Below are 72,089 nucleotides of genomic sequence, written 5' to 3' on the forward strand. Positions count from 1 at the left end.
CTACATTGGCGAACCACCTGTTGTAAGCTTGAAAATAAAAAAAAGCCAATTCAGAATTATCAATATGTTTGATAGTAGCGATTTCTACATTTTTAGTGGCATGTACAACATAAGCAGAATCAGAGACAATATTTAACGGTTTGGGGAAATCCTCTAAGGCAATAATTATAGCAATTAACTCTGCCTTTTGAGCAGAGGTGTAAGGGGTAGAAATAAGCTTGTCTGCAGGACACACATAACCAGCATTTCCATTAGTGGAGCCATCAGTGAACACTGTAACAGCCTCAGGAATGGGCTGATCTTTGGTCAATTGAGGGACCACCCGATAAGTCATTTTTATAAAATCAAACAATTTGTTTTTTGGATAATGATTGACAATAACACAGATAAAATCAGTCAAGTGAATTTGCCACAGTATGGAATGTTGAAAAGTGGCCTGAACTTTGAGCTGATTTAAAGGAACCACAATTAAATTTGGATCAAATCCAGAAATTTTAAGTGTTCTACACCAACCTTGTCCAATTCGTTGGCTATTTGGTCCAGATAAACAGACAAAGTTTTTGACACAGAATGAGAAAGAAAACACCACTCCACTAAATCATTATGTTGAACAATTAGCCCAGTAGGGGAGTGCAATGAAGCAAAAATCAGAAGCTGAAAAGGCTGAGACGGCTGTACTCTAGACAACAGGGCAGTTTGGATTCTTTCTTCCACGAATTACAGTTCCAGTGAAGCCCCAGGGGTCAAAGTCTTGGGACTGTGGAGATTGGAATCTCCACACAGTGTAGAAAACAAGTGAGACAGTGCATTGTTGGAATGCCTAAAGTAGATCTTAAATAATTAATGTTACTCGAAAGTTTTTGGAAATCATTTAAGGTTTTCAAAGAATCTCCTAATCTGAACTTTTTGAGGTTGAATATATTCTTTATCGACCACCATTCCTAAGTATTTAACAGGAGTGGTCTTTTGAATTTTATCTTGAGTGATGTGTAATCCAGCCTCAGTGACATGGTGGCTCAAAAATTGATAACAGTCAATTCTTTATCAGTGGGGGCAGCAATTAATATATCATCAATATAATGAAGAACATAGGCCTGGGGAAATTGAGCTCGAACTGGTGAAAGCACCTGTCCAACATAAAGCTGGCAGATGGTAGGGCTATTGAGCATTCCCTGAGGAAGTACTCTCCATTGATAATGAGCTACAGGCTCCTGATTATTGATAGATGGTCCAGTAAAGGCAAAATTTTCACAATCCAATTTATGTAATGCAATAAAAATACTTTAAGATCAATAACTATGAGAGGCAATTCTTAGATATTAAAGCAGGGGCAGGCATGCCAGGTTGGACGGCTCCCGTAGGTTTAATTACAGCATTAATGGACCTTAAATCAGTTACCATCCACCACTTGCCTGATTTCTCTTTTACTAGAAACACAGGAGAATTCCAGGGGGAAAGAGAAGATTCCACATTTCCAAGTTGTAACTGTTCAGAAACCAATTGAGTTAAAGCCTCCAGTTTTTTTTAGAGGGTGGCCACTGATCAATCCAAACAGGTGTTTTAGATTTTCATTGTAAAGGAATAATATTAGGAGGCATGGCAGTGGCTGCCATTAAAAAGGAGAACCTAAACCAGCCCTGTCTTCTTTTACAGTAACTTGAAGAGGTTTAGCAATTCCTTCATGTTTTGGACCAAGACTGAGTCTGGGAACAGACCCCATGTTTTCCATTATATGTTGACTGAGAGCACTGTAAGAGTTATGTTGAATATTATTTTCAGCTCCCCCTTGTGCCAGCAAATCTCTACCCCAAAGATTAATGGGGATTGGCATGATATAAGGCTGAATTATACCCTTTTGACCATCAGGGCCAGTGCAAGGCAAGATAAATGTGCTCTGGTGAACTCCCTCAGCTTTTCCAACACCTACTAGTCCCACGTTAGTGGGATGTTTAAGTCAAGAGGAAGGTCATAAATTAGAGGAAATAATAGAAACATCAGCCCCAGTATCTACTAGGCCCTCAAACTTTTTCCTTGAGGGCGTATGGTGCAGGTGGGCCATTGTTTAGAAATTATGTTAATCCAATAAGCAGCTTTTTCACCACCAGAGCCCATCCCAGGGCCCCGTGTCTTATCTCCTTTGTTTAAACAATATTAGTTAGTGAAAGTAATTGAGCAATTGACTCACTGGCCGGAATGGAAACAGGAACCTTGGCAGACACCATAAGTTTAATCTCATCAGAGGAATCAGAATTAATGAGACCAGTATGAACTATGATACTTTTAGCAGAGGTGGATGCCCTACCTAACACCAGGCCCACTGAACCTTGAGATAAAGGGTCAGTGACCCCTGTGGGGACAATTAAAGGCAAAGAATTAGGTAGTAAATTTAGAAGAATGGTAATACAGAGGTCGACCACCCCACCCCCTACTGTGGAGGTAGACAAGCACTGCACTGAGACAGAAGAAGAGGCTGGGACCCATCTGGGTTGGCTGTAGGTAAATTTGCTTTGTGCTGGGGGCTACGTTGGGACCGCTTGAAGTGGAAATGCAACATTGGTCTGAGTCTGAAGTGTCCCATTTGATATTGGGGTCTGGGACTGGCCCCACTTCCCATTTCCCTGGTTCTGTGGCAAGGGATTTCCATCTATATCAGACTTAGAGGGGCAAGTACTTGACCAATGTTTACCTTTATGACAACATGGGCAAACAGTAGCAGGAGAATTTGACTGTGTTTGTTGAGCCAGCTTGGCTGCTTTTAAGTTTTTAACAGGCTCCAAGAAAAGAATAAGTTGAGCCAGTTTGATTGCCATCCTTCATGGCCTGTGCCCACAGAATAGCTTTGTGGGTCTCCGATCCAATGCCTTCCCAAGCTTTAATATATACAGGCAACACCTCATGATCAGTTAAATTTTGTCGTTGGATGGAACGCATGGCAATTTTACATTCATGGTTCACATTCTCAAAAGCTAACATATGAAGGAGAATACCTTGAGCATGCTCATGAGAGACAGACTTTTCAACAGCATCTTGTAATTTAGCCAAAAAAATGAGGATATAATTCTGACCCTGTTTAACACTAGTAAATTAAACAGGAGCTTGGCCTGGGGTGTGAAATTTATCCCAAGCTCTCATACACAACTTTGTTACTTGTTCCATGGTAAGAGCATCAAAGCCTAATTGATTGCTAGTGTCAGAGTAATTATCAGAGCCTCTGAACTGAACCTGAGTAATTAGAATGCCATCAGCCCAATTTAGTTGAGCCTGCAGACGGGCCTCCTCTGACTACCAGGTACAGAATTGTAAAAGCTGAGATGCAGTTAGAACAGCTTTTGCCAAAAAGTCCCAGTCTAAAGGAAGCAAAATGACCTCAGTACAAAGAGTCTGTCATACCATTTTAACATATGGAGAAGTAGGACCATACTGAATACAGGCATCCTTGAATTCTTTTAAAACGGTAAGATTGAGCAGCACATATCGAAGCACTTATACCCCTTGAGCATCAGGAGGTTCCAGCATGACCAGATAAGCCTACACCTCTAATCCACTTATTTCTTTGTTCTGGCATAAGCTTTGCATGGAAGTTTCAAGAACAGGCACATGAGACAGTGTTGGCATAGAAGTGACAGGAAAGTATGTGTAGATAAGGGAAACTGAGGTTGAGGAAGTCAGACTGGTATGAGAATGTGAGAAAGGGGCATTGGGGGAGCAGAAGAGGCAGAAGCATACTGGTGATTATTGTCCCAGTCCTGTGCAACCAGAGTGGCAGGGGTGTTTTTGCGTGAAGAGGGGTACAGAGAAGCAGGCTGAGTGGATGGCAAAGTGACTGGTTGAGGGACCAAAATGACAGGAGGGTGAGGAGCTGTGGTGGATGGGGGAGGGCCTACAGAATTACAGGTAAATTGTAGTTTGATCCCAGAGCCATTAGGGGTTTCCGGAGGCAAAGCCTGCAAAGGTTTGAAGAGGGAAGAGTTAGCATAGATATGGTCCTGGCTGTCCGAGTCGGGGCCGTGGGATCTACAAGTACTGGCTCTTCATGAAAAGAAATAAGATCATCAGGGGGGTGACATTAAGCCAGTCACTGGAGTTAGATATTGAATTCTCAACATTGTCAGGTGGGGGAGGAGTAGGCGAAGGGAGAGGCTGAGCAGATAATGAAGGCTGAGCAGGAGAGGAAAGCTGAGGAAGAGGTAGAGGGTTGCCAGATTTAGAAAACTGTGGTAACTGCAGGGGGTCACGGGATTAGTATGTCATTAGGATGCCATGTACCAAGGCCCAATCACCCCAAACAGTGACAGGAACATAATTTCCTGTCAGGACCAGTTCCCAGAATTTTGCACCAACATGATCCCATAGTTCCACATCTAATGTTCCCTTTTCAGGAAACCAAGGACAGTGTTCTTCCAACTGCCTTGAATAGGGTGACCATATTTTCCATGGGCACCCAAACTCCACCCAGTTTTAACAGGAGTTTAATATAGCAGAGATAAGCAAAATGTTTAGACTCCGTGTGACCCATATTTACCCCAGACAATACACAGACAACTCACCAATCGTCAGGGAGTCAAACAAGCATTTCTGTGGACAGGACCAATGAATGTTTCTCCACACCTACCAAAGGGAATCAGGTTCCCACATGCACTTAGGAAAAAGAAAACAACATTGGCACACCAGTTATTGGGGAAACCCACCCCCAATACTTCAACGTATGTTTTTTCTATTTTCCATAAGTGTCAGCTGGCTGAGAAATAAAGAGAAAGAGTACAAAGAGAATAATTTTACAGCTGGGCTGCCAGGGTTGACATCATATATCAGTAGGACTGTGATGCCCACCTGAGCCTTAAAACCAGCCAGTTTTTATTAAGGATTTTAAAAGGAGAGGGGGTGTATGAACAGGGAGTAAGTCACATGCTTCAAGGGGCAAAAAGCACAACAAAGATCACATGCTTCTAAGGAAACAGGACAAGAGCAAAATCAGAACTCCTGATAAGGGTCTATGTTCAGCAGTTCATGTATTGTCTTGATAAACATCTTAACAGAAAACAGGTTCGAGAGCAGATAACCGGTCTGACCAAAAATTTACCAGGGTGTAGTTTCCCAATCCTAGTAATGCTGAGGGTACTGTGGGAGACCAGAGCATATCTCAGTCCTTATCTCAACTGCACAGGGCAGACATTCCCACAGCGGCCATTTAGAGACCTCCCCCCAGGAATGAATTCCTTTCCCAAAGTATTAATATCAGTATTCCTTGCTAGGAAAAGAATTTAGTGATATCTTTCCTACTTGCACATCTGTTTATAGGCTCTCTGCAAGAGGAAAAATATGGCTCTTTTTGCCCAACCCCACAGGCAGTCAGACCTTCTGGTTGTCTTCCCTTGTTCCCTAAAAATTGCTATTATTCTGTTCTTTTTCAAGGTGCATATTGTTCAAACACACATGTTTTACAATCAATTTGTACAGTTAACACAATTATCATACTGGTCCTGAGGTGAGGTACATCCTCAGCTTATGAAGATAACAAGATTAAGAGATTAAAATAAAGATAGGCATAAGAAATTGTGGAAGTATTATTTAGGAAGTGATAAATGTCCATATTAAAATGAAATCTTCACAATTTATGTTCCTCTGCTGCAACTCCAGCCAGTCCCTCCATTCAGGTCCCTGGCTTCCCACAACACTATGTTAGTGAGTTTCTTCAGGGTAGGTTACTTTTTTTTTTGTTTTGAGATAAAATCTCGCTCTGTCGCCCAGGCTAAAGTTTAGTGGCACAATCTCAAATCACTGCAACATCTGGCTTCTGAGTTCCACCCATTCTTCTACCTCAGCCTCCCAAGTAGCTGAGAATACAGATGCATGCAAGCCCAGCTAATTTTTGTATTATTATTGTAGCAGGACAAGCTGCAGACAAAACCCCTCAGACACCAAGTTAAAGAAGGAAGGGCTGTATTTGGCCAGGAGCTTTGGCAAGACTCACATCTCCAACAACTGAGCATCCCAAGTGAGCAATTCCCATCCCTTTTAAGGGCTTACAACTCTAAGGGGGTCCATGTGAGAGGGCCGTGATTAATTGAACAAGCAGGGGGTATGTGACTGGAGGCTGCAAGCACTGGTGATTAGAATGGAAGAGAACAGGACAGGGATCTTCACAGTGCTTTTCTTATACAAATAACCGATTAGGTCAGGGGTTGATCTTTAACTACCAGGCCCAGGGTGTGGTGCTGGGCTGTCTGCTTATGGATTTCATTTCTGCCTTTTAGTTTCTACTTCTTTATTTGGAGGCAGAAATTGGGCATAAGACAATATGAGGGGTGGTCTCCTCTCTATTCCCCCACTTTGAGAATCTCAATAGTGGGAGTTCTCACTTTCTTTCTGGCTACGCATGTCTTCTTGTAAGACAGATCGATAGTGATTCATATGTTACACTTGTGCTGAAACATTTTGGTGAACTAAGGTATCAATGAAGCTTTTTATCACTTGAAGAAGTACAGGTGGCAAACAAGGGAGCAGTAAGGAAGTTCTTGTTACTATTATAACTCTTATTGTAAGAGTTTTAAATCCTCCTAGTGCTGGAAACCATTTTCCAAACATGGCACCAGGATCAAATCCATGCCACATTTGCACAGGCACATGTGCCAGTTTTGTCATATCTCTAACTATGTGTTCAACTACTTGCCCTTGGTCATCTGTGTGTAGACCTCAATTAGTAAGGTTAAATTTCCCACAGACCCCTCCTTCAGCTGCTAGCAAGTAGTCGAGAGCTAATCTATTTTGATAGATAGCATTTCTCATCTGAGTTTCTTGCCAGGCCAGAATAGTCAAGGCTCTGCCAGTTTTATTAGTGATTATTTCTAAGACATCTTGTAACCATATCATTTGGTTGAGCATGTAAATGGGGTTGTAGTGTCCCCACGAGCCATCTTGTGCCCAAGTAGCAAGCCCATAATATTGTATGATTCTCTCAGGGGGCCATTCATCATCTTGCCAATTCCCTATGGCTATGATTCTCTTTTCATGAGAAACATAGACAGGGAAGCCAGGAGTTCACCTGTCTTTATGGGCAATAGGAAGAAAGATGGTTTAATAGTGCCAATAACACAACTACCTACCCACTGGTCAGATAATTTGGCATAAGCTCTATGCTCACATATCCAGTATAATCCAGTGGGGGCTGTCCAGTCCCGTTGGGATTCTGGGTGGGTCTACACGGTTTGCAACTTTGGAAGTTTACTAAATGGATTCCTTTCTGTGTGATTTGAACTCCACCAAGTGACTGTTTTTGTGGTACCATTATACAGTTTCTGTCCCCGACAACTAAGTCATCCTACGGGATGAGTGAATTATTTTCCTTCTCTAGCTATGCAATATTGTCCAATAATTGAGGCTTTTAGGGCCCAGAAATTATTAGGGTGATTCTTTTGAGCCAGGAATTCAACAGGAACTGGGTCTGTAGGTACTAATCCTTGGGCTTCCTATGGCCATTGATCTCGCATTACAGTTCCTCCACATACATAACATGAAGTGACATTGAGAGACTGGGCTATGTGCTCAGATAATTGCAAAAACAAATTTCTTGTTTTTCCGCGAATTTTTGGTACTTGTACATTTAGTTCATCATAGAAAGTTTGAAACACTGTCTCAGGAGAGCATTTGTCAACTTCTCCTTGAACTAAGATATTTGCTCGAGGATCCCGTCCAGACCCGTCAATTCCTAAGGTCACACACTCCTCTTTTTTCCAGTGAGTATCAAGGGGATTGGTTATTACTAGCTCTGTGGGGTTACATTTTCCCTTAATACAGGAAAGGCCATTTTTTCCTTTCTGAAAGTGGACTGGATCCTTTTCATTTTTTATCCAAGTTGCCCAAATGACACAAGACCAGTATCCGCATTCATTGCCACACAGTCCTAATTCATGACAAACGTACTTTTTTTCGGTCATATAGCCTTTTTCCCAACTAAAAGAGCCACATCGCCTTCCTAACTTATTGCTATTAATGACAGCACTGGCATCAAATTTCAAGATTATGCGTTTGGGCACCCCTTTTTCTTCTGTTCTGGCTAATACTTTACTTGTATCATTTATGAGTCCCCACCAGACTTCAGTCCTTAATCTTATTTAAAAAACTGTGGACATGGGAGGCTCAGAGGAGTCATAACACACATCTGGCCAGTCGTTTCCTGGGCTACATACCTTGTACTGAGTGTCATTATATAAGCATGTTCCTTTTAAAGTTCCTAGGCATTCATAGTAACTATAGAACAGAAAGATTGTATACACTGAGAGCAGTCCTCCATGTGGGGAAAAGCAGTGGAAGTTTTTACTATACAAGCCCAAATTATAAGGAAGATGAGTCCCATGATAATCCTCCTTATGCTTCGGCCGTGCGTAGACCAGTCAGCTTCCAGGTGTGACTGGAGCAGGTCTTGTCGTCCTCCTCAGAGTCACTTTGTAGGGGGTGTCCGGGCTCGGTTTTGCCTCCCAGGTTTCAGCGGCTGCAGGTTTCACACAGCTGTGGTGGATCCAGGCTGGGATTCCTTCTACCTTTACAGCCGTGGGGGTGGTCAGGATGACGGTCTGAGGTCCTTTCCACCATGGTGGCAAAGGGGCTATATTGCAGTCCTTGATCCAAACGCAATCACCTGGAGAGAAAAGGTGAACTGGGGAGAATAAGCTGATGGGACATCTCTCATTTACCCAAGTTGAGATTGTTTGTGTAATTTTTCCTAAAGCCCGTAGCTGTCACTGTAATTCAATTTCACCTAACTCCCAGGGAGTGCCTGGAAGCCCCCATAGTATAGGAGGAGGTCTATGATACAGTGTTTCATAAGGGGAGTATCCCGTTTTCTTAGAAGGAGTGCATCTAATTTTAAACAATACCATAAGAAGGGCCTGTAACCACTTTAATCCTGCTTCCTAACATACTATCCCTAAACTATTTTTGATAGTCCGATTCATTGGCTCCACCTTTCCGGAACTCTGAGGTCGGTAGGTGGCATGTAGCTTCCAAGTGATTCCTAACACGTTTGCTGTCTTCTGTACCAAGTCAGCCACAAACACTGGCCCATTATCTGAGCCGATTCGTAAGGGCAGTCCAAACCTAGGAACAAGGTCTCAGAGAAGCACACGGGTTACCTCGGGGGCCTTTTCAGTTCTTGTTGGATAAGCCTCCACCCACCCAGAGTAAGTACACACAAGAACCAGCAAATACTTGTTACCTGCATATTTCAGCATTTCTGTGAAATCCACCTGAAGATCCTGAAAAGGAGCTGCTACATAAGCTTGTATGCCAGGCAGAACAGTGAGGCCTTGCCTCATATTGTGCTGTCGGCAGGTAACGCACTGTTTTGTTACTGCTTTGGCAAGGGCTGGGAAGTGTGAGATGTAGAAGTACCAGCCTAACAATTTTTCAAATGACTTTTGATCTATATGAGTGGTTTCATGCATGGCCAATACAATTGTGGCTCCCAGCAACTGCAGCACACCTACTCTCCCATCTGGCAGTCTGATCCATCCTCCTTTTATTACTTGCCCCCCTTCTGTGTGGAAGAAGTCATTTTCTTTCTTAGAATAGGTAGGTACCAGGTCAGGTGTTTGAGGGAGTAAGGGGGCTGCTACCGATGCCCAGTATGGGGTAGATGCTGCTTTTCGAGCTTCTGAGTCAGCTCGAGAGTTTCCTAAGGCCACTGAGGTGGAGCCTCACTAGTATCCCCTGCAGTGCATGACTGCCACCTTCTGAGGTTTCCACACTGCCTCTAATAATTGTAGAATTTCTTGTTGATATTTTATGTCCTTTCCCCCAGAGTTTAACAGGCCCTTTCCTTATATAATGCTCCATGCACTTGGAGGGTTAGAAAGGCATATCTAGAGTCAATGTAGAGATTTACAGTCTTACCTTCACTGAGTTCTAGAGTCTGAGTTAAAGCAATGAGCTCAGCCTTCTGGGCTGAAGTGCCCTGTGGCAATGGTTTGGCTTCAATGACAGCATCCAAAGTTACCACCACATATCCTGCACATCTTTCTCCTTGTGGGTTGATGAAGGTACTCCTGTCCACGTATAACTCCCAGTCTACTGATGCCCATGGCTGGTCCTGAAGGTCAGGTCTGCTAGAATAAACTGAGTCCAACACCTCTACACAGTTATGCTCAACTGGGCTCTCTGATACTGGGAGCAGGGTGGCGGGATTTAAGGTGTTACAGACTTCAATGTTTATGCGGGGATTTTCACATAGCAAGCTTTGGTACTTGGTTAATCTAGCATTTGTTAACCAATGGTGTCCTTTGGTATTCATCAAAGTTACCACAGCATGGGGGCTTTTATATTCAGATTTGGCCCAAGAGTTAGTTTGTCTGCTTCTTGTGCTAACAGGGCTGTTGCTGCCAGGGCCCTTAGACATGGTGGCCAGTGTTTGGAAACCCCATCTAGTTGAGAGATAGGCCACTGGCCTTGGCCAGGACCCTACAGTCTGGGTGAAAACTCCAACTGCCATTGTTTCTCTTTCTGACACATCGAGTGCAAAAGGCTTTGTCAAATCTGGTAGTCCTAGGGTTGGGACCGACGTAAGTTTTTCCTTTAACTTACAAAAGGCTTGCTGTTGTAGAGGCCTCCATTCAAAAGGCTCCCAGTTGCCCCCTTTGTAACCCCGTACAAAGGTTTGGCTAGCACTGCAAAGTTTGGAATCCATAATCTGCAAAACCCCACAGCTCCCAGGAATTCCCTTATTTGCCTTCTGGTTTTAGGTTCTGGTAGGCTGCAGATGACCTGCTTTCTTTCTGACCCCAGGCTGCGCTCCCCTTTTCAAATAGTGAATCCCAGGTAGTGTACCTGCTGTCTGCAGATCTGAGATTTCTTCTGGGACACCTTATACCCACAGTCCTCCAGGTGCCGAAGCAGGGCATCGACCCTTTTGAGCACCCAACTGCCATGCAGTGTCCCAGCAGGAGGTCATCCACGTACAGGAGCAAGATGCAGCCTAGGTCTTTAGCAGGAAACTTTTGCAAGTCTCAAGCCAGAGCCTCCCCAAAGATAGTAGGGGAGTTCTTGAACCCTTAGAGAAGCCGGTTCCAAGTGTACTGAGTAGTGACACCTGACTCCAGATCTTCCCACTGAAACGCAAACAGCTTCTGGCTCTCAGGAGCTATTCTGATGCTAAAGATGGCATCTTTTAAGTCCAGACAGGTAAACCAGATGTCCTCAGCCGGCAGCAGCCCTAACAATGTGTAAGGGTTAGGAACTGTTGGGTGCAGAGTCACTGTAGCTTGGTTGACCAAGTGCAAGTCCTGTACTGGTCGGTAGTCCTTGGGCCCTGGCTTAGGGACTGGCAGGAGGGCGGTGTTCCATGGAGACTGGAAAGGAACTATAATTCCATAGGCTTTCAAGAGGCTGAGATGAACCTGGATTCCTTCGAGGGCTTCCCTGGGAAGGGATACTGCTTTTGTCTAATCAGTTGGGCCCAGGCTTAGCTTCTATGAGTATGGGGGCTTGGTTGACCGCCAGTCCCGGAGGATTATCCTCTGCCCATTCTCGAGGCCATCGCTCAGCTAGAGCTGGTTTTATCTCTTCCCATTCTTCCCAGGGGACTTTAAGGGCCATGATAACTCCTGTTCCCAGTAACTTTCCCTGTAAAGAGCTGTGTTTTGTAAAGGAGATGGTGGTTCTTAGCTTGCTAAGCAGGTCTCTTCCCAGCAAGGGCAAGGAACAGCCAGGCATGTACAAGAACTGATGAACTACTTCATGTCTCGCCACCGAGTAGGTCCGTGGCAGACAGAAAGTCTACTTAGTGGAAACTCCTGTTGCTTGGATTATATTAATGGTTTTCTTGGATAAGGGGGTGGCCGGGGTGGTCACTACTGAATGTTCAACACCTGTATTAACCAAAAACTTAATGTCTTTGCCCCCAGTTGTAATCCTGACCGTGGGCTCTTTGGGGGTGATTGAGCCTGGTCCCCTTCAGTCCAGTAGCCCTTCAGCCAGACTGAATAAAGCTCCCTCATCTTTATCTGAGGTATTTTGTTCTGAATCATGCTGCTTTTCCTTCAGTTGGGGACACTTATTTTTCCAATGTCCCATTTTCTTACAATAGGCACATCGGTTACATTGCAAGCATTGGTGATGAGACAGGGTATACTTCCCAGAACCCCCTCTCCCTCTCCTTTCAGGGGAATTCCCCTGATGGCCACAGCCAGTAAGTTGGCGTTTCGCCTGGCCTGGCTTCCACCTTCCTTATGGCTTTCTCTGTGGCTTGTTGCATCTCTATTCAAACACTTGATTGGCTATTTCCAGTAACTGTGAGATATTCACACCCTTAAGCCCAGCCTGTTTCTGCAATTTTCTCCTGATACCTTCCACGCTTTGACTAACTAAGGCCATGTTAATCATGTGCTTATTTTCAGGGCTATCTGGATCAAAATGAGTGTACACACCGTAAGCCTCACACAGTCTTTCATAGAATTGTGCTGAACTCTCCTCTTTTTCTTGGATGACCTCAGAGATCTTATTTACATTTGTAGCCTTTTGAGCCCCTTTCCTTAGACCTTCTATTCATGCCTCATGGTACCATCTTAGTCTCTCCATGTCTGGTCACTAGTTCAGGTCCCATAGGGGGGTCTGTTCCTGGTAGCTGAATTCTCATATATTCTTGGGGGTTTTGGTAATTGGCTGGGACGTGCTCCTCTGGCCACTTAGTTGCCACCTGGAGCACCCTTAGCCTTTCGTCAAAGAGGTGCGTGAACAGAGCTGGTGGCAATCAGCCCAAGTAGGATTATGAGCGTGTATAATAGTTTGGAGCAAGTCAATTAAAGCATGAGGCTTTTCAGTGTAAGATGCAGTATTATTTTTCCAATTGAGGAGGTCAGCAGAGGTGAAAGTTTGATACACAAAGTCACGCCTTTCCACCATGTGTCCATCCTCATCTACCCCAGCATATCACTGCTCTCTCAGGGGCATTTGGATTCCAGTCTTGGGCCATAAGCAAGCTGCCAAGGGAGGAGTTTCTCCCATGGCTTCATTCCTCTTTTGTCTACTCTGGGTGGTCTAGGAGTGTGGCTATCTGGTGGAGGTGTGGGTGCTGTGGGCTCAGGAATGGGGAGCCCTTCCTCTTGCAATTCCCACCATGATTCTTCTGGTGTTGGGTCGGACAGGGCTTTTGGTGCTGACTTCCCTCAGCAGGTGGAGCGAGAACCTTCCTTAACTAACTGTCCCTTTGCTGCTAGTACTGCTGCTGCCTGTCCTCTTAACCACTGTGGGGGGTCCAAAACTAGCTCTAACCAAGAATCTTTATACAGGAACTGATCTGGGTGCCCCGGCTTGTAGGTTACCCTGTGCAATACCTTTGAGAAAAGGGACGTGTCCAGGCTTCCTCCTGATGGCCAACCCACCTCTAATGCTGGCCAGTCTATCTCACACAAAGTTCTAAGTTTTCTTGGTGTCATAGTAACTCCATAGTCTCCCTTAAATCCCCTTTTGAAATTTGTCAACATAGTTCCTAGTGGGGTGGGCTTACTTTGTGCCTGACCCATGTTTCCTCGAGACAAAACACCACACTTACACCACATGCACACCAAAAAACAAAAACGGGTAAAAAGGGCACACACACACTTTTTCAGTTTACACCAAACCAGAATCAGAACCAAAATCAGAGTATCAAGAAATCCAAGCCAGGTCAAAACCAAAACCTAAGTATCAAGCAATTCAAGTCAAGTCAAAAACAAAAAACCAAAGTGCCTGTATGGGCATGCCATGGGTGATCAGGCCACGCTTCCGCTCAAATGGAGTGCGCAAGTTCCAAAGACCAGTCTTACCAAGTTTCAGATGTCTGGATTGCAAGTGCCAGTTCCTTCCCGGTGTTCAGCCACTGCATTGATCCTCCATGGGGGCCTGCCACACACTGCTCTTGTGAGGCTTTCCACTGGGGCAACTGCCTACCCGGGAGCACTCTCAGGATCCGTGTCGCTCAAGCTGGCTGGAGTCCCCCGCAGGGATGCTTCACAGGGCAGGCCTAAGCTGCCTAAGTGGCTGTCTCAATGGTCCATTAATCACCTTGCTTCCCAGTCAGGGAACCAAGAAATGTAGCAGGACCAGCTGCAGACAAAACTCTTGAGACATCAAGTTAAAGAAGGAAGGGCTTTATTAGGCCAGGAGCTTTGGCAAGACTCACATCTCCAACAACCAAGCTCCCCAAGTGAGCAATTCCTGTCCCTTTTAAGGGGCCACAACTCTAAGGGGGTCTGCATGAGAGGGTCGTGATCAATTGAACAAGCAGGGGGTACATGACTGGGAGCTGCATGCACTGGTGATTAGAATGGAAGAGAACAAGACAGGGATCTTCACAGTGCTTTTCTTATACAAATAACCGATTAGGTCAGGGGTTAATCTTTAACTACCAAGCCCAGGGTGTGGTGCCAGGCTGTCTGCTTGTGGATTTCATTTCTGCCTTTTAGTTTTTACTTCTTTCTTTGGAAGCAGAAATTGGGTATAAGATAATATGAGGGGTGGTCTCCTCCCTTATTATTAGAGACTGCATTTCACCATATTGGCCAGGCTGGTCTTGAACTCCTGATCTCGGTGATCTGCCTGCCTTGGCCTTGTAAAGTGCTGGGAGTACGGTCTTGAGCCACCAAGCCCAGCCTCAGTGTAGGTTTCTTAACATCAGTTTGTTGTGTTTATTGGGTTTACTTACGTATTATAAATTTAGACAATTTGCAATTCTGTTTGTACACTTTAAGTCAACTTGAGTTTCAACTGAAAAATAATGCATGTGTATCACAATCAGATTAAATGTGTATGTGTTGTCACACATGTCCATGTGAAGAGACCGCCATACAGGCTTTGTGGGAGCAATAAACCTTTTTAATCACCTGGGTGCAGGCTGGCTGAGTCCGAAAAGAGAGTCAGCAAAGGGAGACAGGGGTGGGGCTGTTTTACAGGATTTGGGTAGGTAATGGAAAATTACAAAGGGGGTTGTTCTCTGGTAGGCAGGGGCAGGGGTCACAAGCTGCTCAGTGGGGAGCTTCTGAGCCAAGAGAAGGAATTTCACAAGGTAGTGTCATTAGTTAAGGCAGAAAGAGACATTTTCACTTCTTTTGTGATTCTTCAGTTACTTCAGGCCATCTGGATGTATATGTCCAGGTCACAGGGGATATGATCGCTTAGCTTCAGCTCAGAGGCCTGAGATTCCTGTCTTCTTATATTAATAAAAAAAAACATACAATAGTGTTGAAGTGTTGGGGCAGTGAAAATTTTGGTGGGGTGGTATGGAGAGATAATGGGGGATGTTTCTCAGGGCTGCTTCAAGCAGGATTGGGGTGGCATGGGAACCTACAGTGGGAGATATTAAGCTGAAAGAAGATTTCGTGGTAAGGGCAATATTGTGGGGTTATTAAAAAGAGCATTTGTCATATAGAGTGATTGTTGATGGCCTGGATGCAGTTTTGTATGAATTGAGAAACTAAACCGAAGACGCAAGGTCTGAATAAGAGAAGGAGCAAAACAGGTATTAAAGGACTAAGAATTGGGAGGACGCAGGACATCCAATTAGAGAATGTCCAAGGGGGTTCAGTGTAACTACTTGTTTGGTTGGCGAGTTTAGGGTCTCTATTCTTGACAGAGTCCTTTTCGTTAAGTTGGAGGCTGAGCTTGCTGAGATGTGTTCTTAAAAGACCATTAATCCTTTTTACCTTTCCTGAAGATTGAGGACAGGAAGGGGTATGAGGTTTCAATGAATACCAAGAGCCTGAGAAACTGCTTGGGTGATTTGACTAGTAAAGGCTGGTCCGTTATCAGACTGTATAGAGGTGGGAAGGCCAAACTGAGGAATTATGTCTGACAGAAGGGAAGAAATAACCATGGTGGCCTTCTCAGACTCTGTTTGGAAGGCCTCTACCCATCCACTGAAAGTGTCTACCCAGACCAAGGGGTATTTTTGTTTCCTGACTCGGTGTATGTGAGTAAAGTCACTTTGCCAGTCCTGGGCAGGGGTAAATCCCAGAGCTTGATGTGTAAGGAAGGGAGGGGGCTTGAATAATCCCTGGGGAGTAGTAGACTAGTAGATGGAACACTGAGAAGTGATTTCCTTGGGGATAGATTTCCATGATGGAAAGGAAATGAGAGGTTCTAAGAGGTGGGCTAGCAGCTTGTAACCTACATGGAAGAGGTTATGAAATGACAATAGAATAGAATGGGTCTGTGAGGCTGGAATGAGATATTTTCCTTGGTCCAAGAACCATTTGCCTTATGTGGGAAGAGATTGATAGGTGAAAGTTTCAGTGGGGGAGTAGGTGGGAGTGACCAGATGAGAAGGAGAAAAACTGTCATGAGGGATAGAAGTTGGAATGCTAGCTGCTTTTTAGCTACCTTATCAGCATAAGCGTTGTCCTAACCAATGGGATCTGATGCCTTTTGATGGCTGGTTTTTTAGCTACCTTATCAGCATAAGCATTGTCTTAAGCGATGGGATCTGATGCCTTTTGGTGGCCCTTGCAGTGAATGACTCCAGCTTCCTTTGGAAGTAAAGTGGCCTTGAGAAGAGTTTTTATTAAAGAGGCATTAATAATGAAGGACACTTGTATAGTGAGGAAACATTTTTCAGCCTATATAACAGCATGGTGGTGCAGGATATGGAAGGCATATTTACAGCCAGTATAATTATTGACGTGTAGTCCCTTTGCAAGATTGAGGGCCTGAGTTAAGGCAATGAGTTTGGCTTGCTGAGAGGTAGTGCAGAGGGGCAGAGCGGTAGCCTCAATGATAGATACGGAAGATACTATAGCATAGCCTGCCTTTGCTGGTGAGTGGCAATTAGGCCTGGTGGAACTGCCATCAATAAACCAAGTGTGATCAGGGTGAGGAACAGGAAAGAAGGAAATATGAGGAAATGGAGTGAATGTCAGGTGGATCAGAGTGATACAGTCATGTGGGCCAGTTGTGGTACCAGGAATAATGTGGGGGCCAGCCTAAAACAGTAAGGTCAAGTTGTTTGGACAGAAAGGCTACACAATGCAGTCCCAGCTGTTGTGTAAGAATTTTGACCACACAGCCCTGTACTTTGGCTGCATGTAATGAAAAGTGTTGCGATGCGGTAAGGAGAGCTAGTGTGGGTGTAGCTTCTAGGGCTGCTTTTAAGGAACAGAAAGAGGAGTGGCGAAAGGATTTAGGATCTGTGGGGTCAGCTGGGTTTGCTTTTGTGAGTTTATATAACGGTTTAGTCAGGATGGTAAAACTAGTTATCCAAAGGCAGAAGTACCTAACCATGCCTAGGAAGGAAAGGAGTTGCTGTTTTGTAGAAGGGGTTGGGATTTGGGAGATTAGCTGGACACAATCTGTTAGGGAGAGCACACGTATTTTCATGAAGAATTATGCTGAGATAGCTAATGGATGAGGAAGAAATTTGGGTTTGACTGAGGTAATAGGAGCTGTCTGTGAAGCCTTGCAGCAGAACAGCCCAGGTAATTTGCTGAGCCTAATGGGTGTCAGTGTCAGTCCACGTGAAAGAGAAGAGAGGCTGGGATGAAGGGTGCAAAGAAATAGTAAAGAAAACATGTTTGAGATTCAGAACAGAATAATGGGTTATGGAGGGGTTGTGGAGGGAGGTATTGAGGATAGGAGAGTATATGGTTTTGGCACCATGGGGTGGATAGGCAAGACAATTGGCTTATAAGGCACAGATCCTGAAATAACCTGTAAGTCTTGTCTGGGTTTTGGACAGGTAAAATGGGGGAATTGTAAGGAGAGTTTATAGGCTTTAAAAGGCCATGCTGTAATGGGCAAGTGATAATGGGCTTTAATCCTTCGGGGTAAGGGTGATTAGGTTTTAATGGGATGGTAAGGGGTGCATGATTGGTCACCAAGGAGGGAGTAGAGGTGTCCTATACTTGTGGATTAAGGTGGGGAGATACAAGGGGAGGATGTGAAGGAGGCTTTGAACTGGGGAAAAGGGTGGGGAAAAGGGTGGCAATGAGGTGTGGCTGTAGCCTAGGAATAGTCAGGGAAGCAGATAATTTAGTTAAAATGTCTTGACCTAATAAGGGAGCTGGGCAGGTGGGGATAACTAAAAAGGAGTGCATAAAAGAATGTTGTCCAAGCTGGCATCAGAGTGGGGGAGTGTTAAGAGGTTTAGAAGCCTGACCATCAATACCCACAACAGTTATGAATGCAAGGGAAACATGCCCTTGAAAAGAAGGTGATGTGGGGTGGGTAGCCTCTGTATTGATGAAGAAGGGGATGGACTTACCTTCCACTGTAAGAGGTACCTAAAGCATCTGTGATGGTCCAGGAGGCTTCTGAGGTGATCGGGCAGCGTCAGTCTTCAGCCGCTAAGCCAAGAATATCTGGGAAGGAGTCAGTCAGAGAGCCTGGGCTAGAGTTCCAGGGGCTCTAGGAGTGGCTGCCAGGTGAGCTGGACAGTCCGATTCCCAGTGGGGTCCTGCAGAGATGGGACACAGCTTAGGAGGAATCCCGGGCTGCAGGCATTCCTTGGCCCAGTGGCCAGATTTCTGGCACTTGAAGCAAGACCCTGAGGGAGGCGGTCCTGCAGGAATGCCTGACCACTGTGGCTTAGCCATTTTGAAGTTCTTGTGTGCTGGAGGTGTGGCTGGGTTTTGTCTCACAGTAGAGGCAAGTAATTTTAACTCTTCTCTATTATTGTACACCTTGAAGGCAATGTTAAGTCCTGTTGTTGGGTTTGAGGGCAAGAATCTAATTTTTGTTGCTTTTTCTAATGTCGGGAGTGGGTTGGGTAATAAAATACATATTGAGAATAAGATAGTCTTCTGGCCTTTCTGGGTCTAGGGCAGTAAACCATCTAAGGGTTGTTGCCAAACGGGCCATGAACTGGGTTGAGTTTCTATATTTGATGAAAAAGAGCCTAAACGCTAACTGATTTGGGAAAGGTCAGATAAAGAAAAAGGAGTATTAACCTTGGCTATGGCTTCAGCTCCAGCCACCTTTTTAAGAGAAAATTGTTGGGCAGGTGTGGAAGGGCTAGTCACGGAACAAAACTGTAAGCCAGACCGGGTGTGAGGAGGGGAGGTGATAAAAGGATTATAGGGTGGGGGAGCGGAGGCTGATGAAGAATTGGGACCTGGCTTGGCCTGGCGAGGAGCAGCCTGGGGAGGAGAGGACAGATGGGTCTGTAAAAAAGGAAGATTCAAAAGACTCAGTGATGCTTGGGGTTGGGACTGAAGGGACAGGTGAGAGGGAAAGAAGGAGGATTTGGGATGAGTCACATTGGGAACAGAGACTAGGGAGGGACCAATGTGTAAAAGAATGCCTGGACATCAGGCACCTCACACCATTTGTCCATTTTTTGACAAAAATCATCCAGGTCTTGTAAAATGGAGAAATCAAAAGTGCCATTTTCTGGCTATTTAGAACCATTATAGAGTTTGTATTGGGGCCAAGTGGTGTTGCAGAAGAAAATAAGACGCTTAGGTTTTAGGTCAGGTGAGAGTTGAAGAGATTTTAAGTTTTTAAGAACACAGGCTAAGGGAGAAGATGCAGGAATGGAGGGCGGAATGTTGCCCATAGTGAAGGAGGTAAGTTTAAAGAGAAAGGTAGAGACATGGAGAAGAGGGTGGTGAGCAGCCCTGGGCTGCAATGTGGGTGAGCATCCAAAGCAGGCGTCCCTGCAATTGACTTGCCACCAAGGGAATGTGGGTGAACGACCAAGGCAGACGTCCCTGTGGTGATCAGACACCAATGAAATGTGGGTGAATAATCATGCAGGCGTCCCCACAGTGATTAAACACCAAGGAAAACTGTCTTCCTGAGTCCAAGACTGGCGCCAGAGTTTTGGGTCCATGGATAAAATGTGTCTCCTTTGTCTATACTGGAGTTGGAAGGACAGGGAGATTGAAGGGTAGAAAGAGAGGCTGGAGAAGAGAGGGAAAAGACCGCTTATCCGATTTGAAATTGGTGAGATGTTCCTTGGACTGGTGGGTCTGAGGATCCGAGGTCGTAGGTGGATTTCCTCATGGAGTGAGGGGGGGAACAGGCCTCCCAAAGGAGTCCCCCTGTCCCGGGTCTTCAGCCCCAAATGTCATGCGTGTCCATGTGAAGAGAACACCAAACAGGCTTTGTGTGAGCAATAAAGCTTTTTAATTACCTGGGTGGAGGCAGGCTGAGTCCAAAAAGAGAGCGAAGGGAGATGGGGTGGGGCCGTTTTACGAGATTTGGGTAGGTAATGGAAAATTACAGTCAAAGGGGGTTGTTCTTTGGTGGGCAGGGGCGGGGGTCACAAGGTGCTCAGTGGGGGAGCTTCTGAGCCAGGAGAAGGAATTTCACAAGGTAATGTCATCAGTTAAGGCAGGAACAGGCCATTTTCACTTCTTTTGTGATTCTTCAGTTACTCCAGGCCATCTGGATGTATACGCGCAGGTCACAGGGGATATGATCGCTTAGCTTGGGCTCAGAGGCCTGACGTGCGTGTTTATCTATAAATATGACCCCAATTTTACTTATGGCTTATCTCATATTCTTTGTTAGCTGATTTTAGATGGTAGTTTTATCTTGTCTGAGTAGTCATGGAGATAGTCTTATTTTCACGATGTGTTTAATGATGAATATATATTTTCTTTTTGTGAGAGAAACACTTTTGTGATTTGAAGTTAATTTTTAAACAGATTTACAATTCTGTATTTTTGTCAGTTGTTGTTTTAAAAACACATAACATAAAATTTACCATCTTAAATTTATTGAAGTGTATATTTCAGGGCCAGTTGTGGTTGTGGCTCTCATCTGTAATCCCAGAATTTTGGGAGGTGAAGACAGGAGGATATCTGGAGCTGAAAAGTTTGAGAACAGCCTGGGGAATATATGGAGACCCCTCTCTATAAAAAAAACTTAATAATAGCCAGGTATGGTGGTGTGCAGCTGTGGTCCCAGCTACATGGGAGATTGAGGGGGAGTCAAAATTGTGCCACTACATTCCAGCTTGTGTAACAGAGTGAGACCGTCTCAAAAAAAAAAAAATACTGTTCACTTCTGGCATGTTAAGTATATTCACATTGTTGTGCAAAAGATTTCTAGAAACTACATATTGCAAAACTAAAACTCAATACCTATTAAGTAACAACATCTCATTTTACCCTCTCCAGCTTTTGACAGACAAATCTTCCACTTTTTGTTTTTTATGATTTTGACTATTTAAGATATCTCATATAAGTAGAATCATACAGTATCCATAATTTTGTTACTGGATTAATTCAAGTGACATAATATTCTCAATGTTCATCTTAAAATATGACAAGATTATTCTTTTTAAGGTGGAATAATATTCCATCGTATGTATATGTTACATTTTTTGATATGTTTATAAATCAAGGAACATCTAGGTTGCTTCAGCCTTTTGGCTTTTGTGAATACTGGTATAATAAAGATGAATTTTCAAATATGCCTCCCAGGTCCAGTGTTGCATTTTTTTTTTTTTTTTTTCCTCAGATGCAGTCTTGCTTTGTCGCCTAGGCTGGAGTGCAGTGGTGTGATCTCGGCTAACTGCAACTTCTGTCTCCTGGGTTCAACCCATTCTCCTGCTCGAGTAGCTGGGGTTATAGACACCCACTACCACACCCAGCTAATTTTTTGTATTTTTAGTAGAGATGGGGCCAGGCTGGTCTCAAACTCCTGACCTCAGTTGATCTGCCCCCTCAGTCTCCTAAATTACTAGGATTATAGGCTTGAGCCATTGTGCCTGGCCTTTGTTACACATATTGGATACAGATTTATAAATGAGGAACATTTGTAACTTTTTAAAATAATGGCTGCATCTTTGTTTTCCACCAACATTTAACATGGGTTTCATTTTTATTGTATCATCAACAGATTTGGTGTTTTTTAAAAAAATTATCATGGCCATATTAATGGGTATGAGGTGATTTTGTCATTGTGGTTTTTTTTTTTCATTTCTTTACAAATTAGTAATTTTGTGTGTCCTTTCAAATGCTTTTTCTCACTTGTGTACTTTTCTAATGAAAATTTTGTTTGTCCATTTCTAAATCAAGTTATTCAACTTTATTGTTTAAGAGCTGTTTATATATTTTGAATATTAACTACTTTCACATTTAATTTGCAAATGTTTTCACCTATTTTCTAAGGGATGTCATTACTCTTGAATTGTTTTTTGATATGAATAAATTTTGAAGCCTATTGTTGTTAAACTTTTCTGTTATTTCATTTGCTGCTCAAGTATTTAATTTTGTGTCTAAGAAAATGGTGCCAAGACCAATGTCATGTCTTTTTCCTGTAGTTTTTCTAAAACATTTGTTAATTTTTTTATGTCTAAGTATTTTATTTAAAATATATTTTTGTATCATTCTAGGAAATAATCCAACTTTATTTTATCGGTGTTGATATTCAGTTTTCAACATCATTTTTTTGAAGAGATTATTTCTATTTTGTGCTCATGGCAACTTTGTGGAAGATCATTTGATCATATAGAGAAGGGTTCATTTCTGAGCTCTCCATTCTGTTCTTTCATCTGTTCATCTTTGTTTCTGTATCACATTGTTTATATTCTCTAGCTTTTAACTGTAGGTTGTATTGACATCTTTGAAAAATAACATTTTTTGACCCCTGAGCAAGAATATGTTGAAGAGTGTGTTTCATATTCACATCGTTTTGAATTTGCCAGTTTGACTTTTGCTTTTAATTCCTAGTTTCATTCAGTTTTTGTTAGAAAACACACAGTGTGTAATTTTAGTGTTTTTAAAGTGATTTGTTGTTGTTGTTTTGAGAGAAGATCTTACTGTCACCAGGCTGCAGTGCAGTGGCATAATTTTGGCTCACTGTAGCCTCAGCCTCCTGGGCTGGAGTGATGCTTTCACCTCACTTTTCTGAGTAGCTTGGACTACAGTCATGCACTACCATGTCTGGCTAATTGTTTGCTTGTTTGTAGTGTTAGGATCTCACTATGTTGCCCAGGCTGGTCTCATACTTTTGGCCCCAATGGATCCTCTTACCTTGGTCTCCCAAAGTGTTAGGATTATAGGCAAGAGCCACTGCACCCAGTCAGTATTTTTAAATTTAATAAAACTTGCTATGTGTCCTAATGGAATACACCAGATGCAAATAGAAATATTGTGTATTATCTTGGTTTTGACTGGAGAATTTTGTGTGTGTCTGTGAAGACTAGTTGGTCTATAGTATGGTTTGGATGTCCATGTTGTCCAAACCTCAAGCTGCAAAATAAATCCTCAATGTTGGTTGTGAGACCTGGTGGGACATGTTTGTGTCATGGGGGCAAATTTCTCATGAATGGCTTGGTACATCCTCTTGGTAACCAAAAAGTTTACACTCTATTATTTCAAATGAGAGCTGGTTCATTAAAAGAACCTGGCTTCTTCACCTCACACTTTCTCTGTCTCTTACCATATAATATGTCCAGTTACTTTTTACCTTCTACCATGATTTTAAGCTTCTTGAAATCCTCACCAGAAGCAGATGCTGGCACACACTTCTTATACAGTCTGCCAAACTGTGAGCCAAATAAACCTTTTCCTTTATAAATTATGCACTCCCATGTGTTCCTCTATATGCAAAATAACTAATATAGTCTATAATGTTGTCTCAGTTTTCTGTTTCTTATTTTTTATCTGAATTTTCTATCTATTACTTCAAATGGGGTCTTGATGTCTGCAATTATTATGTCGCTATGTATGTCTTGCTTCACTTTTGTCAATATTTGCTTTATATATTTTAAAGCCCTTATGTTATATACACATATACATATAGATAAATACTATAAATTCCTGCTAAATCAACTCACTTTATCATAATATAATATCAATCATTGTCTCATAGTAGTACTTGACTTAAAGCATATTCTGTGCAATATAATTATGACCACCTCACTCACTTGCGGTTACTATATTCATGGAATATACATTTTTTTATTCTGTTACTTTCGGCCTATTTGACTCAATGCTTAAATTAGTCTCTTGTAGGCAGCATACTGTATGCTTTATAGACCCCCCCCCCCCCACTCAGGCATTCTATATCTTTTTCTTTATATTATTTATTTATATATATACACACATATATATATACAAGTGTATATACGTACAAGTGTATATATGTGTATATATGTACACATATATATACATGTATATATATATGTGTATACATATGTGTGTATATATATATGTGTATACATATGTGTGTATATATATATATATATATGTGTATACATATGTGTATATATATATTTTTTTCCAGATGGAGCTTCACTCTTGTTGCTTAGACTGGAGTGCAATGGTGTGATCTCAGCTCACTGCAACCTCTGCCTCTCAGGTTCAAGCAATTTTCCTGCCTCAGCCTCCCAAGTAGCTGGGAGTACAGGCACCTGCAACCACACCCAGCTAATTTTTTTTATTTTAAGTAGAAATGGGGTTTGACCATGATGGCCAGGCTGGTCTTGAACTCCTGACCTCAGGTGGTCTACCTGCCTCGGCATCCCAAAGTGCTGGTATTACAGGCATGAGCCACCACATCCGGCCTTGTGTATTTTGGAGATAGTGTCTCACTCTGTCAACCAGGCTGATTTGCTCAGTTCACTGCTGCCTGAATCTCCCAAACTCAGATTATCTTCTCATATCAGCCTCTCAAGTAGCTGCGTTACAAGTATGTGACATCACACCCAGCCAACTTTTTTGTATTCTTTGTCGAGACAGATTATTGCCATGTTGCTGATTCTGGTCTTGAACTCCTGGGATCAAGTGATCAGCCATCTTGGCCTTCCAAAGTCCTGAGATTATATTTCATTTTATTAAGTAGTTTAATACTTTTATATTTAAAATGACTCCTTAAAGAAATGAAGTTGTTATTTCCAGTTATATTGTTATTGTTTCATGTGTTTCTAGTAGTATAATTTTCTCATTTCCTTTTTTACTCTCTTTAATTTTGTACTGGCATGCTTTGATTATTTTTTATTTTCTTTTAGATACTTTCTTTAAACAGAATCTTTGCAATCATCTTGAAAACTGTAGATTACATATATCTTGCAGTTAAAGCAATATATTTTAATCTCATAACAACTTCAATTGAATACAAAAACTATGCCTCTATATTTTCCAGTTTGTTGTTGATATTAAAATTATTCTATACGGTGTATCTATTAACATATTTATGCAGATTTACATTTTTTTTATAGTCTATAAAAGTACTTTAAAGGTCTTATGTACCATCATTTTGTTTGTTTGTTTTGTTTTGTTTTGAATTGAGTCTTGCTCTATTGCTTAGGATGGAGTGTATAGATGTGATCTTAGCTCACTGAAACCTCCGCCTCCCGGGTTCAACAATTATCCTGCCTCCGCCTCCCTAGTAGCTGGGATTACAGATGCCTGCCACCAAGCCTGGCTAATTTCTTGTATTTTTTAATAAATATAGGGTTTCACCATGTTGGCCAGGCTGGTCTTGAACTCTTGACCTCAGGTGATCCACCTGCCTCAGCCTCTCAAAGTGCTGGGCTTACAGGTGTGAGCCACAGCACCCAGCTGGAAATTACTTTTTATCTCACTATTCATAGCATTTCATATCAATACAAAGATTGACACATCTAGATATAAATATACATAGGAAGATAAATACTCACATAGAGAATTCTATAAATATTTCTAGCTAAACATTTGTGTATACAAAACATGTTCCCCAAAAGACATTTTTAATCTTTTAGCATGCACTAAAGATGCTGATGTAGAATTACTTTTTTCTTTTCCTAAATAACATGTCAGAATGGAACATAGTTATACAATGTTATTTATGTAAATATCAACAAAGCTCTATCTTCAAGAGCAAGGCCACAGAAATAAGCTGAAAAGAAAGTCATGTAACACATCTGTCCAGGACAGTATTTCAGTGCTCTGCATGTCTCCTCATTCTGTGCATGTTGTGTTCACACCCACCATTTGAGGCCTGTCTTGACAAAGCCACAGTCACCATTTAGATAATTTGATGATTGTATCCACCTGGGCTGAGCTACTTGGCTGGTTGGGATCACCAGGGCTGTGCAAACTGGCTGATTGGAATCACCTGGTTTCTGCTAATTTGCTTAATTTATCTCAGCTTCAGGGGTAGAATACGGAGATGTCATCTGACCTACTTTATTTCTGAGGTTTTTTTTAAGGGTCATATGCAGAAATAAATATTTCATAGACATACCCATGTGACTCATTTTGTGTGTGTATGTTTATCGAGCCACCTATTTTGTATCTATATGTACAGAAAGAAGCCTATAAAATAAACTTGATAAGAGGCTATTTCCATTTTCTTTACCTAAAGGTTAGGTAAATCAGTCAGCTACTGAGCTCAGTGAAGATTTATTCAAACCAAGCCACTCACCACATTACATTTTTTTCATAAATGTAAAAATGTCTTTAATAACCTGGAACCTGGGTGTTTTTAATTCTCATCCCATTAAACCAGCCCCATGAGATTCTGTTCATGTATCTAGGAACTGCCAGAAATGCTTGACACCAGTAGGCTGAGCCTTCCTCACAAAGAAGATTTGACCTGGCAAATAACAGCCACCTGTGACACTTCAGTGACTGTTCACTATCATCCATTTGAAATGTGGCCAAGTACCATGTACCATTATATTTGCTTCCATCATCACCATCTGTCTTCTAAAAAGAGACCTAGACTTCTTTCTCCTTACCATAAATACCCGACTTCTGCCACAAAGACAAAAAGACAAGAGTGTGATTTTACATCACACACTCTTGGAAATAAATACAGTTCTTGTCTTGATGGAAGTTCTAAAGAGAAAGAATAAGTATTCTCATATTTAGGTTAGGACCTTTGGACTGGGGCTGGTTCATCTCTGACCCTACATACAACAATAAAAGAAAAGTCAACCCTGACATGGCAGTAAATAACTCCAGTGGCCTTAGTAAGTGTTCATCTTCCAGAAGTGCACGACAAAGCCCAGTGCTTCCTTTGAATATATTAAGTGCAGCAGGACGTATATCAGAGCATTCCTCTATTTCTGTACTATTCTAGATATAGTATTCTGTAGGGAAAATATTTTATACATGCATGCAAGGTTTTTTATTACTGTTTGTAGCAATAGCTATCAATACTTCCACATTCAATGTCTTTATTCTGTATGAATATATATATTGTTCCAGCTTCATATATATATATTTATACATATGTAGGTATGTATATGAATATACATACATGGTAGATACAAAAACACAAATATATGAATGTGTCTACGTGAATATTAATGTATACATATAATATTCTCCCACTTTTTAAATTATAGAGCATATACTAAAGATGGAGATGTAGAATTAATTGCCTTCTGTTTTGCTCAATAGCATGTCAGAATAAAACATAGCCATACGATGTGGTTTATAGAAATATAAAGATTCAGCTTCATGTTTCAGGCCTTGTAAAGCTGTGTGATATATACTGTCCAGCTTAGCAAATAAGGCCCTGCATTTCTTCTTGGTGTGCATGGGCTATTTACGTTTACCATTTTGGGCATGCCTTAACTAATCGGTAGCCGCTATTTAGATAATTGGCTGATTGGGATCACCTGGACTGAGCTAATTGGCTAACTGAATTCACCTGGACTGATCAGTTGGTTGACTGGAATCACCTGGGCTGAGCTAATTCACTGATTGAAATCGCTTGGGCTGAGTGAATGGTGGTTCAAAATCACCTGTGCTAAACTAATGGGCTCATCAGTTGAGCTAACTGGCTGATTGGTTATCACCTAGAATAAGCTAGTTGGCTGTTAGAAATCACCTGGGCTAATCAGCTGGGCTGAGCTAATTTGCTGTTTGGATTCTCCTGGGATGTGCTAATGGGCTGCTTGGAATCCCCTAATTGGCTGATTTAAATTATCTAAGCTGAGTTAATTGATTCAGAAAAGTTGAACACTGGGCTGGGCCAGTGGCTCATGCCTGTAATCCCAGCAATTTGGGAGGCTGAGTCAGGCAGATCATTTGATGTCAGGAATTTGAGACCAGCCTGGCCAATAGGGTGAAACCCTATCTCTACTAAAAATACAAAAATTAGCCAGGCTTGGTTGTGGGTGCCTGTAATATCAGGTACTGGGGAGGCTGAGGCAGCAGAATCGCTTTAACCAGGGATGTGGAGGTTGCAGTGAGCCAAGATTGTGCCACTGCACTCCAGCCTGAGCAAGAGTGAAACTCTGTCTCAAAAAAAGAAAAAATATCTATCTATCATCTATCTATCTATCGTCAGAGGATGATAACTTGAAGTATTTTAGAGATGTTAAGAATCTGAAATTATTTTTACTTTTAGTTTTTATAAATGTTTCTTAAGCATTTTTAATTTCCAAAAAACTTGTAAATAAATGTCAGTTAATTTTTCTGTTTAAATAGAGTCAAATTATACATATCAAAAAATCTACTTTTCTGGTAGTAGATCAGCTTAATTTTCGGAACAAATGTGTTAAACTTCATAAAATTTTATGCTGACCAATTTGATCAGTAGCCTCTTTCATACAACTGGGAGAGACGACACCAAGATGTAGCATTCATGTTGGGTGAGAGACCAAATGACTACCAGTAGCTAGATAATTTCTGTTTTACTAATAAATGTTTATTTTCATTTCTATATTGTCTCAAGTTATGTTAATTTGAGACAGGAAATTTTGAAAATTATTTTTTAATCAGCCATAACAGTAAGCAAAGACAGAGAAATGAAAGTTTTTACCAGTCATAATTTATATATTAAAATTAAAATACTTCTAGAAATAAAGAAAGAAAGGAAGAAAGAAATATACAAACAAATGAAAAGCAGCCTGGTCAACATGGTGAAAGCCTGCCTCTACTAAAAATACAAAAATTAGCCTGGTGTGGTGGTGCACATTTGTAATCTCAGCTACTCAGGAGGCTTAGGCATGAGAATTACTTGAACCTGGTAGGAAGAGTTTGCAGTGAGCTGAGATTGCACCACTGCACTCCAGCTTGGGTGACAGAATGAGACTCCATCTCAAACAAAAGAACAACAAAATAAAAGAGAAGGAAGGAAGTTGATTACTCACAATAGGTAAGGTATGAAATCAACCTAAGTGTCCATTAATAGGTGAATGGAGAAAGAAAATATGGTATATATACACAATGAAATGCTATTCAGCCCTTAAAAATAAGAAAGTCTTGTTATTTGCAACAACATTCATGAACCTGAAAGATATTATGCTAAGTAAAATAAGCCAGCACAGAAAAAAAACAAAATCCTGTTTTTTTTTTTTGAGATGGAGTTTTGCTTTTGTCACTCAAACTGGAGTGCAGTGGCACCATCTCCACTCACTGCAACCTCCACCTCCCAGGTTCAAGAGATTCTCCTGCCTCAGCCTCCTCAGGACCTGGGATTACAGGCATGTGCCGCCACACCCAGCAAATTTTTATATTTTTAGTAGAGATGGGATTTCCCCATGTTGGCCAGGCTAGTCTCAAACTCCTGACCTCAATTGATCCACCCACCTCAGCCCCTCAAAGTGTTGGGATTACAGGCATCAGCCCCCGTGCCCAGCCCACATAATCCTATTTCTATGTAAAGTGTAAAAAAAAAATTAAACTCATAGAAGCAGACGGTACAATAATAAAACAAAAAAATCCCCTATAAGGTTTTTTGTCTGGTTAAGAGAGCTTCTTCATGATCTTTCAGGGGTTATATTTTCTTTTATTTTCCACATTTTCCTGTTCTTCAGCCAATAGATGAAAAAAGATACAGAGAAGACACATTTACCTTTTATCCACTTCACTTCCACTCACTATAAGTCAATGTGGATACAGATGAGAGTAGCAGTTTTCTAGTAGGACAGCCACTTCTCTGCAATAAACAAAAAACTGAAAAAAAATTAGCATATGCATCAATAACCCTTTTAGTAAAATAAAGATTAATTTTGTTGATTTCTATTGAGTTCCTGTAATATTTGATCAAAAGCTAGCAAAAACACAGTAGAAAAGGAAAATTGTTCTAAATAAGAATATTGTGAATGGTTATTTTGTCAATATAAGTAAAAATATGACCTCACACTAATAGTCTCACCTATAGTTGTACATCAAATGCTAATTTTTATTTAAAATTTTGTTTCATATAAGTATTCAATTTATATCACCTGCCTTTGCTATTGCAATGCCTTCTTCACCTTATATCAGTGAAAAACAGGCCAGCAGGTCCTAGGAAAGCACGTCGTGCTATTGCTACTTTAACAATGATCAGGTCAAGCATGGTGGCTCATGCCTGTAATCCCGCACTTTGAGAGGCCAAGGTGGGTAGATCACAAGGTCAGGAGTTCGAGATCAGCCTGGCCAATATGGTGAAACACCGTCTCTACTAAAAATACAAACATTCCTGGGTGTGGTGGCTCACGCCTGTAATCCCAGCACTTTGGGAGGCCGAGGCTGGTGGATTGCTTGAGGTCAGCAGTTCAAGACCAGCCTGGGCAACATGGTGAAACCCCGTCTCTACTAAAAACACAAAAAATTAGCTGGGCATGTGGTGGGTGCCTGTAATCCCAGCTATGCAGGAGGCTGAGGCAGAAGAATCTCTTGAACCTGTGAGGCCAAAGTTGCAGTGAGCCAGGATCATGCCACTGTACTCCACTCTAGGCAACAAAGTAAGACTCCTCTCAAAACAACAAAATCAGCTGGGCGTGGTGGCGGGTGCCTGTAGTCCCAGCTACTAGGGAGGCTGAGGCAGGAGAATCACTTAAACCCGAAAGCCAGAGGTTGCAGTGAGCCGAGATCACAACACTGCACTCCAGCCTGGGTGACAAAGCGAGACTGTCTCAAAAAACAAAAAAACAAAAAACAAAAACTGATCATAAATAGCACTTTTTTGGTTGCTACACACGTGTCAAACACTGTTATTTGGCTTAAGGTACTGGGTTTTTTTTTTTTTTTTCTTTTTCGAGATGGAGTTTTGCTCTTGTTGCCCAGGCTGGAGTACAGTGGCACAATCTCATCTCACTGCAGCCTCTGTCCCCAAGGTTCACACAACTCTTCTGCCTCAGCCTCCCCAGTAGCTAGGATTACAGGCACCTGCCACCACGCCTGGCTAATTTCTTGTATTTTTAGTAGAGATGGGGTTTCACCATGTTGGTCAGGCTGGTCTCAAACTCCAGACCTCAGGTGATCCACCCGCCTTGGCCTCCCAAAATGCTGACATTACAGGCGTGAGCCACCGCAATCGGCCTGGTTTTCTATTTTTTTTTTTTTTCTAAATTTACTGGTAATATAAAATTCTTCACTAGGAAGACATTATCTTATTCAAATGTTTTATGAGATTTCATTGATGTCTGAATTATCTGGGATATTAAAATTTTTCATGAACTCAAATCAAGTACTATCCATAATCTTTTAGTAAAAGCTTTTCTGAGGCAGAATAAGATTTATAACATTTTATTATCATATGGAAGAAGTGTATTAACCATGTTTTCAGTAATCACTCTGAACACAGCATTCTCAGTTCCCAGTGTAAAAAGTGAAGTAGAGGTTCCTCTTCAAAGACTTTCCTACCTGTCTAATTATGAATAAATAGTAACTTCTCTTAGAAGCAAAGTTTATTCAAAGACCTGTGCTAACATTCTTAAATATCTGCTAAGCACAATTAAAAAATCAGTGTACTTTATGTTCTTAGCTCCCACAATTTAGCCTAAATATTTGCCCTGGCATGCTTATACTAATCCAAGCAAGCATTAGGTCATAGCCTGTTTCCCCTCCTTATTTGAAGGTGTTTTTACCCTTCTCAGCATTCTACAAGTTACTTCCTCCTTCCTTTGTTCTCCTCTGCCTTTGCCTCTTTTAAAAAGTTGTAAGTTGCTAAACAATTGGGACAAATACAGAATGTGAGGTCCCATTCCAGCCAATGAAAACTGGACACAGCAGTAGGGTGGACACGTCAAGTTATAAATGACCCTGTCTCCTTTGTTCAGTGTACTCATGGCAAAACTGCTGGCAAGTGTACCCTTTCTGCAAAAAGTGAAAATGGCCTTGCTAAGAAAAATTAAATTTATGTTCAAGTGCTACTTCTTTACAGCACCAGAGAACGAACATTTCTAAAACCAGTATGGACCCTGAGTAATTCAGGGGGAATTGGTATCTCTGTAAAGAGACGGTAAGGAAATGCTGAGTGGAGGCAGCACACTGCACGTCAATGCTTTCCACACGCACCCATTAGAGTCTTAATTTAATTGGGCTGTTATTTGCATAGCTAGATAATTAGCAACTTTAGTCAGAATATTTTTTAGCAGCTAATGGCATCTCTTATCCATTAATTTTATACATTTGCTTTTTTGAAAAAATCTTTTGTTAATTCACTCTAAATTGAGACTACATTTACAATCTTCAGTTTTTCAGTGAAGCAAATCAGAGAAGAGCAATATGTGTACATAATGTGCATTTTCCTGCCTACCAAAATTCTTCTGGCTGGGCAAAGTGGCTCATGCCTGTAATCCCAGCACTCTGGGAGGCTGAGGCGGGTGGATCACCTGAGGTCAGGAGTTCAAGACAAGCCTGGCCAACATGATGAAATCCCATCTCTATTAAAACTACAAAAATTATCCGGGCATAATGGCGGGTGCCTGTTATCCCAGGTACTCAGGAGGCTGAGGCGGAAGAATCACTTGAACCAGGGAGGCGAAGGTTGCAGTGAGCTGAGAACATGCCACCGCAGTGCAGTGTGAGCGACAGAGTGAGAATCCCTCTAAAAAAAAAAAGAAAGAAATTCTTTCTTCATTTACTTGGGAACCCTGGGAAGCCCCAGGAAGCCCCTATAAACTACTCCCTTTGAATACTTTAGCCAGGATTTCAGATTTCAAAAGGTCAAAAACAATCCCTGAGCAAAGCCTAAACCTTGTCTTTGTTTCTTGTTAGTCATCTGGCCATTTCCGTAAGTATGGCAATTACGCCAAGCCATTGAAAAAATGTGGTTTTGGTTAATCTTATTCCATTTCAAATGTTTTCTCTAATTGTTACTTTGGTCATGTGAATCTAAAAGAAACTACCTACATAACTAATCCTGCATTCAAAAGCTATTCATATTAAGGTGTTTACAGTTTAATCTTGTATTACAGTATAGTATAATCCTCTATAATTAGAAGTTAATTATTTATAAATTCATTGTTTTTAAGGTTTTCCAAATTTGAAAACAGACAATCAGGTATAATTTTTGAAGTAAGTTCAATTCTACGACATTACCCACTAGTCTTCATGGCATTTCTATAATAAATAGTGTAAACCTGTGTCACCAGAATGGTGCAGACATGCTGATTGAAATGGAATGAGTTCAGCATTGTTGGTAGACTATTGGTATCCCAGAGGCTGATCATTCACTACAGCTTACTAAATACTGTTCCATAATGCCAGTGAGCACTTTTACTCAGGTTTCCCTTTTCCTCCCATTAATGTGGTCCTGTTGTGGTCTCCTGTTTCTCTTTAGCTATCCCACATGAGAGGTGATTATTTCTTGAATGAATGAGATTCCCTTTTTTTCCCTCTGCCATAGGAACATAATCCTCTTATGTTCCTTACTGGAAGTAACATGCAGGAGGCAGAAATAATGACAATATACAAACATGTTTCCTGCCACGTGGCCACCACAAGCAGCTGACAACATGTTCTACCTAGAAATCACTTACTTTCAGGCCAGCAGGGGTGTTTTTCTGTGATGTGTCTCTTTCTCTCAAAAGCAACTCTGATTAAGTTTAGCACAATCAGGATAATCTCCATTTTGATAACACAACGGCAACACATGAGTAACCTAATTTCATGAGTGATTTCCCACCACAGTCACACATGTTTCTATACTCAAGAGGAAAGTATTACACAGCAGGTGTGCAACAGACTGGAAATCCAGGCTATTATCTTAGAATGTTGCCTACCCAACTGAATAAACTTTTAAAATCATGTTTTCCTGGGCACGGTGGCTCATGCTTCTAATACCAGCACCGTGGGAGGCTGAAGCAGGCAGATCATGAGGTCAGGAGTTTGGGACCAGCCTGGCCAACGTGAAACCCTATCTCTACTAAAAATACAAAAATTAGACGTGGTGGTGCATGCCTGTAATCCCAGCTACTGAGGAGGCTGAGGCAGGAGAATTGCTTGAACTCAGGAGGTGGAGGTTGCCATGAGCTGAGATCACACCACTGCACTCCAGCCTGGGAGACAGAGCAAGACTCCATCGTGGAAAAAAAAAAAAGTCTTTCTGTTGCTTTTGTTATCTACATAAACAAAGATATCAACTGGATATAATAATTAACTACTTTTCAGTTTTGTTCATTACAAATAACACCATTTTTCTGGCTTAAATTATTTTTTTATGCACCATTTATACATTCACACACACCTAGAACAATACAAATATATCCAATTATTCAATTTTTGTTGAATGTCCATTCAAATAAGTGTTAAAAATGACTTTTTTTTTCCTGTTTAAGAGGGCTTTTATTATTGTACTCAAGAGAGTTGTTTCTGGAGAAAAAGTTGCCTGTGCTTTAATAGGCAGACTCTGGAGAGAATCCAAATCACAAGCCAGAACATTTTATATTAATAAATTCAATACAAAGCAGAAAGTATAGATTTGTTTTCACCATTTTAAATGTTTAGTTTTGTTACTCACCTAATTAACATAATTTGTTTTGTTGCAATAATTGCTTTTATTCTGAAAATATGTACAAACCTATACTCACACAAAAACACTCAATTCATAATTTTCTTACACCTAAGGTTTATCTTCAGAGTAATATGTGTATATTTAACTGTATGTAAATGAAAACTAAAAGTCTATATGTTTGCAGACAGAGACCACATGTTCAAGGAAAACTATATTACAAGTATTTATAATTTTTCAGGACTCAGAAATGTATGGATTTTATTTTTATTTCTTTTCTTTCTTTGTTTTTTGAGATGGAGACTCACTCTGTCAGCCAGGCTGGAGTGCAGTGGCGTGATCTCAACTCATTGAAACCTCCGCCTCCTGGGCTCAAATGATTCTCCTGCCTCAGCCTCCTGGCATGCGCCACCATGCCTAATTTTTGTGTTTTTAGTAGACAAAAGGTTTCACCACGTTGGCCAGGCTGGCCTTGAACTCCTAAACTCAAGCATTCCACCCGCCTCGGCCTCCCAAAGTGCTGGAATTACAGATGTGAGCCATTGTGCCTGGCCGTATTTTATTTACATTTTTGTATAATTATTATGACCATAAAAATAATCCTGTAGTCAATAATTTAATTGTACATTTTAAAATGAATAAAAGCATATAATTACACTATTGGTAATACAAAAGATAAATGCTAGAGGTGATGGATACCTTATTTACCATAATGTAATTACTACATATTGTAGGCCTGAGTCAAAAGATGCCATATAAGGCATAAATATATACACATATTATATACTCACAAATACAAATAAAAAATTTCAATAAGAATAAAGAGTCAAAATTTAATCTATGGGAACAATATTCTTTAACTCATTTGCAGTTTAAAGCCACTGACAGTGATTAATAAAGATGTTATTTTACAATGTACAAAATAGTATATTCCTACCATATTGTACCTACATCCTTGAGTAAAGTGGGATACAGTTAGTGGCACAATAATGGTTCACTAAACTCACAATAGTCTTAACATAGTAAAAATAAAATTAAGTTCACAAATAATCTAACAATTTTTTTTTTTTTTTTTAGACAGAGTTTTGTTCTTGTTGCCCAGACTGAGTGCAATGGCACAATCTTACCTCACTGCAACCTCTGCCTCCCAGATTCAAGTGCTTCTCTTGCCTCAGCCTCCTGAGTAGCTGGGATTACAGGCATGCACCACCATGCCTGGCTAATTTTTTTGTATTTTTAGTAGAGACTGGGTTTCTCCATGTTGGTCAGGCTGGTCTCAAACTCCTGACCTCAGGTATCTGCCCGCCTTGGCCTCCCAAAGTGCTGAAATTACAGGCATGAGCCATCAAGCCCAGCCCTAACAGTTTTAAAATGTACTGCATTTTATTACATAAAAGTACAAGCAGTAAAGTAATATACTCATTTATTTTAATATACTTTTATTTCTTTGTGTCACTATAATAAAGTATTGCTCTGAACATTTACCTTACACATTACTTAATAGAATTTTACTACAGCCTCTCCACTTGTATTTTCATTATGCATCTTACATTTTAATGTTCTTACAATTTTATAGAAAAAGTCATAATGTCCAAATAATGTAAAAAAACCTACTATTTCTGATGCAGAAGCAACTGATCACATGCTTTCTCACATGTGAATAGAAATAACAGCATAATTTGAAAGCTGTATTACATCATTCAGCTTTCAAAAAATTTTATTCAAGGAAACAAGTATACTTTCAACATAATTACAATGCTTCCAAAAATCTACTCCTTTTAAAGTTACATAGAAATCATTTACCTAAAAACTGAAGTTGTGGATTAGTTTCTATACTCAATGCACTGATTTAGTGTAATGTTTGAAGTGTCAGGGCCTTATTCTACTGTAAATTCTGATATTTATATACAATCTTTTGAATTAAATATTTTTTCATATTTACTGCATCTGCAAAATTATATTTTAGCATAAACTCTCTGGTGTTTTCTAAGCTGTAGTTTCTGGAAAAAAAAAAAAAAGTGTTTCTAAACTTAATACATTTGTAAGACTCATCTCCAATATAAATTCCCTGATGTTGAACAAAGCTTAAGCAACTGCTTTAGGATTTTCCTCCAGTACAAAATGTGTGCAATAAGACCTGTGATACTAGTAAATGTACTATATAACTCCTTTTATATTTGTAATGCTTGTCTTCACAATAAATACTCTTCTTCACTTTAAAGGCTTATACTTTCTGAAAGTTTTTTTTGACAGTAATTGCAATTTTAATGCTTTTATTAAAAGGAAGATTTTTATGTTGAGTTAGATATGAGTAGGAACTAATGGGCTTTCCATATTCCTTCTATTTGTACAATTTTTCTCAAGGATACTAGCTTTTCTGTGAAATAAGGTGTAAGAACTGATTAAAAGTTTTGCCACATTCTTCACACTTGTAGGAGTTTTGCCAGTATGAATTATCCTACCTACAATCAAGTATGGCAACCATATAAAGGCTTTGTCACATTTTATATATTTCTAGGGTTTCACACTAGTATAATTATTGTTATGTATAGAGAAGTTGGAGGTGTTCTTAAAAGCAATGTCACATTTTTTAGCTTTGTGGATTTCCTCTTCAGCATGAATTATCGCCATGTCTCTTAAGAACTGAGAACTTGTAGCTGGGTGTTGTGGCTCACGCCTGTAATCCCAGCACTTTAGGAGGCCAAGGAGGGTGGATCACCTGAGGTCAGGAGTTCGAGACCAGCCTGGCAAACATGGTGAAGTTGCATCTCTACTAAAAATAAAAAAATTAGCTGGGCATGTTGGAGGACACCTGTAAAAAAAATTAGCTGGACATGCTGGAGGACACCTGTAATCCCAGCTACTCAGGAAGCTGAGGTAGGAGAATGGCTTAAACCCAGGAGGCAGAGGTTGCAGTGAGCTGAGATCATGGCATTGTACTCCAGCTTGGGTGACAAGCATGAAACATCATCTCAAAAAAAAAAAAAAAAATTGAAAACTTGTTATAGGCTTTGCCACATTCCTCAAATTTGTAGGATTTTTGTCCAGCATGAATTATGTGTAAGAAGGGTTCAGAACTTCCTAAAAGTTTTGTCACTTTCTTTATATTTGTAGGGTTTATATTCCAAATAAATTCTCATATTTAGTAAAAGCTGATAGCTGGTTAAAGGCTTTCCCACATTGTTCAAACTCACAGGGTTTCTCTCCAGTATGAATTATCTTATGTCTAGTAAGGGCAGAGGTGTCCTTAAAGGCTTTGCCACATTTTCTTATTTGTTGGGTTTCTTTCCCACATGAATTATCTAATGTCTACTAAGGTTTGAGGATGAAATAAAGGCTTTGCCACATTTATCACACTTGTACGGTTTCCCTCCAATATGAATTTTCTTATGTGAAAAAAGGATAGTGGGATAGTTTAAAGCTTTGCCACATTCTTCACATTTATAGTTTCTCTCCAGTATGAATTACCTTATGTGTAGTAAGGGTAGAGGGGCACTTAAAGCCTTTGCCACATTCTTCACATTTGTAAGGTTTCTCTCCAGTATGAATTCTCTTATGTCTAGTAAGGATAAAGGAGCGCTTAAAAGCCTTGCCACATTGTTCACATTTGTATGGTTTCTCTCCAGTATGAATTCTCTTATGTGCAGTAAGGTGTGAGGACGAGTTAAAGGCTTTTCCACACTCTTCACATTTGTAGGGTTTCTCTCCAGTATGAATTCTCTTATGTGTAGTAAGGATAGAGAAGCACTTAAAGGCCTTGCCACATTCTTCACATTTGAAGGGTTGCTGTCCAGTATGAATTATCTTATGTGTAGTAAGGGAAGAGGAGTACTTAAAGGCTTCGCCACATTCTTCACATTTGTAGGGTTTCTCTCCAGTATGAATTCTCTTATGTGTAGTAAGGTGTGAGGACCAGTTGAAGGCTTTGCCACATTCTTCACATTTGTAGGGTTTCTCTCCACTATGAATTATCTTATGTGTAGTAAGGGATGAGAAGTACTTAAAGGCTTTGCCACATTCTTCACATTTGTAGGGTTTCTCTCCAGTATGAATTATCTTATGTGTAGTAAGGACAGAGGGGTGCTTAAAGGCTTTGCCACATTCTTCACATTTGTAGGGTTTCTCTCCACTATGAATTATCTTATGTGCAGTAAGGATAGAGGAGCGCTTAAAGGCCTTGCCACATTCTTCACATTTGTAAGGTTTCTCTCCACTATGAATTATCTTATGTGTAGTCAGGTTAGAGGAGCGCTTAAAGGCCTTGCCACATTCTTCACATTTGTAGGGTTTCTCTCCACTATGAATTATCTTATGTGCAGTAAGGTATGAAAACCGGCTAAAGGCTTTGCCACAGTCTTCACATTTGTACTGTTTCTCTCCAGTATGAATTATCTTATGTGTAGTAAGGTGTGAGGACCAGTTGAAGGCTTTGCCACATTCTTCACATTTGAAGGGTTTTTCCCCAGTATGAATTTTCTTATGTGTAGTAAGGGTTGAAGACTGGGTAAAACCTTTGCCACATTCTATACATTTGAAAGGTTTTTTTCCAGTATGTCTTATCTTATGTCTGTTTGAATTGGAAAATTTATGAATGACTTTCACATATTTATCACACGGAAATATTTTGCTTTGAGTAGTTGTCAAATATTGGTTAAGTCCATTATAACCTCTTTTGTGCACCTTACACTCATCCACACTTTCACAGCCCTTTTTAAACTGTAAATTGTCATGTCCATATTTTTCATATCTTCTCAGTGTCACTTTTTGGAAAGAATCTTTTATGTTCTGCTCTGACCAAAGATCTTGGGCAAAATGAGAACACATAACTGAAAGAAACAATAAAAACACATTGCTTCAATTGCTAGACTCAGATAAATATACTTTATAAATCTAACCTATACAATTATACAAACTGCATAAGCAAGATGACATAGCAAAATATCACAAGCTGTAATTTCTTCCTGGACACATAAATGTAACAAAAGCGGATGGCCCAAAATACATTTGTAAAAAATTTATAAGTGAGTTAAGTGTATAAAGGGCCCCAGGTGAGCACAATGCAAAGAGCCACATAGAATAAAAAGAAAATTCTGTTACTTACACCCAACACAGCTCTTCCTGCTCTCCAGTATAACATTGTGCCTTTAAAAGTAAATTTCCAGTCGGATGCAGTAGCTCATGCCTGTAATCCCAGAACTCTGGGAAGGTGACACATGGGTGGATCATAAGAAATTCACCCCATGACCCAAACATATCCCACCAGGTCCCACATCTAACAGTGAGAATTTATATTGCAGCATGAGGTTTGAAGAACATGGACATCCAAACCATATTATAGACCACCTAAGATTCACAGACACACACAAAACTCTCCAGTCAACACCAAGATAATATACAGTATTCCTATTTGCATCTGGTGTATTCTGTTAGGACACATATGAAGTTTTATTAAATTAAAAATACTGACTGTGTGCCGTGGCCCTTGGCTATAATCCTAACACTTTGGGAGATCCATTGGGGCCAAAAGTTTGAGACCAGCCTGGGCAACATAGTGAGATCCTAACACTACAAACAAGCAAACAATTAGCCAGACATGGTAGTGCATGACTACAGTCCTAGATACTCAGAAAACTGAGGAGAAAGGATCACTTGAGTCCAGGAGGCTGAGGCTACAATGAGCCACAATTACGCCACTGCACTGCAGCCTGGGTGACAGTAAGATCTTGTCTCAAAACAACAACAACCAATCATTTTTAAAACACTAAAATTACACACTGTGTGTTTTCTAACAAAAACTGAATGAAACTAGGAATTAAAAGCAAAAGTCAAACTGGCAAATTCAAAAATATGTGAATATGAAACACACTCTACAACATATTCTTGCTCAAGGGGCAAAAAAATTTATTTTTCAAAGTTGTCAATACAACCTACAGTTAAAACCTACAGTAACATGACCAGGCGTGGTGGCTCATGCCTGTAATCCCAGCACTTTTGGAGGCCAAGGCAGGTGGATCATGAGGTCAGGAGATTGAGACCATCCTGGCTAACATGGTGAAACCCCATCTCTATTAAAAATACAAAAAATTAGCCAGGCATGGCAGCAGGTGCCTGTAGTCCCAGCTATTTCAGAGGCTGAGGCAGGAGAATGGCGTGAACCTGGGAGGTGGAGCTTGCAGTAAGCTGAGATTGCATCACTGCACTCCAGCCAGGGTGACACAGCCAGACTCCGTCTCGAAAAAAAAGAAAAAAAAACCACCTACAGTAACATAAACAATGTGACACTGACACAAAGATAAACAAATGAAAGAACAGAATAGAGAACTCAGAAATGAACCCTTCTGTATATGATCAGATGATCTTCCACAAAGTTGTCATGCATACCAAATAGAAATAATCTCTTCAAAAAATGATGTTGAAAACTGAGTATCAACACCGATAAAGTTGTTTATTTCCTTGAATGATACAATAATACATTTTAAATAAAATGCTTAAACATAAAAATACACAAGTGAGGAAAAGCATTTGAAAGAACATACAAAATCATTAATTTGTGGAGAAATGAAAAAAAAAAACCACAATGACAAAATCAACTTACACCCATTAGGTGCAATAAAAATAAAACCCACGTTGATTGCTGGTGGAAAACAAAGACACAGCCATTATTTTAAAATGTTGTAAATGTTCCTCATTTATAAATCTCTATCCAAAATATGTAACACAGGCCAGGTGCAGTGGCTCAAGCCTGTAATCCTAGCAGTTTGGGAGGCTGAGGTGGGCAGATAACCTGAGGTCAGGTGTTTGAGACCAGCCTGGCCAACACACCATTTCTACTAAAAATAAAAGATTAGCTTGGCAATGTGATGTGCACCTGTAATCCCAGCTACTTGGGAGGCTGAGATAGGAGAATCGCTTAAACCCAGAAGGCAGAGGTTGCAGTGAGCCGAAATCGCGCCACTGTACTTTAGCCTGGGCAACAAAGTGAGACTCCATCTCAAAAAAAAGGAAAACAACAACAACAACAAAAAACAATATGCAACACAGGACCTGGAAGATATAATTGAAAATCTATGTGTATTGTACCAGTATTCACAAAAGCCAAAAGGCTGAAACAACCCAGATGTCTCTTGATTTATAAATACATCAAAAAATGTAACATATACATATGATGAAGTATTATTCCACCTTAGAAAAAACAATCTTGTCAATTTTAAGATGAACTTTGAGAATATTATGTCACCTGAACTAATCCAGTGACAAAATTATGGATACTGTATGATTCCACATATCTGAGAGATCTTAAGTAGTCAAAATCATAAAATCAGAAAGTGGAAGGTTTGTCTGTCAAGGGCTGGACAGAGGGTAAAATGAGCAGTTGTTACTTAATGGTCAATGACTTTTAGTTTTACAAGATGTAAAGTTTCTAGAAGTCTTTTGCATAACAATGTGAATATACTTAACATGACTGAAATGAACAGCTTTTTTTTTTGAGACATGGTCTCACTCTGTCACCCAAGCTGAAGTGTAGTGGTACAATTTTGACTTCCCTTCAATCTCCCAAGTAGCTGGGGCCACAGCTGCACATCACTATGCCTGGCTATTATTTTTTGTTTTTATAGAGAGGTGTCTCCATATGTTGCCCTGGCTGGTCTCAAACTGTTGGGCTCCATGGATCCTCCAGTCCTGGCCTCCCAAAATCCTGGGATTACAAATAAGAGCCTCCACCAAGCCTGGCCCTGAAATGCACACTTCAATAGATTTAAGGTGGTAAATTTTACATTATGTGTTTTTAAGACAATTTTTTTAAAGAAAAACTGAAAAAAAAACAAAAACCAGAATTATATATCTTTTTGAAAATTACTTTCAAATCGTAGAAGTGTTGCTTTCACAAAAGCAAATATATATTCATCATTAAACACATGGTGATAATAAGACTATCTTCATAAGTACTCACTTAGACAAAACTACCATAAAAAATCAGCTAAGAAAGAATATAAGCCATAACTAAAATTCGGGTCATATTTATACATAAATACACATACATATGTAATCTGATTATGATAGACATGCATAATTTATCTCTTAATTAAACCTTAAATTGACTTAAAGTGTACAAAAAGAAATGCAAATTGTCTAAAATTATAATACATAAGTAAAACCAAAACACCCAATAAACTAATGTTAAGAAACCTACACTGAGGCCAGACGCAGTGAGTCACATCTGTAATCCCAGCACTTTGGGAGACAAAAGCATGCAAATCCCGAGGTCAGCAGTTCCAGACCAGATTGGCCAATATGGTGAAACCCCATCTCTGCTAAAAATACAAAAATTAGCTGAGTGTGGTGGCTCATGCCTGTAGTCCCAGCTACTCGGGACGTCAAGGCAGAAGAATCACTTGAATCTTGGAGGGGTTCAAAACTTCAAAACAACAATAAGAGAAGTGTTTACTCATAAAATCTTGTATGCAACATTGAAGTATAATTTTAAAAAAATTGTCAGGCCGGGCGCAGTGGCTCACGACTGTTATCTCAACACTTTGGGAGGCCGAGATGAGCAGATCACCTGAGGTCAGGAGTTCAAGACCAGCCTGGCTAAAGTGGTGAAGCCCCATCTCTACTAAAAATACAAAAATTAGCTGGGGATGGTGACACATGCCTGTAATCCTAGCTACTTGGGAGACTGAGGTATGAGAATAGCTTGAACCCAGGAAGTGGAGGTTGCAGTGAGCCAAGATCACACCACTACACTCCAGCCTGGGTGACAGAGTGTGACTCCATCTCAAAAAAAAAAAAAAAAAAAAAAAAAAAAATTCTAGATAACTGCAATATTTAACTGTTAGTGTGTACTCACGAAATGCAAGTATTCTAAATCATTAGCATGCACAGTGTGGCAGTAAAATTTCAGCGATTATGCAGTATAATTATAATAGAAGACACTAATGAGAAAATAAATTAGCATTTAAAAGAAACTAGTTACTTTTAATATCTTAAATATATGGTATTCTTACACAAAATGAAACTGCTGTAATCAAACACTGGAAGCAAAGAGTACCCTTACATTGTTAAATAAAGAAGTATATATTTTGCAGAATGGGGTTAGACCCTCTGATATGTGAAACAAATATTAGGAAATAAACTATTTTATTATGGAGATATAGGCTGAAAAAAGTAGATGAACATCCTATAATTCCTTTTTGCCTTCAGCAAACTTAAATTTATAAATAACTATTTTAGTAACTATGGGTGCCTACTAATTATGTAATTTACTTCAGGCATATCCTGAAAATTCTAGCATATTGTCTTCAATATCCGAATCTAAAATTACAAAAATATCTGAAAGAGAAAATAGAAAGTAAAAATATATAGGGAGAGTGACATCAGTAAAATGAAAAGATTAAAAGTGCCCTATTTTCATATTCCCCTACAGCAAAACAATGTCAGCCATCTCTGACAAAAATACCTTTATGAGAGAACCAGGATTATGACTCACACCTGTAATGACAGCTCCATGGAACATTAAGGTTGGAAAACTGCTTCAGGCCAGGATTTTGAGACCAGCCTGGGTCTCAAAGACCAGATCAAAGATGTAACAAGACACCATCTGCAAGATAAGTGCCTCTAAGGGAGATTTGAGAGCCAGGGAGGGAGTTGTGAAATGCTCTTAAAGCTTAAGATTGAGAAGTGTTCTATTCAGAAGGCAGGCCCTCATTCAGGTGGGAAACTACAGGACCCCTGTTCATGGCTACAGACCAGGATAGGGTTAACCCAAGTTGGTCCCACAGAGAATTCTGAACTTACTCTGTAACCAGCCCAAACTCCCAGCCACAGCCTGGCAGAGGTCCTGCCATTCCAGAGACCTGGAGGAAGGCACCCATTTACAGCAATGTAGGCAGGCCTGCAGACTTTGGCCTTTACTGGGGTCCCTGAAGCGGTTCAATGACTCAGTTTCAGTTACCTGAGCCACAGTTTATGGTCAGTTCTGCCTACATAGAAACCCACACAATTGGGCCGGGTGGGATGCCTCATGCCTGTAATGCCAGTACTTTGGGAGGCCAAGGCAGGCGGATCATCTGAGGTCAGGAGTTTGAGACCAGCCTTGCCAACATGGTGAAACCCAGTCTCTACCAAAAAAATACAAAAAATTAGCTAGGTGTTGTGGTGAGCACCAGTAATCCCAGCTACCCAGCAGGCTGAGGCAAGAGAACTGCTTGAACCCAGGAGGCGAAGGTTGCAGTGAGCCAAAATCAAGCCATTGCACTTTAGCCTGGGCAACAAGAGTGAAACCCCATCTCAAAAAAAAAAAGAAAGAAAAAAAGAAAGAAAGAAAAAATCCATTGCAATAGAAGAAAAATAAGTAAAAGTTGCTATTTGTGGATCATACATCTTATATTTTAAAAACCATAAACAGTACATTAAAACCTGTCTAAACTAATGAATACACTGAGTAAATTAGCAAAATATAAAATTAACACACAAGTACATGTATGGTTTCATACCCTTAAACTATCTGATAAAATAGAGGAAGAAAAAATCTTATTTAATATAGCATTAAATAATAAATTTCTGAGAAAAAGATTAACCAAGAAGGTAAGAAAATGTTTACAATAAAAAAAATGAAAAATAGAAGAGCCAAATAAATTTTAAAATATTTTATGTCTAGGGATTGAAAGAATAAATATTATTAAAGTTTCATATTATCCAAAGTGATCTATAGATTTCATAAACGTCCTGTCAAAATTGCAGTTTTTTTTTTTTACAGAAATGGAAAATACAATTCTAAAATTTACATGAAAATAAAATAAACTCTGAATAGCCAAAGCAATCTTGAAAAAAAAAGAACAAAGCAGAAGGAAATCATACTTATAATTTCAAACTACATTTCAAGACTATATAGTAATAAAAATAGAAAGGACTACGTAGAAAAATAAACAAAAAAATTCAACAGAAACTACTACTCTCACACGTCAGACCTGATGCAAAAAGAGAAATAATTCTGAAAATCATGCAGATATTTATGCGTCCCCAAAACAATGAAAAAGCAGCCAGATTGTGCAGTCTTTTATATGCCATGAAGAGGACTTTGGCTCTCACTGTGAACTTGAAGGGAGCTCACCGAAAGAAAAGTAGAATTTTTACAGAATTTAAAAGCATAAGCAGAAGATGCCCCTTTATAAGAGCAACATTTAAGAAAAACAAACAAACAAACAAAAAAACAGCTGCCCAGGAACTATTTCCTTTGGAACACAGCTTCCCAAATCACACTTTAAGGACTGGCTTTCTCTTTGACTTTGGGACCCCTTATCTGTGTCGTCTGCTGTATTCATTTTCACTCGCACCTACCTGAGGGGTTGGCTACCATCTCATGTTTCTTCATGGTCAAAGGTTTTTTTCCTTGCTCCAGACAGGTGATTAGGTCTGGCTTAGAGATAACAATACCTGTTTTATTAAAAATAAATAACATGAATCTTGCTCATATTCTCCAATTACAAGCTAGTAATGTGCTCAGCAAAGACAATGTAATATTATAGTAAATTAATATCAAAATACAAATTTATAACAGAAATTTCTAAATATTTAGAAAATACTTTAAATTTGCCAGGTGCAGTCACTCATGCCTGTAATCTCAGCACTTTGGGAGGCCAAGGTGGGTGAATCACAAGGTCAGGAGTTAGAGACCAGCCTGGCCAGCATGGTGAAACCTCATCTCTACTAAAAATACAAAAATTAGCCAAACATGGTGACTCGCGCCTGTAGTCCCAGATACTCGGGAGGCTGAGGCAGAAGAATTGCTTGAACCTGGGAGGTAGATGTTTCAGGAAGCTGAGATCACACCACTGCACTCCAGCCTGGGTGACAGAGTGAGACTCTGTCTCAAAAAAAAAAAAAAAAAAGAAAGAAAGAAAGAAAATACTTTCAATTTGTAGGTTTCTTAATTTTCCTTCCTGGTACTACTGAATCAAAAATTGGCGGTGGCAATTAGATTTTCAGGTGGAAGCTACAATAGTTTATGTCAGTAAATTTCTGGAATTACCACTAATTTGGAGTGAAGATTACAGCTCACCTCAGAAATATGGAAAGTTTGGATTAAGATGAAACATCTTGAAGAAATTTTTTTCTTTTTTTTTTTTCCCCTCGAGACAAAATCTTGCTCTGTTGCCTGGGCTGGAGTGCAATGGCATGATTTTGACTCATTGCAACCTCTACCTCCTGGGTTCAAGCTATTCTCCTGCCTCATCTTCCCAATTAGCTGGGATTACAGGCATGTGCCACCATGCCCAGCTAATTTCTTGTACTTTTAGTAGAAATGGGGTTTCACCATGTTGGCCAGGCTGGTCTTGAACTCCTGGCCTCAGGTAATCCCCCCACCTCAGCCTCCTAAAGTGCTGGGATTATAGGCATGAGGTACTGAAGAAATTATTTTCTAAATGAACAAATTCTGAAGATTTTCCTGAAAAAGTGGATCTGAAACTTTTATAAAAGAATAAATTACTAAAAAAAATCAACAAAAGAAATAAAACCTTTTGTGTATATTATGAATTACGTATTAAAGTTTTTCTCACCAAGAAAGACCAGGTTTCTGTAGTTCTCTAACATCACATTCCTATATAGATTCCGCTGTGCAGTGTCCAGGCAATGCCACTCCTCCAGAGAGAATTCTATGGCCACATCTCTAAATTGCAATGGCCCCTGGAAAACACACACACATACGTTTTTACCAAGTGGCCATGGGTGGAATTTTTAATTTGACTTAAGGTCAAATGAGAGAGTAAAGACAAGTGGTTCTGACTTATAGGACTGACTAAAATTATCCAATAAAATAACTTTCAACACAGAAATGTTCTCTAAAGTATTCTCTGAGAAAAAAGAACAGCATAAGATCCACAACATCAGTTCGTGTATTTTTCTAGATAGTAAACTGTAAAATTAAGGGTATGAACATGAACATGTACATTTTTTAGTGCTATGTTTACATGATATGGAATGAGTTGTGAATATTTTTCAGGCGAAAAAGACATGTTGAGTTAGAAGGTACCTCTCAAATTTAAATATATACAATAAGTTGCAGACCTTGTTATACAGGGGTTTTTTTCCAGAAGATCTGGAATAAAGTCTGATTTTTTGAATTTCTAACAAGCTCACCAATAATGTCAATGTTTTTGGCCCAAGAAGGATATTTTGTCAAACATCCAGTAAGTGGAAGAGCCTTTTTTCCCAGTTTTTCTGGCCTGTAAACAAAGATAAGAGTCTTCATTTTCCAAAGAAAAATATGTAGAAAGAATTAAGAAAAAAGGACAACTGCCAGATTAAATGTGGTCGTTTATTCACATCAGCTGCATAAAGATACTTAATAATGAAGAGAAAAATAATCAGCTACATAGTGAAAAATATCTGTCAGAGAGCTATTTAAGCAAGTGAATCACTAACCATTAACTTCACTAGGAGAAATTTTTATGATGTGCTAATGCACACAGAAGAACACAGCATCACTGTTGAAATATTCCTCTTTGAAAAAAGTAAATAAAATCTGATTCAATCATAAAGAACCATCAGTTTTATGCAAACCTCAAAATACAGATAACTCCTATGTTCTATAATTTTTAGTAATAATTTTAAATAGACTTCATTTAGCACCCTAGAGAGCAGGTATGTCATAATAAGTTTTTTCAGAACTTTCTGGGTAATAAATGGCATCCCATTTAAATAAGCAATTTTTTTTTTTTTTTTTGAGGCAAAGTCTCACTCTTGTGCCCCAGGCTGGAGTGCAATGGCATGATCTCCACTCACTGCAACCTCCGCCTCCTGGGTTCAAGTGGGTCTCCTGCCTCAGCCTCCCAAGTAGCTGGGATTACAGGTGCCTGCCACCATGCCCGGCTAGTTTTTGTATTTTTAGTAGAGACAGAGTTCCACCACGTTGGCCAGGCTGGTCTCGATCTCCTGACCTCGGGTGATCTGTCCACCTCGACCTTCCAAGGTGCTGGAATTACAGGTGTGAGCCATCGCGCCCGACCTAAATAAGGAATTATTTTCTTTTTTTTTTTTTATATGGAAAATCACTCTGTTGCCCAGGCTGGAGTGGAGTGGTGCAACCTCGGCTCACTGCAACCTCTGCTTCCCAGGTTCAAGCTATTCTGCTGCCTCAGCCTCCTGAGTAGCTGGGATTGCAGGTGCCCACTGCCACGCCCGGCTAATTTTTTGCATTTTTAGTAGAGAACACATGAATGGAGCCTCAACATTACATGTTCTCCATCTTTACTAAGGACCACAGTTTTCCCCAATAGAAATCTTGAGTATCCACATCTTTCCATGTTCAACTGCCACAAAGGGAACATTTTTAATATTGCAGATCATAAATTCTTGTTGAGAAATCTGCATGGCATATGAGAAGTTATGATGTAGAGAATGAAGAAAAGGCTCTGGGATACAGCAGAGAAACATTTTTCAGACAGCTTTGACTATTCTAAGAATTTTAAGAAGTACTTAAACCAAACTCCTTAGGGAGGAAAAACACAAGTAGAGAAGTAAAGGTTTGCAAGTACTAAATGCACAGCATTCCAGAAGGCAGAGTGGACACAGCTTTTCAGCTGAGGCGTGTTTACCTAAAGAAAAGCCTTTTTTTTTTTTTTTTTCCTATCTCCTCCTTCACTGGAATTCCTTCTCAGATGAGATTCTCTGGACAAATTACACCTGAATCTTGAGAATATGCCTTTAAAGGTGTCAGTACCACAAGTATACCGGCTAGCATGACATCAACTGGCAGAAAAAGACAGAAAAAGTTCACCCATTTCTGTCCTTTGAAACAGAAGAGGTTCAGGAACGATGAGCTGCTCCATAAAGATGAAAATATAAGTTTCTCCTTTCCTGTCCTCAGGTGCCCTCCCCTGCCACAGACACCATCCATTTCTGCTACAGTAATGGAAATATGTGCCACTGACCTGTCCCTACCAAACCCAAACAGAACAGACCCTGCGGCTACCCTTTAGTGCAAAGGTGGAACTTAACGCTCATGAATGTATTTTACAGCCCTCATACCTGATTCTGGCCTCACCTTAGAGTCACATGAGGCCCTTCATTAAAACAACATGGATGCTTCCACCCAGAATAATAAACAGAAGCTGTGGGGAGGGCACAAGAGATTTCTGCAAATTGGCCACGTGATCCTCATGAGCAGCCTGGGCTGATAACCACTAAGCTAAGCATTGCCTCTCAAGCTTTAACCAGCTTATAAATCACTTGGTAATTTTAGCTCCACCTTATGTAATGTGATTTTGCAGGTTTGAAAAGGGTCCATGAATGGGTGTTTTAAACAAGTCCCCTGTCAATGCTGATGTTGCTCCCCCTTAGCTCATTATTATCATTAGTCAGAGAAGCAGGCACAGCACATGGTCCCTTACACTTAGCCCTCTTGTCACAACCAAATACTTCTCATACAAACAAGGACAACGCACCGCCATCCTAAAGTTTTATATTATTTGATGTCTCTTCAAAGTTTACAGAGGAAACAAGGCAGCAATGTCTGAATAAGTCTGTATTTTAAAAACAACATGTACCCATGTACTAATGCAATGTTTATTAAGCAGGTACCATGTGCTCGAGTGTATGATACACAGCACAGTGCTGGGCATAACACATTATGTGATTTAATTCTCATAACACCCTGGGAGCTGGTACTAAGGGTTTAATAGTTTTCAAGACTTAGATAAAGGGCCCAGCATTTTTATTTCTTCTGTTTCTCTGTCATCAATTTTTTTTTAAATTGTACAGAATAAAAGCTAAAAATAGACAGATGAAAGATACAGAAAGAAAGGTTAATGTAGTTTAGACAAAATTTTATTCTCTTTATATTTACTTTTTTGTGACTTATGGATCAACTACTGGATCTGCAGGAATAGAAAACAAGTGTCTAAATACAATGTCTCTGCAAGCACTGGTTTTAATAGAACATTTAAAATCTAGGACCCTAAAATACATACTTTATTCATCCCATTTATCTGTTTTTGGGTTTCAGGAAATTGTGAGCACCAGCCCTAGAAAGGCAGCAGGATTCACCAGCCAAAACTCTCATCTCTTCTCATCAGTTCTCTGAGGAAAGACTCCAAGGTACGGTCAGACCAAAATAAGGCCTCCAAAAAGGGTGAATCTGAACAGGTCTGGGTCAGGGTGAGGACCTGCTCTCTATGTCACTGTGGTACTACCAGTTTTGTTTTTTCTAAGCTTACCTAAAAAAAAAAAAAAAAACCTTAAATCCCAGAGTTTCTGTAATTTTAATATTTTCTGGCCACTGCCCTGTCAACTTTATACTGCATTCTAATATGCAATTTAAACAAATCCTTTGCCGGGCGCGGTGGCTCACGCTTGTAATCCCAGCACTTTGGGAGGCCGAGGCGGGCGGATCACGAGGTCAGGAGATCGAGACCACAGTGAAACCCTGTCTCTACTAAAAATACAAAAAAATTAGCCGGGCGTGGTGGCGGGCGCCTGTAGTCCCAGCTACTCGGAGAGGCTGAGGCAGGAGAATGGCGTGAACCCGGGAGGCGGAGCTTGCAGTGAGCCGAGATCGGGCCACTGCACTCCAGCCTGGGTGACAGAGCAAGACTCCGCCTCAAAAAAAAAAAAAAAAAACAAAAAAAAAACAAATCCTTTAAGGTTTTCTAGGGTAATTTTTTTTTTTTTTTGAGATGTAGTCTCGCTCTGTCACACAGGCTGGTGTGCAGTGGTGCCATCTCGGCTCACTACAGCCTCTGCCTCCAGGGTTCAAGTGATTCTTCTCTCTCAGCCTCCTGAGTAGCTGGAACTACAGGTGCATGCTACCACGCCCGGCGAATTTTTGTATTATTAGTAGAGACGACATTTCACCATATTAGTCAGTCTGGTCCCAAACTCCTGACCTTGCAATCCACCTGCCTCGGCCCCACAAAGTGCTGGGATTACAGGCATGAGCAACCACACCCAGCTTTTCTAGGGTAATTTTATTAGAAAATAAATATGTACATGTAGCAAGGTAAAAGAAATAGAAATTATACGGCCAGGAGTGGTGGCTGACGCCCATAATCCCAGCACTTTGGGAGGATGATGTGGGTGGATCACCACCTCAGGATTTCGAGACCAGCTTGACCAGATGGTGAAACCCCGTCTCTACTAAATATACAAAAATTAAAAAAAAAAGATATATATAAACTAGCTGGGCGCGGTGGCTGGCACCTGTAATCCCAGCTACTCAGGAGGCTGAAGCAGGAGAATCGCTTGAACCAGGGCAGCAGAGGATGCAATCAGCCAAGATCACACCACTGCATTCCAGCCTAGGTGACAGAGACTCCGTCTCAAAAAAAAAAAAAGAACTTATAATAACAATTCTTCTGTTCATAAATATGCCTTCAGATGTAGACATCAGAAGTCTCAAAAATATAAAGAAAGTGGCCTAAATAAAGCCCAAGATTTTGGACACATCTATTTATTATACCAACCATATGATGCATAATTCAATTATTTATCCAGTTGCTAGTCTAGACTAAAAGCTTCTGGATTGTAGGAACCAAGACTGCTTCATAGTTTTTTTTTTAATGGCCATATAAAATGGAAGCAACTAGTTTATCCATTTGGGTCTCCAGATCTTTTCCTTCTTTATCATCCAAGTACTAAGAAACTGGAGAAACTCTCATCTGGGTACCAACCAAAGACACCTCTTGTATGAGGGGATGAACAAACACAGGATGACTCATTTCCCTTACACTGAGACAGAAGGAGAATTAACCACTCTTGTCAGCCTAACACAATTCTGCTCTGGACATCCTCAAATGCCTCAAAGACACCTAGGTGATTGTGAGGGAATCTCCAGTGACCCTGGGCTGATGGCTCAATGATAAGCCAGGCTGGAGAGACTTAGGTTGAAGACCAGTGTAACAGAATAGAGAGCCCAGAAGTAACGCCACCCTCCTGTAACCATCAGATTTTTGACAAAGCTGACAAGAGAAATGTGGGAAGAATTCTCTCTTTAATAAATGGTGCTGGAATAACTAGCTAGCACTATGTAGAAGACTGAAACTAGGTCCCTTCCTTACAGCATATACAGAAATCAACTCAAGATCAATTAAACACTTAAATGTAAACTTAAAATTATAAGAAACACTGCACGAAAACCTAGGAAATACCATTCTAGACACAGAAACTGGCAAAGAATTCATGATGAAGCTACCAAAAGCAACTGCAACAGAAGCAAAAATTGACAAATGGGACCTATTTAAACTAAAGAGCTTCTTCACAGCAAAGGAAACTATCAACAGAGGAAAAAGACAACCTACAGAATAAAAGAAAATATTTGCAAACTTTGCCTCTGACAAAGGTCTAATATCCAGAATTTATTAGAAACTTAAACAACTTTAAAAGAAAAATCCAAACGACCTCATTAAGAAGTAGGCAAAAAAGACGAACAGATGCTTTTCAAAAGAAAATATACATGTGGCTAAGAAGTACATGAAAAAAATGCTCATTGCTAATCACTAGAGAAATTAAAAGAAAAACCACAATGAGATATCACTTCACACCAGTCAGAATGGCTATTTTCAAAAAGTCAAAAAATAACAGATGCTGGCAAGGTTGCAGAGAAAACGGAATGCTTATACTCTGCTGGTGGGAGTGTAAATTAGTTCAACAACTGTAAAAAGCAGGGTGGCGGTTCCTCACAGAACAACAGAATTATCATTTGACCCAGGGATCTCATAATTGGGTATATACCCAAAGAAATATAAATTATTATATTATAAAGACACATCCACATGCATGTTCACTGCAGCACTATTCACAATAGCAAAGACAAGGACAGGCCCTAAATGCCTATCAGTGGTAGACTGGATAAAGAAAATATGGTATGGTCAGAAGCCGTGGCTCATGTCTGTAATCCCGGCACCTTGGGAGGCCGAGGCAGGTGGACTCCCTGAGCTTAGAAGTTTGAGATCAGCCTGGGCAACAATGCAAAATCCTGTCTCCATGGAAAATACAACAAGAAAAATTGTCCAGGTGTGGTAACGCCCACGTGTAGTCCAAGCTACTTGGGAGGATGAGGCAGGAGAAAATTGCTTGAGCCTGGGATGTTGAGGCTAAAGTAAACCAATATCATGCCAGGCTAAAGTAAACCAATATCATGCCATGGCACTCTAGCCTGGGCAATAAGGGAGACCATGTCTTTCCAAAAATAAAATAAAATAAAAGATTTAGTCAAAATAAAATATGGTACATAAACATCATGGAATACTCCGTGGCCATTAAAAAAAAATCATGTCCTTTGCAATAAGATCAATGAAGCTGGAGACCATCATTCTTAGAAAACAAATGCAGAGGCCTGGCGCAGTGGCTCATGCCTGTAATCCCACCACTTTGGGAGGCCAATGTGGGTTGATCACTTGAGGTCAGGAGTTCGAGACCAGCCTTCCCAACATGGAGAAACCCCGTCTCTACTAAAAATACAGAATTAGCTGGGTGTGGTGGCATGCGCCTGTAATCCCAGCTACTCAGGAGGCTGAGGCAGGAGAATCACTTGAAACTGGGAGACGGAGGTTGCAGTGAGCCGAGATCACACCATTGCACTCCAGCCTGGGCAACAAAAGTGAAACTCCGTTTCCAAAAAAAAAAAAAGAAACAGAAAATAATGCAGAAACAGAAAACCAAATGCATGTTTTTATTTATAAGTAACAGCTAAATAATAACACACAAACACAAAGAAGAGAACAGACGCTGCGGCCTAGTTGAGGGTGGAGGGTGGAAGACTAAGAGAATCAGAAAACATACCTGTTTGGTGCTATGCTTAATACCTCAGTGACAAAAAAAATCTGCACGCGAAACGCCCATGCACCAAAACAAACCCATGTGTACCCCGAAACAAAAATAAAAGCTAAAAGAAAAAATTAAATCCCTGTGTGGGAGAGAGTGCAATGTAGGTGAGAGGACTGATTTTTGCTACAGATAGTGGTCCCGGTGCAGCTGTACTCTGATTTATTACTGTGTGCAGGCACACATACGAGATTATGAACAGCTGATTCAAAATGCTAGGTTGGTGGAGAAAACAGGTTACTGCTGCAGATTCAGTGTCTGGGGGTGGGGATACGCCAGGAGACTTGTACAGACTTGTGGGTTCTTGGCAAGAAACACTAGGATCAAAAATGCCGTGGTGAAGTTCCTGAGGGTGGTGCCTACTCCTGGGAGGAGGGTGGACATGTCAATGTCTAGTGTGTGTGTTTGTGAGTGGATGGGAATCCTGTGGTGGCAGCTGTGGGAAAAGGGAGTCTGTCATCAGAGCTCCTTTTTTCTAAGTTTTCAGTCCTCTGTCACCCTGGGAGAATACCTGGAATCACAGGACAATGGGCAGTGTGACAGCCTGTGTACCAGACAGCAGAGCTCCCATTCCGAAACACCTAGAGTTTTATTCCAGGCCAGACTTCTGTGATATCTTTTTTCTGGTACCAAATCTGTAGAGTTAGCTGAACATTAAACAATTCTCCGACACCAACTCATTGTCTACCATTTGAATTCTGACATCACCCAGAGTCAACACAGACCCTGATTCAGGGCTCGGTCCCACAACACTGTCCTCACTGCAGATGCCAATCACAAACCCCATGGGCTTATCTATGCTTCTGAGCTACTGTTTAAAAACTGGGGAGTCCCATAACCTCTGTGAATTTCAATAATTTGGTAGAGCTACTCACAGAACTCAGCAAAACACTGTAGTTATGTTTACTAGTTTATTATAAAAAGTACAACCCAGGAAAAGTCAAATGGAAGAAATGTACATGACAAAGAAAAGAGGTGGGGAAAGATGAAATACATAGATAATCCTGGAAAATATTTGTGATTAATAAAATTCTCCATCCTTTGTGTGCTCCAGAAACAGTTTATGGAAAGAAACACTCTTCCCATTATGACTTAGACAGTGCTCTCTTTTCTTACCTATCACACAGACACACACATTGCACATTTTCTCCTTTTTCTCATTAAAATAATCAGCTGAATTTGTCTTCAGCGCTCAAAATAAAATATTTCTTCACTTTGTCACCTAGCCTGGAGCGCAGTGGTGCAATCTCAGCTCACTGCAACCTCTGCCTCCCAGGTTCAAGCAATTCTCCTGCCTCAGCCTCCCAAATAGCTGGGATTATAGGCACCCATCAACACACCTGGCTAATTTTTTTTTTTTTTTTTGAAATGGAATTTCACTCTTGTTGCCCAGGCTAGAGTGCACTGGCGTGATCTTGGCTCACCACAACCTTTACCTCCCAGGTTCAAGCCATTCTCCTGCCTCAGCCTCATGAGTAGCTTGGACTGCAGGCATGCACCACCATACCTGATGATTTTTTTTTGTAGCAGAGATGGGGTTTCTCCATGTTGGTCAGGCTGGTCTTGAACTCCCGACCTCAGGTGATCTGCCCACCTCAGCCTCCCAATAATTTATTTTAGTAGAGACAGGATTTCACCATGTTGGCCAGGCTGGTCTCAAACACCTGACCTCAGGTGATCTGCCTGCCTCAGCCTCGCAAAGTGCTGGGATTACAAGCATGAGCCACCACACTTAGCCTAAAATAAAATATCCCTTAATCGAACTCTTCTTAAGCTTATCTCCCTCCCTCAGGCTCCTGAACTTTGTGTTACCCTCAGTCAGTCAGCATACAACCCCATTTTACGTCCCTCCTAAGAACATGCTGATTTCAGGGTAAGACATTCTCTGATCTAAAATCTGACTTTTTCACTCTCCATTTGCCATTCCCTTCCCACCTCCTTTCTAATCTTGTTTGCTCCTCCCTAAAAAACAAAGCCCTTTTCTGCCTACATCTTTGCAAGCCATAAAGATCTTATACTTAGTTGGTATTTTCTGCTGTTGCAATTTTTTTTTGGAATTCATTTTTTTAACATAAATAAATATTTTTTATTTTACAAAGTGTAGAAAGTGCCGCAAAACATAACAACTTCATCATCAGTAAGACCCTCTCAGTTTCCTTTCATCTTAACCTGAACTGCATCTGCCTGTGGATCCCCGGCTTTCCACGGCTCTGTGGCTTCTCTCAGGATAAAGCCTCCTATGGCTGGGGTGAGCAGGCTGGGACATCTGCAGGGGAGGCTCCCCAGAAAAAACTGAGTCTTTAATAACATCCTGTTGCTGGCTTAGTATCAGCCTTAGCTTGGAGTCACTAGGTTCAAGCTTTAATTTCCATGTCAGAGTTATTCACTTGGTTTTTGAAACTAAGTGTTAGAAAAATCCAGGGAAATTACTCAAACACAGTGTTTATATAAGAGAAGGAAATTTTAAGGTGCTTTTTTTTTTTTTTTTTTTTGAGAGAGTCTCACCCTGTGGCCCAGGCTGGAGTTCAATGGCATGATCTTGACTCACTGCAACCTCCGCCTCCCAGGTTCAAGATCTTCTTGTGCCTCAGCCTCCCAAGTTGTTGGGAATACAGGCATATGCCACCACACCCGGCTAATTTTTGTATTTTTAGTAGAGATGGGGTTTCATCATGTTGGGCAGGCTGGTCTCAAACTCCTGACCTCAAGTGATCCACCTACCTCGGCCTCCCAAAGTGCTGAGATGACAGGCATGAGCCACTGCACCTGGCTAAGGTGCTTGCATTTGATACCTCCATAAGAAAAGCAAATATGTCTACTTCTTTCAGAAAATATATGTATTATTTTATTATTTATCTTAAAAATAAGTAGGCTGGGTGCGGCAAATCATGCCTGTAATCCCAACACTTTGGAAGGCTGAGGCAGGTAGATCACGATGTCAGAAGATCAAGACCATTCTGGCCAACATGTTGAAACCTCCTCTGTACTTAAAATACAAAAAAATTAGCTGGGCGTGGTGGCACGTTCCTGTAATCCCAGCTACTCAGGAGGCTGAGGCAGGAGAATTGCTTGAACCCGGGAGGTGGCGGTTGCAGTGAGCCGATATCACGCCACTGCACTCCAACCTGGTGACAGAGTGAGACTGTTTCAAACAAATAAATAAATAAAATAATGTAGTAAAAAATTAGTCATATGGGAACACTTCTAGAAGGTACCATGTTTCATCACATATAATTTAGCATTTAACTCAGAACTCAACAGGATATAGAACTGAGATATTCACTGTCACAAATTTCCCCCCAAAAGAGGAACTAATGTGTTGATGAATTTATGTAACTCATCAAGTATCTACCACATTTTCCGGTGGAAATATATTCATTGTCTACAGCCAAAATGGAAGAGAGATTTTCTCTATTTTTTTCCTTGGTAACTAGCATTCCTGGCAAACATAGTGAAACCCCATCTCCACTAAAAATACAAAAATTAGCTGGGCATGGTGTCACGTGCCCTTAGTCCCAACTACTCCAGAGGCTGAAGCAGAAGAATCGCTTGAACCTGAGAGGCGGAGGTTGCAGTGAGCCGAGATCTGACACTGCACTCCAGCTCTGGCGACAGAGCGAGACTCCGTCTCAAAAAAAAATAAAAATAAAATAATAATTGAGGAACATGGGGTACACTTGAGGCCTTGCTTGGGACACATGTGGAAAATGCCAGGGAAAATCAGTCCGTTGTGGGGTGCGAAAATAATTAAGTGGCAGGCAATTAGACTGAAGAGGCTCTAGTCTCTGGATTTCTACCTCAAAAAAAAAAAAAAAATCTAAGCTCATGTGCATTTTTTGGGAAATTACTACATTAGGGAAAACAAAATTTAGGCTTAAGCAACTATAAACTGCCAATTAAACTGTAATTACATAACCACGAATTTTTTTTTTTTTTTTTTTTTTTTGAGACGGAGTCTCACTCTGTCGCCCAGGCTGCAGTGCAGTGGCACGATCTCGGCTCACCGCAACCTCCGCCTCCTGGGTTCAAGCAATACTCTGCCTCAGCCCCCGAGTAGCTAGGATTACAGGCACGTGCCACCATGCCCGGCTTATTTTTGTATTTTTAGTAGAGACAGGGTTTCAACCCATTGGCCAGGCTGGTCTTGAACTCCTGACCTCGTGATCCACCCGCCTTGGCCTCCCAAAGTGCTGGGATTACAGATGTGAGCCACCCCGCCCGGCCATAACTAGGAAATTTCTACCTTGATTGTACAAATTAAGAAACTACATAACTAAGCCTAACCAATTACTGAATTTGCTGGGTGCTATACAATTCTGGATTCACCCTTTGATTAAATTATTTGATATTTTTGCGGTAACTCCCATAATTTTTTTTTTTTTTTTTTTTTAAAGACAGAGTCTTCCTCTGTCGCCAGGCAAGATCTCAGCTCACCGCAACCTCCACCTCCGGGGTTCAAGCGATTCTCTCATTTCTGCCTCCCGAGAAGCTGGGATTACAGACATTTGTCATCACACGCAGCTAATTTTTGCATTTTTAGTAGACATGGAGTTTCCCCATTTGGGCCAGGCTTATCTTGAAGTCCTGACTTCAAGTGATCCGCCTGCCTCGGCCTCCCAAAGTCCTGGGATTACAGGCGTGAAAGACCGCGCCTGGCCCCATAAATTTTTAACAGCAGAAAACAGAAACTGTGAACCCCACGGACCAAAGCTCTTCCCATTCCTGAACCCGCACCCCGAGTCAGGATTCTCCCCTGACGACCCTCTGGTGGTCCTTGCACATTCTAGGAGAGACGGGGAGCTGCGGTTGCAGAGCTGCCCACAGAGCGCTCCAGGCCAGAGCACAGTCACTGCGCGGGGAAGACACAGGACGCCCGGGAGCCCGGCTGTCAGCGTAGCCGCCATCTTATGGCTGAACGGGACTGAGGCCGAGCTGGGCAAGAACTCAGGGTGCAGACTGTGGAGCTGACCGCGCAGAGGCCTCAGTCCCGCCACAGCCACTTCCCACCGGTTCCAACCAGCACGTCCCCCTCTCTCGGGATGTTGTACTGGCACTCTCACCATTTCTAAGCTTCCAGGGGCTCCCGGGCGTCTTAGCTGTGGATCTCCCAATACCTGCAGGACACAGGGCCACAGAGGCTGCGCCTCCAGGAGCAGAGGACACAGAGCAGTGAAGAAGAGACCTGGAGCTCCGGCTGCAGTCACAAACAAAGGCCCTGCAAAACCCGGAAGCCTTCCGCTTCACTCTGGCTGCGTGCCTGATTGGACAGTTTCCAGCCCAGGGTCCCTGATTGGATAATGCTTAAATCCCCACCCCCTCAGGCCCTGAGAGACAGAAGATGTGATCAGATGCTGGGCTGAGTGAACAAAGAGTGACAGCCTAAGCAGCTGGCTTTTCAAACAGGGCTTCCTCCCTGAGCTGAGCCAGGCCCACCCCCGAGCATGGCAACATTTTATCTCTTGTTTACGCTCTCTTGTTGAATGTATTCAAAAGGTGAACAGCAGTATTTTGCTGTCATATGAATAATACATAAAATTTTTGTTCAACAGAAAATCAACTTTTACTTTGGTAATAGGGTATTATCTATTAAAGCTAATTTTAGTAAAACCTTATAAATAAATCAGATTTGTCATTTTTGACCACTCCAGATTTACACATATATTTTGTAATATCTTGTAATTTTTAAAACTATTTATATTTTATTTTTATCCACATTCTTTTTATTTTTTCAATTTGAAACAGGCTTTAAGTAATTTCCAACAGCTATAGGAGATAGAAAGAAATCATTTAGGGGCAGGCACGGATAGTTCACGCTGTTAATTCCAACACTTTGGGAGGCCAAGGTGAGCAGATCACTTGAGGTCAGGAGTTAAAGACAAGGCTAGCTAACACGGTGAAAACCCATCTCTAATAATAACTAATAATATAAATAATAATAATAACTAATAATATAAAAAGTTACCTGGGTGTGGGGGTGCACATCTGTAGTCCCAGCTACACCGGAGGCTGAGGCAGGAGAATCGCTTGAAGCCAAGAGGCGGAAGTTGTATAACAGCCCAAGGGGTTCATTTTGCCCTTTGCCTAGACAGAGCCGATTCATCAAGACAGGGGAATTTGTGGAGGAAAAGTTACATATTAAATTTGAACTCTATTGAATGTGGGCACAAACAGTTGTCACCAAGTCCCAGAACAGGTTGTGTGAGCCCCTGAGATGTTCATCCAGCGCTGTATCCAAGAAATCTCTATTTCAATCTATTCCTATATATTAGTTGTTGAAAAACAATAGATAATCACAAAAAAAGGTTGACCTTTTTGTGTCCCTTGAGGCAAGTCGTGAAGGGCCCTCATCACTGGGCCTTATGCCAAATGACCGTTACAAAAGAGCTAGGGTCCCAGACCACCCTGAAGCTTCATGAGACCTCTCCTTGTCTGTGCACGGACAGGTGGCTGACTCTGGAGCTGTGGCTGTTGACTCCCTCCCTGGTGGTGAATCCCTCATAGTCTGATGAGGGTAAATATATATATATTTATCTCTTTTCCCATCTCCTCTTCTTATTGCAATTTGCTTATTGTATCAAGCTGCTTATTATATTTATTTGCTTATTATATCATTTGCTTATTATATTATTACTTTATTATGTGTGCATTGCCATTTATGTGGGATAAAAGTTTTTTAACCTTAATGGTATCGTGTGTGTGTCTTTGTTTCTCCCCTCTCACAGAACATTTTTGGCATCACAAATAGGATTTGAAAACAAAAGTGTGCCCCTTTTTGACCAGAAGGACAGGGTTGGAGGCTCAGGGACTTCCCATATCCTGGGATGGGAACTCCCCCAGTTCTCCCTCTTGATGATTAAATGGTCCAGGGGAACTGGCCTTTGTGGGAATTGGGAATCTAAATTAGTGCAATTTAAACCTTTGATTGTGCATGAAGTGCTGCAGGGGATTCTGGTCACCAAAGGAGATGCTGACGGGATCTCCCAAAGTGGATGGTGTTTGCTTACAGCTTATGAGTTAATGTATCAAGATAGAGGCTGGTTGCTACAAGATAAATGTAAGCTGGAAAAGGAAAATGCTAATCTGACTTCCAGACTGGCCCTGGCCCAATGCCAGTCAATGTCTTGACTGATCAAGCTCAAAGCTATCAGCCTATTTCTGAAAAAAGCAGCTGTCCAGGTGGCCCAGTCAGGATAAAACTGAAGAACTAGTCAGCCGGGGCTTGGAGCAGGTAAAAACCCAGCTCCTATTTCAAAAATGGGAAATTAACCCTAGTAAAATTCAAGGACCTGCACAAAGTGTAAAATTCCTTGGCATTTTATGGAATGCAAAGAAATAGTCCATTTTACCAAAGGCTGAGGCTCAGCTCCAGGGTTGTGTCAGGCATAGTAAGTTCTTCTTCAAAGGGTAACTTCCTTGTAATCGCCATCGAGTTAGCTTAGATTGTGTGGTCTGACTCCAGCCAATGGGGGCAGGACACAGAAGTAGGGACTGTGTTAGGGATAAAAACTCCTTCCCTCTCTTGTATGCTGTGCTCTCGCAACAGCCAGAGACATGACTGACACCCTTCTGCAGAAGTAAATTTCCCTTGCCTTGCTGAGAAATTCCTTGTTTCAGTGCTCGTTTTCTTTGGGACTCTGAGCTCTTGCTTCCAACAGTTGGGACCTTAGGCTCCAGTGGTGTGGGTTCATGAGTGGAATCTTCTAATCCGTGGGCTGCATAGTTCCATGGAAAAAGCAGTTTCCCAGGATGGGTAGTAGGCTCACTCACCGCCTCCCTTGGCTGTGGGGTGAGGGCTCCCCAGGCCCATGTGGGTGTCAGGTGGGCTGCTGCACCACACTGCTCTTCCTCTCCATGGGTCACACTAGCCACCTAGTCAGTTCTGATGAGAGAACCTGGATACCTCAGGTTATGGTGCAGGATTCACACACTATTATGGTTCTTTTCTATGGGATGCTGCTTCTAGTCAGCCATCTTGGCCCTGCCCCCACCAATTTTTCTTTGAAAGTCTAATAGAATTCAGCTGTGACTCCTGCTGGTTCTGAACATTTTTTTTTGGTTGGCAATTTTTTGAAATTATTATTTCAATCTCGCTTCTTGTTATTAGTCTGTTCAGAGTTGTTGTTGTTTTTTAATCTAGAAGGGTTGTACATTTCCAGGAATTTATTCATCTCCTTTAGGTTTTCTAATTTGTGCACATAAAGGTGTTCACAGTAGCGCTGAATGATCTTTTGTATTTCTGTGGCATCGATTGCAATATCTTCTGTTTCATTTCTAATTGAGTTTATTTGGATCTTCTCTCTTCTTGGTTAATGCTGTTAATGGTCTATCAATTTTGTTTATCTTTTCTAAGAGCCAGCTTTTCATTTCATTTATCGTTTGGATTTTTTGTTGTTGTTGTTTCAGTTTCATTTAGCTCTGCTCTGATCTTTGTTATTTCTTTTCTTCTGCTGGGTTTCGGTTTTCTTGTTTCTCTAGTTCCTTGAGGTGTTATCTTACATTGTCAACTTATGCTCTTTCAGACTTTTTGCAGAGGAACTTGATGCTATGAACTTTCCTTTCAGCACCACTTCTGCTGTATCCCAGACATTTTGATTGGTTGTGCCATTATTAATGTTCAAAGAATTTTTAAATTTTAATCTTGATTTCATCCAACGGTCATTCAGAAACAGATTGATCTTAAATTCAATTTTTTGTTTAATTTCCTTTATTTAATTTCTAAAATGTATTTAATTTTCATATATTTGCATGGTTTTAATGGTCCATTTAGAGTTGATTTTCAATTTTATTCCACTGAAGTCTGAGAGAGTGGTTGATATAATTTTCATTGTCTTAAATTTATTGTGACTTGTTTTGTGGCCTATCATATGTCTATTTGGAGAATGTTCCATGTGCTGATGAATAAAATGTATATTCTGCAGTTGTTGGGTAGAATGTTCTATAAATATTTGTCAAGTCCATGTGTTCTAGGGTATAGTTTAAGTCCATTGTGTTTTTGGTTGTTGTTGTTGTTGACTTTCTGTCTTGATGACTTGTCTAGTGCTGTCAGTAGAGTATTGAAGTTTCCCATTATTATTGTGTTGCCATTTATCTCAGTTCTTAGGTCTCGTAGTAATTGCTTAATAAATTGGGAGCTCCAGTGTTAGGTGCGTATATATTTAGGATTGTGATGTTTTCCTGTTGGACTAGTCCTTTTATCATTATATAATGTCCCTCTTTGTGTTTTTTATTTTTTAACTGTTTTTGCTTTAATGTTTGTTTTGTCTGATGTAAGAATGGCTACTACTGCTTGCTTTTGGGGTACATTTGCATGGAATATCTTTTTCCAACCCTTTACCTTAGGTTTATGTTAGTCCTTATGTGTTGGGTGAGTCTCTTGAAGACAGCAGATATTTTGTTGGTAAACTCTTATCCATTCTGCCATTCTGTATGTTTTAAGTGGAGCATTTAGGCCATTACATTCAACGTTAGTATTGAGGTGTGAAGGACTATTTTATTCATTTTGCCAGTAGTTTCCTGAATACCTTTTATATTGTGTTATTGTTTTATAGGCCTTGTGAGATTTATGCCTTAAGGAGGTTCTATTTCAGTGTATTTCGAGGTTTTGTTCCAAGATTTAGAACACTTTTTAGCAGTTCTTATAGTGGTGGCTTGGTAGTGGTGAATTCTCTAAGCATTTGTTTGTCTGGAAAAGACTGTATCTTTCCTTCATTTATGAAGTTTATTTGGATCTTCTCTCTGGATACAAAATTCTTCACTGGATACAAAGGGCTGATACTTGTTTTGTTTAAGGAGGCTAAACATAGGACCCCAATCCCTTCTAGCTTGTAGGGTTTCTGTTGAGAAATCTGCTGGTAATCTGATGTGTTTTTCTTTATAGGTTACCTGATGCTTTTGTCACACAGCCCCTAAAAATCTTTCCTTTATATTGACTTCAGATAATCTGATGACTATGTGCCTAGGTGATGATCTTCTTGTGATGAATTTCCTTGGTGTTCTTTGAGCTTCTTGTATTTGGATGTCTAGATCTCTAGTAAGGCCAGGACAGTTTTTCTCAATTACTTCCTCAAATAAGTTTTCCAAACTTTCAGATTTCACTTCTCCCCGGGCGACACCAATTATTCTTAGGTTAGGTTGTTTACATAATACCAAGCTTCTGGGAGGTTTGGTTCATTTTTTAAATTCTTTTTTGTCTTTGTTAGATTGGGTTAATTCAACAGCCTTGTCTTTGAGCTCTGGAGTTCTTTCTTTTACTTGTTTGGATCTATTGTTGTAATTTTCCGCTATATTTTGCATTTCTCTAAGTGTGCCTTTCATTTCCAGAAGTTGTAATTTTTTTTTATTTATCCTGTATTTAAAAAAAATTTCTTTCAGTTAGTATTTGTCTTTCTCTGGTGCCTCTTAAAGCGGCTTAATAATGGACCTTGTGACTTCTTTTTCTGGCAATTCAGAGATTTCTTCTTGGTTTGCATCCATTGCCAGGGAGCTAGTGTGGTCTTTCAAACGCGTTAAAAAATCCTTCCTTTGTTATGTTACCAGATTTTATTTTGATTCCTTCTCATTTGGGTTTTCTATGTCAGAGGAAAGATCTGAGGCCCAAGGGGTGCTGTTCAGAGTCTTTCGTTTCATGGGGTGTTCCCTTGATGTGGTGCTCTCCCCTTTTCCCTTGGGATGGGGCTTCTTGAGAGCCAGAGTGCAGGGATTGTTATTGCTCTTCTAGGTTTAACCACCCAGCGGAGCTACTGGGCTCTGGGCTGGTACTGAGGAGTGTCTGCAAAGAGTCCTGTGATGTGATCTGTCTTCAGGTTTCTCAGCCATGGATTCTACCACCTGCTCTGGTAGAAGCAGCATGGGAGTAAAGTGGACTCTGTGAGAGTTGTTGGTTGTAGTTCTGTTTAGTGCACTGGCTGTTTTTTTGAATGCTGGTTGTTCTAGCAGTGAAGTTGTCACATGAGACACAAAGACTGAGGAGGACTTCTGGTTAGCCAGGATGTTGCAGGTGATGGAATTAGCTGTTGTTTTCTCCTTTATTGGAGTAGGTTTTTGTTTGCTTTTTTTTTTTTTTTTTTTGAGACAGAGTTTCACTCTTCTTGCCCAGGCTGGAGTGCAATGGTGTGATCTTGGCTCACCACAACCTCTGCCTCCCAGGTTCAATGGATTCTCCTGCCTCAGCCTCCCAAGTAGCTGAGATTACAGGCATGCAAGACCAGACCTGTCTAATTTTGTATTTTTAGTAGAAACCAGATGCAGTTTCTCTATGTTGGTCAGGAGGGTCTGGAACTCCTGACCTCAGGTGATCCGCCTGTCTCAGCCTCCCAAAATGCTGGGATTACAGGTGTGAGCCACATCACCTGGCTGGGGTTGTTCTTTGATGAGTTGCTGTAATGGCTTGAGTTGGTTGGCCTCCAATCTGGAGGTGGGATTTTCAATACAGCATCAGCTGTGGTAGTATTGGGGGATGCAAGCTTGCCATTGGGTCACCTGGATAAGTATTCAGGTTTCTCAGGCAATGGGTGGGAACATAGAGCTCCCAAGAAAGTATGTCTTTTGTCTTCAGCTAGCAGGGTGGGTAGAGTAAGGCTATCAGGTGAGGGCAGGGTTAGACATGTCTGAGCTCAGACCTTCCTTGGGTGGGGCTTGCTGCAGCTGCTGTGGGCTTGGAAGTATGGTTCTCAGGCCAATGGAGTTATGTTCCCAGGGGGATTATGGCTGCCTCTGCTCCCTACCCCACCAACAGCACCAAGTTTATATCCAGTCGGTGAGCAGTACTGAGATCTTGTCCCAGGCTATAAGCCTCCCCATTGAGAAAGCAACCTGGCCTTTCAGGCCCCACCCCTCACCACCTGCCATGGCTTCTGTGCCCACATCTGTGCTTCCCATTCACTGTCCCCATGCCAATTTTGCCAAGAACATTGACACTAGGTCAACATTCTTACAGAGTTTAGCTGGAAGTTTCCTTCTCCCTGTGGCCCTTCCCCAATTCCACTGGCAGCCCGTCCCAAGGACCCCTGTGCGATAAAGTCAGAAATGGCTTCCCTGAGGACCAAGAGTGCCTGTGAGGCTCTTCCCACTGCTTCTTCTGCTTTTATATTTTGCTTGGCTCTCTAAGTTCATTTCAGCTCTAGGTAAGGTTAAATCCTTCTCTGATGATCTGGATTTTCAGGTTTTGAGTATGAGTGTTTAGAGATGAATGTTCCCCCTCTCACACTTTGGGCACTTGCGATTTTTCAGTAGTCTCACAGAGGTTGCAGTGGCAAGCCACTTCTTTCAAAGAGTCTGTGCATTCTTTTGGTTTTCCTGGTATGTTCCTATGGTAGTTCTTGGAGTAAAAGTTCGTGGTGAGAGTCTCCACATGCTGTTCTGTCCATCCAAGTGGGAGATACAAGTTAGTCCTGTCTCCTGGCCACCTTTTTATTTTTTTTGCCTTCTGAGAGAGAAATATTAACTGACTCTTCATCACAGATAAAAAAAAAAAAAAGATCAGTAAGCATTCTTTCTTCATTGTTTTAAACAGCAATCTACTTTTTCTTCAGGCCACTGATTTAATTTCTCATTTTACATTTATTTATTTATTTATTTATTTATTTATTTATTTATCTGTTTCTTATTGCCTGTGCTCACCACTAGACCAATTGCAAAAAATTCAACTACAGAAATATAAGGTAAGTCTTTCATAAATGATTCTCATTAACTATAAATCCACAAAAATTTCATGTTCACATTCAGCTGACTGGCCTCATTTGGCCTTCTACAGAATGCTTGAAGTTTGATTAAAAATAATCTACTGATAAATATTTGTTGATAGAACACTGAAAGGTGAAGCCTACTGGTGAAAATGTTGTTCCTTCATTACCAGAAATGAAGTAGATACATTTATTTCTTGACTTGCTATTATGCTTCATTAGTGTGTATTTATTTTTATCCAGTACCATGCTATTTGCTTACTGTAGCTTTTTTTTGAGACAGATTTCACTCTGTTGCCCAGGGTGGAGTGCAGTGGCTTTATCATGGCTCACTGCAGCCTCGACCTGACAGGATCCAGGGAATCCTCCCACCTCAGCATCTCAAGCAGCTGAGACTCTGGGTTTGTGCCATTACAGAGTGTGTAATGACACTCTGCTAATTTTTGTATTTTTTGTAAAGATGGTGTTTTGTTATGTTGCCCAGGCTGGCCTAGAACTCCTGGGCTCAAGCAACCCACCTTGGCCTCCCATGGTGCCGGGATCACAGATGTGAGCCACTGCACCTGGCCTTACTGTAGCTATGTAATGTATTCAGAGACCAGGCAGTGTGATGCCTATAGCTTTGTTGTTTTTCCTCAATATTGCTTAGGTTATTCTGTATTGATAAAGATTTGATAATTACTTTTTAAATTCTGAGAAAAATATAATTGGAATTTTTATAAGGATTGCATTAAATCTATAGATCACTTTGGGTAGTATGGACATTTTTACAATATTAATTCTTTCAATTCATGAGCATGGTGTATTTTTCAATATTTTAGTGCGTTCAATTTATTTAATTAATGTTTTAGAGTTTGTAGTGAATAGATCTTTTACCTTTTTAAATAAATTTATTTCTATGTATTTTATTCTTTTTGATGCTTTTGTAAATGAGATTACTAATCTCAATCCCTGTCTACACATCTATTCAACTTCAACAGATTTAGAGATTAAACCAAATACATGTGAAAATGCAGGAGAGGAAAGAAACTCAAAGTTTTATAGTTTTGTAAAATACAGGTATCCAATTTAGCATCCTGTGTCATGCCTTGTGGTGCCAAGCATCACATTAAGCTTAAACTTAAGCTCAAATTGACTTCTTATTTGGGATAACCCAAAGATAGAGAAACTCATCATCCTTATTTTACACAGGTGGAGACTGCTGCTTAGAGAGAATAAATAAATATACAGAATCACATGGCTGGTACACGGTAAACTGGAACTTCTAGAACAAACCATTTGACCCTGAACTTGAAATGAGCTGGGCAGCTTCTTATCATCTGTCTATGAAAAGGCCAGAGATACCAGAGGGTGCCCTTTGAGCCTTTGGTGAATAGGTGAGAACTTCAAATGTTGATACTTACGAGGAAGGAGTTAGATTGACCCAACACTTGATGGAACACTTATTTTTAACTTAATGCAGCCATAAAAGTGCTTATAACACTTGCGGCTTTGAGTTCATCAATTAAGGCAGAATTTCTATAGAGTATACTTTTCCTTATAAAATATATTTAGCCATTCATAACTCTATGTAGCTCTGTGAAATAAGTGCTTATTAGACAGATCAGGTGTTTTGGCTATGAATAAGATGAATAATTGTGTTTGTAATAAAATATATTTATAAATAATTTTGATTCTGAATATTTAAAATCCATTAACTGCTGTTTGAATACGTCTTTGTCCAAAACATATATATACATTTTATATAATATATGTATATATATAATACACACATATATAATCATATATAATATAGATGGTAATATAACTGTCCCTTCCATGGCTACTATGAGCTTCATTGGTCACCAGCTCCAGGATATGGGGCATCAGGTACTCAAGAGTGGCAGCAAGAAACATAAGCATGGAAGAGTCCAGGCACTGGGCGCAGCAGATCTCCCACAAGAGGTGTCCAAACATATCATGGAGAACTGCAGTTCTGCTCTTGCTAAGAAGGTGAAGTCTACTTTTATTTATTTATTTATTTTTAGACGAAGTCTCGCTCTGTAGCCCAGGCTGGAGTGCAGTGGCACTATCTTGGCTCACTGCAACCTCCACCTCCCGGGTTCTAGCGATTCTCCTGCCTAAGCCTCCCGAGTAGCTCGGACTACAGGTGTGCGCCACCACACTCAGCTAATTTTTGTATTTTTAGCTGAGACGAGTTTTCACCATGTTGGTCAGGCTGGTCTAGGACTCTCAACCTCAGGTGATTCGCCTGCCTCCCAAAGTGCTGGGAATACAGGCATGAGCCACTGCACCCGGCTCACCAAGAGTTTTATATGCCACTGGTGTCAACTTGGCCATGATCAAGCCTGGGCCTAGAAATGCCCATGATTAGAATCTGGTCTCTCTAATGACTGAACCCTCTTTTTAAAGAAACTGTAGCTATTCAGTTGACTTTTTGTTCTGGACAAAAATGTGTCATGAATAGAATACTTTGCCCTGTCTAGAGGACACCACTACAGATTATCACACTCTAGCCAGTACTCTTTGAGTGCTTTTACAACTTTTTGTAAGGTTTAGGTCACTGAAAGACATTCACAATGTCTTGTCCAGTAGAGTGTCAATTGTTTCTTTTCTCACAGTACAATAATACGAGTCTCCCTCCATTAACATATTTGTTTAATTATTTTCAATTTATATTGCTTTTGCTGTACATTTGATTTTTTTTTTTTTTTTTGAGATAGAGTCTCTCTTTGTTACCCAGGTTAGAGTACAGTGGCACAATCTCAGCTCACTGCAACCTCTACCTCCTGGGTTCAGGTGATTCTTCTGCCTCAGCCTCCTGAGTAGCTGGGACAACAGGTGCCCACCACTACGCCTGGCTAATTTTTGTATTTTTAGTACAGACCAGGTTTCACCATATTGGTCAGGGTGGTCTCAAACTCCTGACCTTGTGATCTGCCCGCCTTGGCCTCCCAAAGTTTTGGGATTACAGGCGTGAGCCACCGTGCCTGGCCATTTGACTCTTTTTTGTACTGGTTATCATATCAGCTGATTCCTCAGCTGTTAGATAAATATTTTAATATGTGTTCCCATCTTTATGAGTGTCATGAATTTATAATTTTTTTTAAATTATGTTTTAAGCACTTTTTATGTCACATTGATATGCCCAATGAAATTATCTACCAAAAGCATCCAAAATTCTATGACAGAGGGTTACACAGTTGAACCTGGTTGTTTTTATTTGAATATCGAGGTGACTAAAGCTTCAGTAGAACTTTGTGGACTCTGTTTTCATTTTATTTTCAATTTTCCTTTCAGCTAACTTAGTGTTTCTGTGTTTTTCTGCTGCATTTAGAGCATATTATCTAGTCTTTATCAATTGGCAATAGTGGCTTGAAGTTTTTTTTTATAAAATTATGTTTATCAAGATAAAATTCACATAACATCAAATTCACTATATTAATTATTTTCAGGTTTACACTTCAGTATCTTTTTGTATATTCACAATGCTTTACAATCCTTACCACTAGGTAATTTTAGGACAGTATAATTACCCAAAAAAGAAACTCCACACCCATCAAGCAGCCACTTTCTGTTTTCCCCACCGGCCTTTGACAACAATTAATCCACTTTCTGTTTCAAAGGATTTGCCTGTTTTGGGAATTTTATATGAATGAATTCATAAAGTACATGACCCTTTTTGTATCGCTTTTTCCATCAAGCATAATGTCTTTAATATGTATCCATGTTGTGTCCCGTATTGGTACATCATTCCTTTTTCTGGCTGAATACTATTACCTCATATACTACATCACATTTGTCTATCTCATCCTCCATGGACAGGCATTTGCACTGCTCTCACTTTTTGGCCATAACAAATAATGTTTCTACGGACATGCATATACATGTTTTTGTGTGGACCTATTTTGATTTCAGTTGAGTATATACTCAGAAGTGGAATTGCTAAGCCATATAGTAACTCTATGTTAACCTCAGGAGGAACTACCAAAATGTTTTCCAAAACTGCTGCCTAATTTTGCCATTCCACCAGCACTGTATCAAGGTTTCAATTTCCCCACATCTTCACCCACACTGATCTGTCTTCTGAAATATATCTGTACCAGTAGGTATGAAGTGATATATCACTGTGGTTTTGACTTGCATCTTTCTAATGAATTAAGATGTTGTGCATCTTTTCATCTGCTCATTGGCCACTTGTACAGAATAAAAATCTTGGAGCCACTGGTCCAGATTATGAGTCTCAAACACATGTTACAGACAGATTTTCGGTGCTGCGCAAGAAATAGCACTCAGCAAGGCAAATTTACTTCTATAGAAGGGTTCACCTCGTAAATTAAGCAATGACAAGGGTGCACAGAACAAAGGAGGCAGGAGTTTTTATTATCTCCGGTGCAGCTTCTACCCGTGTCTTTCCCCTATTGCTTAGGTTTGGACCGCACAGTCTAAACTAGTCCCAATTGGTTAAATACTTCAAACTTTTTAGATAAGGTAATCACGTAAAGGAGGTAAGAGAGAACGGAGGTCCATTGGGGGGAACTAGAAAAGCAGCCTATTCCCTAATAAGGAAGAGAATGCAGACTGGGACTTGGGTTGTAGCAAGTTCATGCATGTCTAGACATAGTTAGATAATTTGGGGTACAGTTGATGTAAGGAATAGTTGGAATTATAGAATAGAGAATGGGGAAACTGGATAAGCTATTTGAAGAGGGAACATAACTGTGTCTAACACACAAACACCATGGAATGATGATAATGTTGTACGTAGTGATCTTGTAATTCTATTATCCAATGAAGAACAGTATCTTAAATCTTTTTTCTTTGTATTGTTTTTGCTGTCCAATTTGCCAATCACGTGCATAGAAAAAATGGTATTTATCAGTGTATTTCCAATCCAGGACAAGATGTTGGAGGACCCAATGTATTTGGGAGCTTGTAGTCTCAACTGTGCCCACCTGGAGTTCATGGGGCTGATAATGATGGCTGGAAGACACTCAAGAGGCAGGTGGTGGCAATGTA

At 40.6% G+C, this 72,089-nt stretch overlaps 1 protein-coding gene across 4 annotated transcripts; it reads right to left on the reverse strand.

Annotated features, from left to right (window-relative positions):
* Positions 1–37,569: 37,569 nt before the first annotated feature.
* Positions 37,570–59,637, reverse strand: LOC100586585 (zinc finger protein 737). 4 transcript variants are annotated; one of them, XM_012509458.2, is made up of 4 exons: positions 59,451–59,637; positions 47,130–47,256; positions 45,910–46,005; positions 37,570–39,398 (listed from the first exon to the last, which is right to left on the reverse strand). In XM_012509458.2, the coding sequence occupies exons 1-4, from the start codon at positions 59,451–59,453 to the stop codon at positions 38,014–38,016; spliced, it is 1,611 nt and encodes a 536-aa protein (XP_012364912.2). In that variant the 5' UTR covers positions 59,454–59,637; the 3' UTR covers positions 37,570–38,013. The 4 variants fall into 4 exon arrangements, with proteins under 4 accessions (XP_012364912.2, XP_030665278.1, XP_030665276.1 ...); XM_030809418.1 differs by having other exon boundaries at positions 59,505–59,579; XM_030809416.1 differs by lacking the exon at positions 47,130–47,256 and having other exon boundaries at positions 59,451–59,577.
* Between the last annotated feature and the right edge of the window lie 12,452 nt (positions 59,638–72,089).

This window comes from Nomascus leucogenys, chromosome 3, assembly GCF_006542625.1.
Source record: "Nomascus leucogenys isolate Asia chromosome 3, Asia_NLE_v1, whole genome shotgun sequence".
Lineage (NCBI taxonomy): Eukaryota > Metazoa > Chordata > Mammalia > Primates > Hylobatidae > Nomascus > Nomascus leucogenys.

What these genes read in the sequence shown, in the direction of transcription:
- LOC100586585 (XM_012509458.2), bottom strand. An exon ending in CAGAAACCTGGTCTTTCTTG is followed by an intron (nt 46,006 to 47,129) that starts GTGAGAAAAACT and finishes TTAATAAAACAG; the next exon opens with GTATTGTTATCTCTAAGCCA. An exon ending in GATGGTAGCCAACCCCTCAG is followed by an intron (nt 39,399 to 45,909) that starts GTAGGTGCGAGT and finishes TGTTTCTTTCAG; the next exon opens with TTATGTGTTCTCATTTTGCC.